This window comes from Phaseolus vulgaris, chromosome 5, assembly GCF_000499845.2.
Source record: "Phaseolus vulgaris cultivar G19833 chromosome 5, P. vulgaris v2.0, whole genome shotgun sequence".
NCBI lineage: Eukaryota > Viridiplantae > Streptophyta > Magnoliopsida > Fabales > Fabaceae > Phaseolus > Phaseolus vulgaris.
In genome coordinates this window covers 36191686-36263774 of record NC_023755.2, presented here as the reverse complement: position 1 = coordinate 36263774, position 72089 = coordinate 36191686, and the positions used below count along the sequence as shown (strand labels likewise).

Here is a 72089-nt window from a genome sequence, read left to right as displayed (position 1 = left end):
TTTCCCTATGATTCAATAAGTTTCTTGAGTAGTTGTGTAGTAAGAGAGTTTATGTTGAGTTGAGAATGTTTACAATTTATCATTGTAAATTTTGCATGAGAGAATTAACAATTTTACTCTTGTAAAGCAATAGAAGGTTTGCAATTTTCAACTCATAATGTGCTTCTGATAAAAAAATATTATTTTCTATTGTGTGATTCACATTGACAACTCCTCACCGAAAGTAATAATTATATAAACCTAAAAGGAGATTTATTTATATTTTATTTTGTATGTTTATTTATTTTTTGTTTGATTCTAATATTAATTTTCTAGGTTATGTTTTTGTCCTTTACAGTATGATAAGTGTAAGACCCTAATATCAAGGACTTCCATATTCAGCGTCTAACAATTTTGTGAACGAAGAGAAAATTCAAAGCTTCAACGGTCAAGAACTGGAGACTATATAAAAACCTTGAAGATCAAGAATACATTCACAAAAGTACATACGAGTTCATACGCTTAAAATGAGTTTTAGAGCATTCATAGTGTGTATAGTCTTTCTAAGAGTAAATTGTATATTTGTTTTTAGAGCACTCATAGTTTGGAGGCCTTGAATTTTAAATCCTTCACTATGTGAAGTTTACCATGTGAGCATTCACTATCTGCTCTCTTGTCGAGATGTTTTTCTCACTTATTGAGTCTCAGGAGACATTAAGACTTACTGCTTTGAGATGTGTTTAATACATGTATACCTGGAGAGGTGAATAATACTTGTGTATCTGAAGTGGTGGAAAATACTTGTTACCTGAAGATACGTATAATACTCAAGGCTCTTAAGCGGGGAGCTTAAGGGGACTGGATGTAATCCTAGTGTTTGGGGTTAGCCAATATAAATCTTTTTTTTGTATACTTTTCTCTATCTTTTATAATCTGTGTTTTATCGTCCGACATGATAAAAAGGAAAATTGATATCATGCTCCATTCAACCTTTCCCCCCCCCCCCCCCCCCCCCCTTCTAGAACCAATTCTACCTACAACTTTGTGGCTTAAGGGTCTAACAGCTAACACATGCAGGACTAGGTTTTCACACTCTACTATGCCAATAGTAATGTTGTACAACTTTCATATAATCAAGTCTATCATGAGAGGATGAAGCATATTGATGTGAAAGTTCATTTTATGAGAGAGGAGATTGTTAGCGAATCTATGAAGGTGGCACAGGTCTTGACAGATCATAATCTCACTGATATGATCATGAAAGTTTTGCTTGTCAGCATGTTCTTCCATATCTTGGATCTAATCCAACTAGTTGACTGAGTTTGTAATGAGCTTATAGGTAGTGAATACTTTATCACTTAGAATATTTGTGCCAAACCAAGGTGGAAATTTGTGAAGATTTGGTTCAGTAAAAATCTATGTTCAAAGGTTGTTAGACTGTTTAGAGGCAGTAAAATGCTTAGGGTTAAAGTGTCTAGTGGTATAAAAATGTCTGTCTTGAATACTTTGCAACTGGTTGATGCGTCCTTTTTCTTAGAAGTTAGTTAGACCATTTTAATTGTATAAATAGGATCTTGTAGTGTATAGTTTTCTTTAACTTAAAATTGAGAGTTCACTAGTGAGATAAACTTTGTGTTGTAATATGAGTTTCTTTCTTAATGAATTTCTGACCGTGGATGTAGATTGAGTTTCAGTCAAACCACCTAGATTTATCTGTTTATTTCTTCAATTACTTTTCTTGATTACCTTTTGTTTGTTCTTGTGATATTTTTTTTATTGTCTAGCATTTACAAGTGATTGACATTTCAATGAATTTATGTGTATATTTTTTATAATAGTAGAAGTATGAGAAAAAAATTTCTAGTTTATATTAATTTCAAAATTTTAATTTTTCACTACTATAACACAACAATATGGACTAATCTTCTACGTTTGTTGTATTATAATTTAAACTATTTCTTATAATTTTACTATATGTTGTTGGATTATAGACTGATATATTTCTAGTTTCATGAATATAAGGCTAATTTTTATTTTCTATTTTAAAGTATAAGGCCATTTTGTTTTGTGTTGTTTAACCTAAGACTCATATTATTCTTAATAAAAATTTATGCACAGGTTTGAAATACACTAAAATTTCAAGTTTGACTATTTTCTACCTCTAAAGTAACAATTGTCTACGAAAGTAATTGTATTTTTTTTAACTTACTTACCTTTTCACATACCTCTAAGAAATAATCAAGCTGATTTGGTTTGGGAGAGAAAAAATTACAATTCAGTTATCATAAATGTATTATAATAATAGTATTTTTTTAAAATCTACCTGTCTTCTCTCACTTCTAACAATTTTTTAAAAAATTTACTTGCCTTCTCACAGACATATTATTATTAATGCATTATAATTATAATATTTAGACTGATAATTTAATTTACATAAACAAATATTATATTAATGGAAACAATCTCAACCATTCACATTTTTTTTTAAGAGAACACATTTCTCTAACAAAACAATCGACATTTAATTATTTGACTTATCATTGCCTCTTTAACCGTATTTATAGTAACGGGTATGTAACACGTGAAATAATATATATATATATATATATATATATATATAATTGTTCTAATTTGTTTAATATTTAGAGTAAGGTTAAAATTATTTTTAAATATATTTTTCTTATTCAATTTTTCAAGACATATTTTAAAAATAAAATTTTAAATATATATATATATATATGAATAAAGTGAGGGTGAGGAAGGCCTGTACATCATATATAACACTAAAAAATTTATAGTATAGTAATGTACGTGTTCAATGTTTTTATTTATTTCAATTTTTCATATAGTCTTTAAAAAGTAATTTAAAACATGATTACACACTAAATATTAAAACTTATCTTAAAATAAATTTGGTATTTGACACATCACAAGACTTGTCTTTCCACCTACTTTTTCAATGCACATTCACCAAGAAGCATGCGTAGGAAATTAAATGTTTTTATAAATAATAAAATGAGACAATAAAAGTTTTTATACATGTATACAAAACCAAGTAACAATAAAAACGAAAAACAAAAGTATTTATAGAGGTAAAATTTCACGGAAATACATCAACAACCATCACAAAATTCGTCGATAAAATCTAACTAAAGATCATTTTACTGATAAAATTTTAATAGTCATTTTTTGTCAAAAATATATATTTACCAATGAATTTTTACATCTGAAAATTTTAGTCCGTATATAATACCTGATTTTCTTGAATTATATGTGATATTTAGATACTCTCTTTTGATTTAATCAGTTTACTTTTGATTAATAATTGTGATTATTTAGATATATGATTTAATCTTCACATTTAAATGTATGTTGATGTATTTAACTATAATTTTGATATTTATTAGTCTAAATTGATACTTAAATTTATTTTGTTGGCAATCTAGTACACAAAATAATATTAATGAAATATTATCTTTCTATATTAGTTTATTCCAAGACTAAGTAATTTTTTTTTGTTATAGCAATAATTTACGTAATATTCTAAAAAAAGTAATTTAGAAAAAATAGTAGAAAAATTATTTATTTATTGGTTAAAGTTGAGATATGTAATGGTTATTGTATATAATCATTGTTATTTTACTTGTACAAAGTGACTATAAAGGGATTGAGAGAATATTTTACCAATTGAATAATTTTTATTTTTATTTTTGCTTAATATTATATTTTTTTTCGTTTTGATTGGATTTGTCTTTCTGTCGTTACTTTTTTGTTATTGAACTATGGATTAAAAAGATACCTGTAAAATTACTATGATATTCAAGTAATGGTTTGATATTCAGTATAATAGATTGCACACAGTATATTTTCTTGTTTGTTGTATCTATTTATACTATTATGATCAATCCATTATTGTTAGACTTCATTCTACCTATTTTTTTTTATATATAGATTTAAGAATAGACGTAGAAAATTGGATCTCTAAGAAAAAATAGATGTAAATTGTTATTATGCAATAGTGAAGTGAAGGGAGTGATTGTAATCCTTGATGACTTGAGCATGTCTCTATTTGATAATATTGAGTTGATGGGAATGTATAATGGCATGTTTGAGCGATGAGGGACCAAACATTAAGGAGAATTATTTTTCTTATATTTCCTTAATATATTTTAAATTTTCACACATTTTTTTTAGTTATACATCATAATGTCATGTCAATGTTGCGTTGTTAATTTATTTAATACACGTTTACTGTCACATCAATAAGATAGTATCACAATAGTAATCAATGTCGTCATAACTAATACAAATAAATTTCTGAAATTTTCATGTATCAGAAAAGTACGAGAAAAAAAAATTCAAGAGATAAAATTAGTGAAAATATGAACATAATAATAAGGTGTAATGTAGGAAAAAACATTTCATTGTTGTAATTAATAAATTCCTGGTAAACAATTTGTTATAGAATCACAAAATAATAATTCCAGCCAATTTTACATAACTAACTTATAAGTTAGTTGAGAACTTATCAGTTAGAAGGTATGAACTAAATTTAAAAACTTTTCAGGTTGTTTATGAACTGAAAGTGATTGGTATACTAATTATTTATTTGATAAATATAAATTAAAACAAAAAATATTTGGTTATATATATATATATATATATTCAGATAAACTCATTTGATTAATTATAAAATGGGAGATTTAAGAAGTCCAATGGTTACAACTGTCAAGAATACACAAAGTGTTAGCATTAACTACCACATTAATTTATGGTATTGTAAATCGAACTCTAAAATTATGTTATTGTCTCACATAACAATGGCCTAAAATAATAATAATAATAATAATAATTTTTTATTTTTCTTTTCACGGATTATTTTTAATAACTACTTACTTTTTTTAATATGATAAATATACTAATAGTGCTGAAATCGAATTGTAATAAAGAAAAAACTTCTAAATATACTCATTTAATCTTTTAGTTATACATATCTGAACAGAAAAGACTCAAATTAAATTGATGTATAGGCAATGATGAGACTACCAACATTTATTAATAATAATTATGCCTCTTAAACCAATTAATATGTACAAAAAAGATTGATAACGATAAAAGAGATATTAACGTCGACCATTTAGGTTAAGAAAAGAATAAGCGAATTTTAATTAATAATATAAATTTAAATTTTATTTTAGAAATATTTATAAACTTAAATAGATTAAATTATTATTATATTTAATAACACTGTATATAACTTAAAGATGTTATTTTTTTTAATTAGTTTTTTAAATTGTTAATGGATAAATATATACATTTTTTTTGCAAAGAATCAGTGTGTCCTATTAGTAAATTTTGGAAAAAAATTAAGAGTATAAAATTAATAATTAACATCTATAAATTGAATATATATGTTTATAATTGGAAAAGGATATCAATCTTATCTTATTTAATTAATTAAATATAAATAAATTGAATATATATTTTAATTTGATTAATGCAAAGAAAAAATTAATTATTATTAATAAAGTGAAAATGTAATAATACATAATGTATATTTTAACATTAAAAACTAAAAAAATATATAAGGTAGAGATTTATTTACTCTAAAAATATGTAATTTCATTTTATTTTAAATTAATCCTAATTCTAATAAGGAAGATTTCCATAATAATGTTTTTTATGTTGAAATAATGAAGAGACGATAGAATATTGTGATACTGACACATTCAATAATTGATGTTAATGATTCTTTGAGAGATAACAATTGATTACATATCTATAATTTAATTAATCTCAACGGTTAATTTAACATAAAATATAAACTAAAATTAAGAATAAATCATTCAACTTATTCTAAAAGTGTGAAATTCTACTCATATCTATAACATTTAAGTCACTTAAGATTATACTAAAAATAAAAAAATTAATAAATTTTAAATTTTAAATTTTGATGAAAAAATATAAATAATTATTAGAAAGGTATAAGAAATAGATACCCACGTATAAGATGTAAATGCCATGAATGTGTATAAATGGCATCCACTTTAGGAAATAGATAACCACACATAAAAAGTTAACATAAATGCTTCAAACTAATATCGAAGCACTAGTGCCAACAATAAACCGAATAACTTCATCATAATTGCATACTCCATTTCTAACAATTAAATATACACTTTGTTTTGAGTAAATGAACTGAACTTATGGTTAGTAAAGAAATTGAAATTAAATTAGGTATACTTCGATTTAATTATTTTATAAACAAAATCTAAGATGTTATACAAGAGTTTATCCTTGTTAAACATATTGTATAACCTTATATTGTATCACCTTTATCATTAAAAAATTTATATTTGATGAGATTTTTCTACTGATATAATCATTAAATAAAAATTATTTTAAAAAAATAATAATTAATCATTATATTAATTAAATTAGGGTTGTTTTTCTTTGTTTTGGTTCCTATGACTTGAATGCGTAATGCGATTATTGTATAAAGGTTGGGACATCTCTAAAGTGTCATTTTAATTTATTTTGTTCTTTGTTGATAAAAAAAATATTAACTAAATTAGATATTATTTTAAAGATAAAAATATTAATATTTAAAACAGTTTCAATTATTAATAAAATTTATAAATTAGTTTTTAAATTGGTATTTAAGTAACTTTCAAGGTTTTATTTACCAACTTTAAAATCTAAAGTATTTAGTAGTTAAAACCTTATTATCTAATTAGATATCAATTTAGAAGTTAAATTATAAATTTTATTAATAATAAAAACAAGTTTACCCGCCAATAATTTTTTTAATCTATCTAATTTAATCAATATAATAACTAATTTTTTTTATCTCTAAAATAAATTTATATTTAATGATTTTTTTTAGTATATATTTTACGTGACTTCATAAATTCATACAAAATTCAATAAAAAAAAAACTTATTCCTTACAATTTTTTGCAAAATATAAACAATCAAAATTATGAATATAAAAAAATTAATAGTGCGAGTCCTAATTAAATATGCAGTTATGTGTCTTACTATTTTTAAGAGAAAGATTGTGAATCTAATAAAATTGAGTGGTAACCAGCAAGAATTCCTATGAAACTCAAACAGAATCATAGAGCAAATAAAACAGTGAAAGATGAAATTCAAGAGCAAATAAAACTGTGAAAGTTCATTTCATAGTGTGATTCTCCGTATTTTTGTATTTTTCGTTTTTTAGTAATATTTGTTTTATGTGATAACAAATTATTGTTGTTACTTGAGGTATCAATCTAGTTGAAATGTCAAATGTGAAAGGTCAAATAGCATAATGATATTTAACCTGAAATTTTTATAAGAAAAAAATAATAATAAAAACTAAGTTGATTATTCTGAGTGATGAAGAGAGTGGGTGGGTTAGTGGAGAAACTGTTTTTATGGTATTAATATAAGACAGTTGGTAGTTGGATAGATGCACTTACATTTCATGCATAATATTGAACTCTTCTAGTTGAGGATCATTTCTTGTCACTGTGCCCTACCCTTTGCCCACTGTCATAAAAGAAATTTGTTAGCACATAAAACTTTTATGCCATAAATACTCATCTTGGTACCAGTCATTTTGTGCCTTAATTGTGGAAATCAATACCACATCTCACTTTACAACATAAACCCTAGTTTTTGTTTCTCACTAAACAACACTAATCAACCACAAATCACAGATTATGATCTTGGGTAGTAAATTAACAAACACATAATGGAAAATTGAAGAAGCTTTGGAAGAAATAAATTAGATAAATGAATGAGCAAGCTGTATCCATGTGGTCTTAAAAGGGATAGAAAGGACTTGAGCAGCTGTATTTGGACAATGATAGATGTTTACTGTGAAATGGTAGCCGACACACATTAATGTTAAAAACTACCCTAATTAATTAACTCTCCTTAAGATCAGGGTTTCACTTTCTTGTTACTTTCTTTAAATATATAACTTTTTTTAACCTAGTTCATATTTATTACTCAGTGATGTTAAATCTGGTAATGATTGCTCGTGAAAAGTTTTGTTTTTTTTGTTAATTTAAAATCTAGTTAACCTTGTTTGATTCTACTAATCTAATTTCGAAAATTTCTACACAGTGTTTTTCATTAAATCAAAACGAACATAATCATTTCAAATGTTTGAAGATTTATTGGTCTATAACCGGATCATGTTTGATAGAACATTATATCTATTGCTCTGATAGATACAACAACTTAGCAGAGTCGCAAATTGGATTGTTTGAGGAAGGGCTGAGCATAGATGAAATAAAACAATAATGTCATTGAGGTTTTTCATTTTTTATAAAGTAAGGCTACAAAGATTATTAATTAACAATTAATTTTAGAAAATAAATATATATTAATTAAGTTAGATATTATTTTATAAATTAAAAAATTATTAGTATTTAAATCATTTTTATTATTAATAAAAGTTTATAAAGTATTTTTTTTAAAATTAATATAGAATATCATATATCAATGTTTTACTACTAACTACTTTAAATTAGATTAATTTAGAATATAAAGTAGTTACTAGTTAAAACTTTGGTAACTGAGGTTGAACTCAATACTACATTAGAGAATCTCCTTAAAATAAGATTTAAATGAACCAATTTTTCACAAATCTACACCTTGGTTTCAAACAAATCTTCTAATTAATTGATGAACATATATTTATTCTCACCCAATAGCTTTAATCATAAATTATTGTATTATAGTAATAAATCTATTGTTTTAATTAATATTTATATAATTGATTTTATTTGGACCTTAATTATTATTTTTGTTAATTTTGTGTTTTTAGAATAAATGGTTTGAAGGAAATGTTTATCTTTGTGAATGGGCCAAATATGAAAAAGTCCAAGTTATTTCTTGAATCAAAACAGAAAACAAATTTTGAGGAAAAGAAAGAGAAAATAAATCTACAATATCTCAAAAACATAATTGGAAGCAAATCTTCTACAAAATATAAGAATTTTGGAAAGTTGGAAAGTGTTAACAAAATCTAAACTACCATATTTTCTCAAGATCCTTGGAGTAGAAAAGCCTATAAAAGAACACAAGCATCAAGGAGAAAAGGGGAGCTTCATAGGGTTTTTTTAGTTTTTTTTCTTCTTTGTAATTATTTTGTTTTGTCTCGCATGGAAGACTAAACCTTTTTGGTTGATTTCTTTGTAATTCCCCATTGAGTTATGAGGTTTTGTTCAATAAAAGTTTTGATTTTTAATTCTTTATAACAGTTGTTTTAATACTTTAATCTCCCAGAAAATTGGTTTTTTTTAAGAGGTTGTACTTGAATGTATGATTGAGAGTTTTCCTTATTTTAAACTTTGGTTTCTTAATTAGTTTGCATTGTTCTAATTAATTTCTTGGATGCATGATTTAAGAGAGAGGAGATAAGCATTCCCATAGAGTATAAGCATGAAACAAAGTGGGTATTAATTAAACCAGTAGACGCATGCTTTACTATTGAGTTTCAGTTGAATTAGATTGACGCATGTTCAATTTGATTTAGCTCTGTTGGTAGATTGAGAAATGAATAATATTTAGAGAACCTCTGAAGAATTCAATGGTGGAAGAACTTGGGATCAACCGCATTTTATTTTATGTTTTAATATCTTATATAATTTTTGCACAACTATCTCAACCCCTTTTATCTTTATTGTTATTGCTAACTTTTATTACTGACCGATAAATTCTAAACACGATTTACTAATTTCACTATTGGATTTGTTGAGAGACAACTTGGGGTCATTTGATCACAATTATATTATCATCTCTCTAGCGTTAGACAGATCTACACTGGAATCATTTTAATTTGACAACAAAACGACAACTATCGGTGATAAAACACTCACTCCCTCCAAGTCTATCACAAACTTAATCACCAATCAACTGGATTAAATCCAAGCAATGAAAGAACTTACTTTTAGGCAAAACTTTCATGATCATATAAGAGGAATTATAATCTATTCAAACTTTATCCACCTTCCTAGATTCTCGAGCAATCTCCTCCATCATAAAATGAAGTTTGACATCAATGTGCTTAGTTCTTTCATGGTAAACTTTATTCTTAGATAATTGTATAGCGCTAGTATTATCCTATTAGAAGGTGACAACTTGGTCTTGTACCTTCAACTCTTTGGCTAGATTGTTTAGCCACAAAGTTTCTTTCACAACCTTTTTCATGACAATGTACTCTACTGATTGACAAAGCTACTAACTTCTACAAATTGGTTTTTTAATTGATGACAGTACCTAAACATTAAAGATGTGGTCCATTAGAGATTTTCTGGTTTCCAAACACCCAACAAATAGGGGTGGCAATGCGGGCTGACCCGCCCCACGTTTAGCCCGCAAAATACGGTCGGGTTGACCCATCCCGCACTAGGAGTGCAAACTCATTTTACTAGCCCGCCCCATATAAAAAATAACCCGCAGACTAGCCATATATAAAGTATTACATACAGAATATTTTTAATAATTATAATAATAATAATATTTATATTAGTGATAATATTTTTATTAATATTAATTATGATAATATATATAATAATTGTAATTAATAATAATAAAAATAGGCGTGTGACTTTTTGATTTAAATTTATCTTTAATTTAAAAATTTATCTTCTTTTTTATAAAAACTTTTTATCTCTTTCTATTCTTCATATTTGTCTAAGATTTCTTTTTTGCATAATCAACATATAAATGTAAACAAGACAAATATTTATGTTCCACTTCATTAAATTTTCACGTCTTCTATAGGGAACAATACAAACCTAATGCAAGATGAAAAATTTAATTAATATAATATTTATAAAAAGGTTTTTCAGATTTGATCAATTTTTTTCAAAAGTGTAGAGGGACCAATTTCAAATTAATACTTTGGCGGCTTGCTGGGTTGTGGTTTACGATGTGATCACATAAAAAATAAAAAATAAAAATATTGTCAAAAGCTTAAGAGTTAGGAGATTGAACCCAACCTTGTACTATAAAAAACGCTACACAATATATATATAATTTTTTTAAGTATTTGTTTACACTATGTATTGAGATAAAAACAACCATGTTTACAAAAATTATTTTTACTTTTTATTTTTTTCTATTCTCTTATAATATAATGTAGGGATGCCAATGGAGTGGAGGGGTGAGTTTGATTATCTCATTTTTATCACATATGTACTGTTCCTTAACTATCCTAAATATTAATTAAATAATTGTTTTATAAAAAAAATTATAAATAGAAAACATGATATTATCAATTAGTCAATGTAAAGAAGTTACACAACTTCTTTAGTCTAATGTCAAATATCAATAAAAAATTATAATTATATAAATATTTAAATGAGAATATCAAATAACAACTATATAAAACTCAATATAATTATATAAAAGAGTAAAATTGATTAAATGTATGAACTAGAAATAAGTTATGAAACTAAAGATTAAAGAAAAGTTAATATAAGTTTTTAAATTACTTAATAAATTAAATATATTTTAATATTTTAAAATGAGAACAAGTATGAAAATTGATATGAGTATTGAAATGAGTGTAAGGAGGGAAACAAGACACATATTTACATACATATTTTCGTTTTCATATCCAATTTAAAAAATTAGATATTATTTATATATAAACTTGTACTCGGTCAATGCAAAGATTTCTCATCAAAATCAGAAACGTGTTGAAACAATATCCACATAAATGGGTTTATTGTTCATCTCTAATCTAATGATTAAAAATTAGAAGACTCCAAATACTATTTTGCTATTTATAAATGGAGATTCATTCTTTAATTCCTAAAAAAAACATATAAGAGGTTTTTTAACTTATATTTTTCCTCGTCTATTTTGTAATTTAAAAAAAAAAATACGAAGGAAAAGGTCACTGTTGTTAGATTTTGTTTGTTTGTTGATATCCTTTGCAAATTTCTTTCCATATTCAATTTTTTTAAGCTTCAGATTTATGGTATAAGGTTTATAAGCACACCTATTAGTGTTGTGGTTATACGTTGATTTAAGGATATACTTTTAATTAGCTTATGTCATATTAAAAAATGCTTAATTATTTTAATTCTTAAATAATAAATAGCATGAATTGAGCTTTTTTTCTTGAGATTATGGAAGATTTTATATTTAAAAACTAAAGTTCAACTATCATTAATTTCTCTTCATATATTAAATATCTAACGGTATATTTAGAAAAATAGTATAATAAATAAATAAAATTGTTATTATTAGAGGTGATAAGGCAAACAAAGTAATGTATATAAAGTAAGTGGGGTCGTCGGTTAGTAAAAAATTGTGGGTAAGATCTGAGATGGAACTTTTAATATATTGGTCTCGTCCTACACTGAAAAGTTTATCAGTTTATAAACTTGTTTATATTTATATATTTATAAGTATAAGTCTACATTTTATTTCTTGTTTTACTTTAATATCTAATATTTTCTTGCATAATATGATTTCTTATTTACTTGCAATCAATAAATATAGTTAATATTTAAGTTTTTCCTTTAACACAATTTTACATACCATAAATCTTTATTTTATTTTATAGAGTTTCTAATTTAAAATGAAAAAAAATGTGAGTAATCTTATTATTTTATTGTAAGAACTGACTTAATTTGTCTAAGAATAGAAATGGTTAAAATGATATGAAACTTAAATATTTTATTGTTTCAGTTAAAAGTTTATAAATAAAAAAAATTAACTATTTAAACTTTATTTTATAAAAATTATTATCTCTCTAAAATAATTGTTTTGTGTCTTATTGTTGAGTTAACCGTTCACCCTTTTCAAGATCTGAACTACTAGAGTTTGATGGGTAGAGATGATTTTTTTTGTTAATCTAGGGACATGGTAGTATCTTTAGTTTGATGATTAGATTTTTCTATGGGTAATTTGAACCTTTTGTATGAATCAAGGATTGTTATAGTTTTGTTGAAGTAGCTAGATTTTCAGGTAAATTATTAACCCTAGGAAGGGACAATTCTATTATTGTGTCAGAGGTAAATATTATCTTTCAATTATTAACTTTTCTAAATGAGTCAAAGGTAAATATTTAAGTTGGTGAATAATTATTAAAAGTTTATCTTTAGTTGAAATTGAACGTGAAAGATATGTGCAACATTAGAGTTTGAAAAAAATTTGGTGAGATACTTTGAATTGATTGAACAATTATGCTTGTGTATTAAAATTTTGTTGTTGTTGAATATGAGAGTTGAATTGATAATAGTATTAGATTGTGATGAATGTTAAATTAACCCTAGGAAGGGACAATTCTATTAAAATTGGTTTGGAAATGTAGAATGATGGATTATGTATTATTTGATTATGGATTTTGAAGTAAATGATATGAGGTTGAACATGAATGTTGAAATGGTTGAATTTGAAGATAGAGTTAAGATTTTGAAACTCATTAGAATTATAGGTTTTGACACAATATTTTTTTTTTTTTGCATAACTTATTTTATGCATATTTGCTTTTTGTAGAGTTGTTGGACAACCATTTTGTTTGCACAAAAAAATCATTTAATTAAAAATTTGAGAGATTTAGTGATTCTGCAACCAAATAGTCTTTGAGAGAAATTTAATTAAGTGAAAACTCGAGAGTTTTATTTGTTGAATGACTAAAAAGTAATTGGGTGAGCAAACCTCTTTGGCTGAGTGATCAAAAAAGTGATTGGGCGAATTGGATGTCCTTAATTCGTTGAGTTGATAAATGGTGACTTGACAAACACAATATTTTCTATTTAAATAAATATTTTAAATGTTTCTAAATGTTAAAATATTATTTATATTTAACTAAATTGTTATATTTTTATCAATCTTTTATACTTGACTATTATTATAGTGTGATGAACGGTGAATTGAAATTTATTAGTATTTATTTTATGTTGGAATATATAATTTTGAATGGTAATTTTGATATGTAAGTGTGTGACTTATTATGTGATTGATGATATACATGATGGATCTAAAATTTGAAATGTATGATATAAATTTTGTTTTATGAAGGAAGACATGATTTGAGTTGGAATGTATATGAATAAGAACATGTGTTGAGTATGTTGTGGTATAAATGAATAAAATGTGTCAAAGTTAAAAGCTACAAACTTGGGATGGTATGTGAATACTTGTTGTAATTTCAAGAATAAAATGCATGCACCTATGTTACAAAAGATCTTTTGTTTCACTAGTAGTTTAAGTCAAATAAATTAATACATTATATGTGAGAAATTGAAAAGTAAATCAAAACACATGTTGAGGTTTAGATATGAATATACTTTAAACTTTTTCTGATCAATCAAGACCAAAATCATGAACTTAAGAGACTTGTTGTAGGTTAGGTATGCATCTCTGATAAAATATACTCAATACATATCTTCTCGAAGACGTTGTACTTTGTGTATATTCTTTATCATATGAATCAATGTGTGGTGTGTATAGTTAATTTATCACAAATTGAATATATATATATATATATATATATTTTGATGGATGAAATTTTAAAAATATTAGTTTATGCTTTATTTTGTGGTATGATTTGAATGTCATGATAGTGTTTTTTCAAAGAAGTAAATATGGTGATAGGTGGAAAAATTCATACAACAACGAGCTTTTACAGAAGGATAAGCTATATTACATATTTTGATTTATAATTTCAATTATGTACGTAAATTCTTATAAAGAGAAAATTTATTTATTTATATTTTCAAAAAATAAATAAATAATATATATATATATATATATATATATTAGGTAAGGATTGGGGTGTTACACCTTAATAACATGATTGCACTTAAGTGAAACAAGTCAAATAGTTCCACAAAACACATCACCCTAACATGTTTTTTATAGGCAAAATACAGGAGTAGATGAGCCTAACAAACAAAGTGGACCCATCTTTAATTACTCGTACGTTATTAACTATAAATTAACTAATTTATTAATAAATACCAACAAATTCGAATGGTATTAAATTATCATATCAGTGACTAAGGTATATGATATAAAAAAAAACTTGGTTAATAAATGTGAATTGCTTATCATTTTTTTTTTGTATTCAGATAAATAAGTTACTTTTAAAGTTGAATCAAATTTACTTAAATGACATAAAAATATAATTGTAAGCTTATCTTGCAATAAGCCTTGATCAATATAACATAAAATCGTGAAAACCTTACTAACTTTATTTATGTAGATCTATATACTTTATACTTAGCAATAAAATTAGTTATACGATTTTTTTCTTTAGAAAACATTACAAGAAAAGAAATAGAAACCAATTTTTAGATACCAAAATAATTAGTTACAATAGTAACTAAATTATAGACCATTTTACAAACTAAAAAAAATGTTTCTAAATTAGTTTTTATTATTGTTAAATAGTTTCTAAATTGGTATCTAATTAACAATCGATGTGTTTTCTACCAAATTTAGAAACTAAATAAGTCGTAGTTAAAACTTTGGTTACTAATTAAATATCAAATTAAAAATTATTTAACAATAATGAAAACTAATTTAGAAACCAATTTTTATTTTAGTTTCTATAATGATCTCTAATTTATTTACTATGATTTTCTTGTAGTGAAACTTAATATAATATAATATAATAATAAAAAAAATTATTTAAATAGATCAATCTTCTTAAAATATATATATATATATATATATATATATCATTTTCAGTTTCAGTATTTTTTTTTCTCTTTTCCATAAATTAATTTCTAGAAAACTAGCTTTTAGACTTATTTAATACACTCTGAAAAGTAATATATAAGTCTATTAACGAAACTTGACCATTTACTTATTTTTCCATTCTTTGTTTTCACTTTTAGTTTATAAAACTATATATGGCCTTACTTTAAATTTGTTTCTTGTTTTCAAAGATTTCATACTCAGAGATAAAAAAATCTTTATTAATGATTTATACACATATTTTGCAAAACAAAATGATAATTTTATATATAAAAAAATAGAAAATAAAAATGGAAGTAAATGTAAAGGAGCCTTAGTTGGGAAAGGCACAAATTAAAAAGGTTTGAATACATTGCATAGGCCATTATGGGATATTAAAAGGATTGGTTTATAACCATATATCATAGAACTCAACTTACATATTTGCATCTTCTTGTGGACCACAACCACCCATAAACAATTAATTTTCCAGAATTAATTATTTCCTAAGCCCATTTTCTTCTTGACTTGTGTATCTTATCTCACCATTTATACTTTCTGGTCCTCAGATGATAATGCCCTCTGCAACATGCTCAAAGGAGGGAGAGAGAGAAAAAAATAAAAAATGAGAACTTCCACTTTGTTTGGTTTGTAGAAATTAGTTTTCAATATAATTAGAATTTAAATTAAAAGTACAAAATAACTATTTTGAAATGATTTAAAATCTAACTTTTTTTTCTCTAATTATTTCTCTAAAATAAATTGGCATTACTTTTGTCAAAATCTGGCGTCGATCGACAACCGTTTAGTTAGTTTACTAACCGTCCAACACTGTAGTACTATAGCAGTTAAATAAATAGTAAGGAATTCATTGAATGTTAATAAACATTAAAAACTGTTTGATGCTGATGGCCACACAGGCTTTCGCGTTCATCCGACTAAAGATTTGCAGTCTGTGTTTTTTTTTTTTATTGGTGCATAGATCCGATGGTTTATATTAGGATAATTTTATGAGATATTTACTTAGTATGTATTAGGATGACTTTCTTTGGGTTAAGTTAGGAGTGTCTTGTATAGCCATACATGAGAGTATGTCTACCGTGTGATTAAGGCTGTCATTATGTATAAGGGTTGACCCACAGTGACTCATATTTATTTATTTTTTATTGTTCATAAAAAAAAATCCACATCGATTATATATATATATATATATATATATATATATAATTATACTAAATCTTATTTTATAAGGCGATTTTATAAAATTAAATTAAATTTAAAATTTACTTCTTAATATCATATCAAAATCATATAAAATTTATTTTTTGAATTTATAAATTATGAGATCATCGATAGAAATTGTCTCTCTGAGAGGTGAGAAGCATGTGGTTTGCCTCTTTAAGGAAGAACATGCATACCCTTTTGATTGAGCAAGGTGGATTAGGAAAATGATTCATCATAACTCTGGGAATGGAGCCAGCACATACATGTTAAATGCCTTCCATCTTTGTCATATTGATGCAGGCTTTGAATATCTCACTGGGAAATCAAAGTGCATGCATATGATTTAACAAAGCAACAAGGAAAAAGACAAAAAAAATGAAAGAGAAAAAGGAAGAAGAAGGAAGAAGAGGACCACAACTATTAGCTAGTGCCTGAACAAAATTAATTTCTTTCTGAGACATCAGCAATGATAACTTTAGATGCTTTCATCCACTAGCTCTATCAATCTATTTTTTTATTTTCTATATGTTAAGTACTACACCTAAATGTTTACCATATATTATGCTTTACAGATCAATTTACTTTATAATATGTACTAATGTAACTTCTTTATTAGTCTTTAATAATTAACAAATATGTATTCTTTTCATAAAAGTTTTGTATATATGTTAATATGTTAATTAAGTTTCACGTGTTTTAGAATCTAATGATATTATTTTAATAGATTTGAGATTGACATTGGTAATATGTACAATAAATACTAGTTAAATATACATTTAATTTAGATATTAAGTATTATAAAAACTTTAATCTAGTTTTATAAGTAAAAATTATTAAAAATGTGTCTTCATATATTAAAAATGCGTCTTCATATTCTTAATTTTTTCTTTACATAAGTATAATTTTTTAAATTGATTTTTTATTTTTATTAAAAGGATTGAGAAGAAAAAGTAAAATAATCTGTGGAATATAAGTAACTCAATTGAAGATTTCGTACGAATAAAGACTAAATATAATGAAGAGGTGAATTAGTTAAAAAGATTTTTTTGTAACAATTATTTTCAAAAAAATATTTCTTGAATTATTAAATAATAAATTTGAAGATAAGATTTTGAGAGTCTTTTAATACCAACAAAGTAAAGCACGGCAACAAAAGAAAATAATAGAGACAAAGAACATAAAAATAATTAAGAATTATTTGACTTTTCTTGAACTTACATCCCATTCAATTCAATTAATGTATGGATTATTTTACTATATATTGTAATAATCATGAGCATGGATGACAACATGGGAAAGAAAACCCTAAAATTGAGTATGGTAGATGTGACTCATAAATTAAAAAATCAAATTCAGATATCAGTTCCAAATTAAAAATAAAACTATAAAAAAATTATTAAATAAAAATAAATAATTAGTTGTTATATTGACTAAATTAAATATTATTTTAAAAATTAAAAAAATTATTGATTTTTAAATTAATTTCTATTATTGATAAATAATTTTTAAATTGGTATTTAATTACCTACCAAGATTTTTACTATCAAATTTAGATAACAACTAAATTAAATATTATTTTAAAAATTAAAAAAATTATTGATTTTTAAATTAATTTCTATTATTGATAAATAATTTTTAAATTGCTATTTAATTACCTACCAAGATTTTTACTATCAAATTTAGATTCTAGATAATCAGTAGTTCGAATTGTAATAACTAATTAAATATCAATTTAAAAACTTTTTATTAATAATATAAACTAATTTAATAAATATAAAAACTAATTATTTTTAGTATCTAAAATTTGTTTCTATTTAATTATTTTATAATTTTATAATAGTATAACATCAATAGAATACACACAGGATAATTTTAGTATTTTAAGTACTAAGGAAAGAAATTCCCAAGTTTGTGCATATTTCTTCAGCATCACCAACTCAACCTACTTCGCTTTCAAAGAAAAGAAAAGCTTTTGTTCTGAATGAAACATTTCACTATGTAAAAGAAATTCCTTTGTAAATTTTGGATTAAGTCATCAAAATGAAGATTTTTAAGCTGGGATTCATCTTTCTGCAGCAAAGAGTATGTAGAACTAATATTGTTGGAGTTCAATAAAGAAAAGACCCTTGTTTCAATAACTCACAAAACAAAATGAAAGAAACCCTAATTTCCTTTAATTGAGACATTATACAAAGAAGCAAGCTCCAAGTTGATGGGAGAAGCTACAAATATAACATACAACTCATGATACCTTTGTAAGTGTGTGTTAGTGAGATAAACTTTTAAGGAGAGCTATCCGCATTGTTTCCTATGGAGGGTACACGCATCATGAAAGTAAAACGTGAAATTGGCTTCATCCATGCCACTAAAAACATCCCTTGTTGAAACACTTCTACCCTTAATATTGCCTCCTATATGCACAAGTTTAGCACTTCCCTTGTGCATCCTGGTGAGCTTGATCTGTCATAGGGGTGTCCGCACTGCCTTCATTTGTGAGTGCTGGAGGGAAACCTGCTTGCTCCTTTTCCAGTTGGGTGTTGTGATCCAATTTTGGTGGAGCAGTGTGCTCCTGAAGTGTTGCTAGAGAACTGCCTTCAACTGGATTGGTTGCTGGTGAAGATGAACTCGGCAGCAGTGTGCGGTTTGTTTGCTCTTGATTAGCATCAGTGATATCGTATTCAGATAAAAGATCCATGAATTCATTCAGCAATCTTTGGACTTTTCTGTTTGATGCCATGGATGGAAGAATGTCTTCCCTAAGGAGCTTGTGTTTCCTCATTCCCTGCAAAGATTCAGCTGGAACATTTGAGAAACTGAGAAGATCAAGTAATATAATCATTCGGTTTGACAATGATAAAAGCTGTGTTGGTCAATAGATGTTCCACCATTACTTGTTTGGGTTTGACATATTTTAAGGTAAAAATAAAGTATTGTGACAAGCCAACAAAATCTCTTCCATGCATTGTTACACAATCTTTAAACCACTTAATTCAAAAGCTCTTCTAGAAAAACAGGCCCTTTCAGTAATATATACAAGACACTTTTCATGTTAACTTCTGTACTGTTTTACCATTCCCAACTTGTCTCACTTTTAATAATTAGCAATAGCAACTGGGTTCAAGCAAAACAGACATGTAGATAGAGAAAAGCTTACAAGCACAAAAGGATCCCATGCTAAGTTCTTTGAATCCGAAGATGTTTCCTCAAACATCCCTGTTGGAGGTCCAAGGAAACTCTCACAGACTTCTCGTAATCGAGATTCATCTGCTTCTCTGCAATAATTTATAATTTAGTCTGAAATTGTCCAAAATCAAAAAGACAACAGAATATATATGCATATATATAATCACAAGTATTTAAATTAAGATTTAAAGCTACATTTCCCTGCATAAATAATATAAATGTCATCTTCCTAATAAAAAAAATCTTGAAGACATTTAGAGTTGCATTCCGTTCATCTTAAGGATAGTTATCATACCAGTTAAATAATTCAGCAAAAGCACCAACAAAAGATCTTTAGAAGAAGAATATGTACTACACTTTCTTAAAATTTAAAAAACTAAAAGTGTATATAAGCATTTGCATGTTTTATGTAAGGTCAATGAAGTGCTAAACTTGTATTTGAAGGATATCTCAACGAAAAGAGAGAAGAATAGCACCTTGCAAGAAAGCGTACATATGCCAATAGGCATTGGCGATATTCTTTAGGGGACCCCAAAGCCAAGGAAGAAGCCAATTGAGTTTCCAAATGAGCACGTGTTTGTACTCCATCATCAGTAATTCTGTATCATGGTAGTCATCATGATCAGAAAGTGTTCTTTCAAAACATCAGAATTCTTACAAAAAGGGGGAAGGGGTTAAAATTACACACGAGAACAGAAGCCTATTCATAACAAGCACACAGTCCATTCTTATGAACAAGATTATAAATATATATATATAGGAAATAATTAAAGGTTTTTCAATTTTATTTATGCTTTGAAATCCTTTGTTGCTATAATCTGTTAGACCCCTACATCAGAATAGTTAGTTAATGAAAAACAGTTCATTGAAGACAGTAGAATATGACAGATGGAGTTCTTCAATGAAGATGCTGCCATAGTATTCCTCACTGGTATCATTCATGATCATGCATATTATATAAGATGACGTGGAACAAATGCATCAAAGAAAAAGTTTAAGTCACACCTATAAAAGAGAAGATGACAAAAATTTGACTAAGATAGTTAGGCCATGTGAGAAAAGAACAAAGAGGCTTGAATATTAAAAATGTTCATCAAATGAACGTTGTCAAATTATGGGGTAAAGGAATATAATATTAGTAGAAACAACTAAAAAAAAGCTCTAAATGGTTTCACAAGAAATTTGGTGTTTTTGCAGAGTCCAAGCATATTGATTGATCCATGTAGATCACCTCAATGAATGAGATAAGCTTGGTTGTTGTTCTATATATTTGGCATGCATATATAAATAACTATTTCTTCAGATATCAGCAAACTACATAATAATTTGACAATGAAGCAAGGAAAATTACAGTCTGGAGAAATACTAATATAAATCCCAGCTTTCGTATCCCCTTAATTCACTTTCATATTCATATGGTATCCAACGGCAATTAATTCAAACCGAGGGCTGAGACCAAGTAGAGGCTAATTAAAAATAGATGGTGATCACTACACACCTAGTCCAACCTGGCTTCCGGGCCAAATATTTTCTAAGATCAACCTGCAATGCTGCCAGCTCCCCGCTTTGAATTGAACCCAAACTCCAAGAGCTGGAAAAATTTGATGCAGGAAAGCAATCATCTGCAACCCTCAGCCAACACTTGACATTCATATCAAATAAGAAAGCATGACGAGTGGCCAACACTACAAGAGGGGAACCCGATTTTGATAATTTCACAGATATAACTTTAATGGTTCCTGAAAAGAAACGGTAAATTTTAAGACAACATAAAGCCACTGAAAAAAAATACAAAAATCATTGGAAAACCAGGGCAAGTTGTCCTTGTACAAGGAAAAAACAAATAAACTGCTAGACCAAGCATCTCCAATATCAAACAAATGGAGATAGTAAGTGGTACCTGCATCTTTAGCAGATGAGTTAGGACTTGAAGAAACTAGAGAAGTCAATGAATGTTGAAGAAGACAGGTTCGGTTGAATAAATCCCACAAGTACAGGGATCCGTTCCTTGTCACCAGCAGTAATGTCCAGCATTCATCACAGTCTATAAATGTTGCTGCAGAACCCATCATCATGGTAGGCATTGCTCGTCTCCCACCCTTTGTGTAAATCTTCTCGGAAGCAAGCAAAAGAAAAAAGAAGAAATTAGAGATTTCTACAGAATAAGATTTACAACCTGCACAACCGTTAAAATAATACACTATGCCCATCGTTTTACAAGCTTTAAAAAGTTTGAATCATATACAAATTAGTACTAGTCACACGGTACTTCAGCACTTATCAGAATAGTAACTCAACAATACTTTTTCTGAAATCCGAATACCAAAAGATAAAGGGACAGAAGAACACAACTTGAGATACAAACAGTAAAGTGCTGACAGAGAATCTTTCTTCACTCAATTGGTTTATGGTTTCAACCTCAATGTCTTGTATTATAGGATATTGTAAGTGTAAGCAAGTTTTCTAATTAATTATTAATCATACAACCAAAATATTTAAGCTCATGTCAGTGGTATGCATGCGAGGAATACGCACATTAGCAACTTTAAAGGACTTGATCAATGATAAGAGATGTACCAACATACCAAAAGGTTTAAAACATGTGATGAAAACTTTTGAAAGGAATAGAAGAGACAAATTTTAATACCATTAAAAAATGAGGGTATTATTAAGACACGAAGTTCAATAATACTAAGAGAAATTATTATAAAGGATCTTGGGTACAACTACCAGAGCGCAACATACAGTCATAAATCACATCCCACAACATATAAGAAATGTTAGCAAAAAATTAGTATTGAAAAACCATGCATATACATGCAGAAAAGCAAAATACCAGCAGACATCCATCTTCACAGCCAACTGCCCAAAAATTTCCATTGCCAGCTAAAACAGTGACTTTTTCTGATATCCAATCAGACCAAAGTATCTGAGACCCCTTTGAGCACACAATTTCTGTTTCTTTCATCATAGATGTATTTCCCAGCCATACAACGTCATTTACAGCATGTTCTCGTGACCGGGCTTCCAAAAGAATAGGTGAAGAATCTTCTCCGCTTTTCTTGTCAAATACTCTAATGGAAAGGGTACCACTACAAGCAGCTGAAGAACTGGAAGTTGTCAAATTGCCCAACTGGTCAACATTGACACTTCCATCACCAGCAGATGCTGGAACTTTCTCAATAACTAGGCTCTCAGAAATTGTGGTCTTAGAAGTGACCCCAGTACGCTCTTTTAAATCAGTATTTCTTCCATGTGCTCCTCCCAATGTACTTACTCTTACACCATCATCATTGGAAACAGTTCGGTCAGTATCCTTTCTGTGATCAGAAGACACTATAGGAAAATCAAGTGATTGCTGAACTGCACCTGAAATGTTTTCCTGCTGAACAGGTACTCCAACTGCTTCAGGAATAATTCTTTTACGGCCATCAGGTCGTCTATATTCTCTTTGCTTAACAGGACTAGAAATCCGTCCAGAGGTTGTAACTTTGTTTGATGCATCGCCAACTGGACCTGCACTCTTCTTACCATCATCATTTTGAGGCTCAGCATTCTTTGTAGTAGCCCCCACATCAGCATAAGCTTTTGCCTTAGTTTGGTTTTGCTGAACATCAGAAACCACCACTTTTTTGCTAGTTGTTTGCTTGGCAGAAGCAGCTTCTAACAGTAACTGTGCTGGACTTTCAGCTAAGTTTGCTTTACGACCCTTCACATCACCATAACGACTTCTCTTCAACTCATCTAGCTCAGCATCACCTAATCTCTGACCAAGTTCCTTTACCTCAAAATGAAATGTAGCCACGGATCCATCCAAGGAACATGCAAAGAGTGAATATCCATCAGGGCTCCTGTTTGGAAAGGGAAAGAAAGAACAACAAAGAGGAGTCACTCACAGAAAAAACAATTCAAAATAAATATTAATTAAAAATACAACATTCACATATCTCGTCAATCACAGCTAGAGATGAAGAGAAATACCAGGATAAATCCACAACACTTTGAGTAAAAAAATGCTTAGCCACAAATAAAGGACGAGGACTAGCAGTAGTCCAAACTGTTATAGTTCGATCCTGACTTCCAATGGCAATAACATTGTAAGGCTGTGGTTCTTTGCTTCCCGTCTTGGAAGTGCCATTTGACCACCCAACAGGTACAGATTTCATTTCCTGAGCATTGGTCAAATTTCTTCTGAACATAGAATGGTTGAACTTCACCACAATAATTGGAGCATTGTGTCCTAGAAAATCAAACGTTGCTGACCATTCCCCTCTCTCTAGCACTGGGGCAGAATGCCTTGGCTTCTGGAAACCATGAGTAGTGGTGATAAAATGACCACAAGGTGACCATCCAAGACGCCTGAAAAAGGTTGATCCAAGCTGAAAGGAAGACATGATAATTAGGAAATGGAGTTGCTTATTCCATCAGAAAAGTTTTCAAAATAAGAAACTTACTGATTTTGCCCAGTGACCATCTGTCCTGTGGGCAAGACTCCAATCACTAGTTCGCCAAATAATTACAGTTTTATCATCAGATTGACTTGCTATAAAAGAGCCAATAGGATCCCAGGCAACCCCCTTAACTAGACTAGAGTGGCCCCTTAGAACAGCAGTGCAAATGCCATTGCTCATATTCCATACGTGGATAGTGTTGTCCAAACTCCCACTAGCCAATGCAGAATCATCAGGAGACCAATTAAGATCCACCTACTTTAAGCACGGAGAAATAGATCCCAAGTTAATGATGATCACAGGAAATGTAAAAGCAGCTATGGATCCATTTAGATGATAAATTAGTTCATTCAATTATGAGAGCAAATGTCAGAATGGAATTAAATGGTTGAAACAAGGAACTATTTTTTGCAAAGGATGAGACTGAAAAACAAAAGCAATAGCATTACCACATCTGCAGTGTGCCCTCTCAAAGTCATTGCAACTTTCCAGTTTTCAATATCTGGGGGCTCTCCACTGCCAAATTCAGTGGTTCCTGAACCAGGCTTTCTCTCATGAATTAATATAACCTGATCATCAGACCCTGATGCAACAAACCTTCCATGTTTTGCCCACCTAACACAGTTGACAGATCCAAAGTGATCCCGCAGGGTTGCAAGAAGCCTTTGAGAAGAGGCATCATTTTCTATGTCAGTACTAACAGACTTCATATTCCATATTCGAACCTGCATAATACATAGTTGAGAATGTAATTGTATAAAAATTAATTCAGGTGCTTAAAACATATTAAGAAGGTAAAGTTGAAGAAGACAGCCCACTGTAATCCTGCCCTGAAGGTCAGAAGTGGTATACAGCTAGTTTTCTCAAACATAAAGGGAGATTTTTACTAAGGTAAACAGGAAACTTATGAAAACAAAAGTGAAGAAAATCAACAAATTGTAGCACAACTACTACACACATCATACTTTACTGAACTGAACCTGACACTAGGCACCGTATTAATGTTAGATCTTAACTATTTCCTACTTTTTAATATGAAAAAATAGTTCACCACAGAGCACCTACAAAACTTGGTTTCCATAGCAAAGTTGTGTAAAAACATCCGACAAACTCATAAGGAAGCTATTCTTACAAATATGAGACAAAAGATACTCTCTTCCCTGTTAACCCAGAAAATTAGCACGAAGTGCAGTTACATTGAATGAAGAAAAATATTTAACAATTTCTATACTTTATTAGAAAATTTTATCAATGATTTCGATTGATAGAAAATATAAAGAAGTAATATTAAGTAATATTCCTAGAACTACAAAAAGATCTCATATTTAAAAATTGCAGTATTGACAAGTTTAAAGATCTTAAAATCAAAATGGGGAGCAATTTCCCAGAATACCATATAAAATCCAAACTTCAAAATTTCCCACAATTGAGCCTTGAAGATGGTAAAATTCCTTACCTTGTGGTCACCACCACCAGTAGCAAACCTGAGCCCTCCTGGTTGAACATCAATGGAGAAAATTTGCATGCCTTCATGCCTAACCCAACTAGGTTTCTCGGCTATCATCCTTCCCAAGAAATAAATTTTCTTCTTTCACACAAAAGACACGATCTTTGTTCCACTCTACTTGCTGCAAATTCAATAGAAAAAGGATGTTTGAATTTGGGGGCAGCGAATGAGAAAAGAACTTCACCCACTACGCTCAAACCCCGCAAATTTCTGGTTCTGAATCCCCAAAGCTCAGTGAAACCGAGACAGTAAAAAAGCAGAAATTTGACATGTACCCAACTTTAAGGTTTTTGAAATTTTCCTCAAAGGATGAAAAACCTAAATTGATGAACAACCATGAAAAAAAAGAAAGAATCTTCTTTTGTAATTAAAAAAATATATGAAAATAAATAAAAGCTAAAAGGACAACAAGGGCCTAAGCTTGGGGGTAAATGGGCAAAAACCCTAAAAAGTGAAGATGTTGATGGTGGAGAAGATCGAGTATTAACTTCCTCCTTAACGGTCAAATCTAGCTAAAATTCGAATACAAGAAAAATAAACATTTTTTTAAGGTTGACAACAATAAAAAGAAGAAACAACAGCATAACAGAGATTGAAAAAAAAAAAAAAAAAGTCATAGTGGTGAAATTAAATGGATTACTTACTTTATGAGTGTGACCTGAAATTCCCTAACCTTCTTCAATGTGCAGGTTCTAACTGGTAAGTAGCAGTGAGAAGCAAGAAAAATATACTACAATTATTTCTGATAAACAAATACACAGAAATTGTGTGCAACTTCCTGTTTTTCAAAATAAATGTGTATGATGTGATGTTTCTTTGCAGTGTGGGGTTTTAGTTTAATACTTACTAGTTGTGTAAGTATTTAACCTAATTAAAATTTGATAAAACATTACACAAGGTTGTTGGTTAAAAAAATCTGATTTGTGAATATAGCATATAAATTTAATAACAGTAAAATTGACATCAATATCAATATACTATGTACAATATTACTGATTAAACTTAAAATTATTGTTAATTTAAGTGTTAACAAAGTATAACAATAGAATATGAATATTGAGTGGATTAGATTGAATAATCTAAAATACAATTTAAATCATTTTTAAAACACATTATATTTAATTTTTTGAAATAAGTTTATCTACTAGAAAAACATTGAAATTAATTTATAGATAAATCAGAATTAAATTTAAAAGAAAATAATATAAAATTAAATTCAGTTTCAAAATACATGAAAATAAGACTTTTAGTTTATACATAAATTAAAATATGGTTTATAATAAATTGACCATAATATACCATGAGGCCCGTGACTTACATTGGCTTATAGCACTTATTTTATTTGTTTTTTTAAGAAAATGTATTTTTTATAGTAACCAAGTTGAGAATAAATTAAAGAAAAAAAAAAGGACCACTTAGAGTTTGTATAAGGGTACATTTGATGGGAATAAACAAAAAGGAGAGATAAGATAAGGATAATAACTTAATAGAATAAAAGTCATTTGATGAGATTGGAATATATTGAAAGTAGAAAATATTTTATGAGAGAGAAACAAAAGGAAAATAGTATAAAATTATATTACTATTATTTATTAATATTATTAAATTTAATTATTTTAATTATTTTTGTTTTTAATATTGATAAATTTATTTATTATTTTATTTAATTATTTTATTGTTGATATTTTTATAAACATTATTTATTTATTTATTATAACAAGCACAAAATTTATAAGGAACACACTCAAGCCATTTTATATTCAATTGATTATCTGTTTACTGAATTGACCTAGTCTGATTAATTTATATATATTTATGAGTTTGTATTCTTATTTTGGATATTGGTTATGTTACTTTTTAATATTTTTAAATTCAAACTATGGAAACATGTTATTTTAGAACTTTATTTATTATTTTATACATTTTTATTTTATTATATTAAATAATTAATTTTTTTGTATTTATCAAATTAAATATATAACATATTTATCTCTTCAAAAATATTTGATTAAATATTATCAAACAAAATAATTGAAATTTTAAAGTCGTGGGAACATGATCACACGTGGGCTTATCTTAGTATCAGTTCACATGTCAATGTAACCCAACAACAACAACAATGTCACTGTAACCCAACAACAACAGAAACCATAGCCATTGTCATGGTGTCTTAGTCATCATCCCACTTCTAACACTGCTTGAAAATATGAAACAAACAAAACCCTTCTGGAAAGCCACCATCTTTTAGAGTAATAATTTTCCAATAGAACATGACTCTGAATGCCACTTTAAGGGCACTCTCCAACACTTCAATCAACCCAATTCTCAAACTTAGACGTTACCAAATTCACTGTCACTCTAACCTTCTTCTGCAATCCTACACTGTTGCCATAAATTCAGAGACCCTTTTACCGGGTACTGACCCTCCCATTGCACAACAGCTGTTTGATCAAACTCCCATTAGAGATCTCAAGCAACATAACCAGTTGTTTCTCCGTTCCTTCCCCAATGAACAATCTCAAAAAGCCCTCCACCTCTTTGTCTCCCTTTGCGGTTCTGGTTTATCCCCTGATAGGTTAAGCATGTGCTATGTTTTAGATTATTGTGCTGGTTCCTCTGATGGGACTGTCGGTGAACAAGTGCATTGTCAGTGTGTCAAGTGTGGATTTGTGCACCATGTTAGCGTAGGAAACTGTATTGTTGATATGTACATGAAAACTGGCAATGTTAAAGATGGGAGGAGAGTTTTTGATGAAATGGGTGACAGGAATGTGGTGTCTTGGAATTCCTTGCTCACAGGTTATTCATTGAATGGGTTCAATGATCAGGTGTGGGAATTGTTTTGTCAGATGCAAGTTGAGGGATACAGGCCTAACTATTATACTGTTTCTAATATAATTCCAGCTTTGGCCAAGCTGAGCGTGGTTGCTGTAGGAATGCAAACTCATGCCTTGGTTATAAAGCTTGGTTTCGATGCAGAAAAACTTGTGTGCAACTCTCTAATTAGTATGCTTTCAAAGTCAGGGATGTTAAGAGATGCTAGAGCTATTTTTTATAACATGGAGAACAAGGATTCAGTTTCTTGGAATAGTATGATTGCTGGACATGTGATAAATGGACAAGATTTGGAAGCTTTTGAAATATTTAACAACATGCTATCTGCAGGGGCTAAGCCTACAAGCGCCACATTTGCATCTGTTATTAAGTCATGTGCCAACCTTAAAGAGTTGGGGTTGTTAAGAGTGTTGCACAGTAAGACTCTGAAGAGTGGGTTTTCCACTCACCAAAACGTCCTAACAACACTCATGGTAGCATTGACTAAGTGCAAGGAAATGGATGATGCCTTCAGTTTATTCTCCTTGTTGGAGGGGGTTCAAAGTGTGGTTTCATGGACTGCGATGATCAGTGGTTACTTGCAGAATGGGGGCACTGATCAGGCTGTGAATTTGTTTTCTCAAATGAGGAGTGAAGGTGTCAAACCAAATCATTTCACTTATTCTGCCATCCTTACTGTGCAACATGTTGCTTTCATTTCTGAAATACATGCTGAAGTCATCAAAACTAACTATGAGAAATCATCTTCGGTGGGAACTGCACTTTTAGATGCTTATGTTAAGATAGGAATAATTAATGATGCTGTTAAAGTTTTTGAACTAATTGAAGTCAAGGACTTAATAGCTTGGTCTGCAATGCTGGCAGGATATGCCCATGCAGGAGAAACTGAAGAAGCTGCTAAAATCTTCCACCAATTAACAAGGGAGGGGATTAAACCAAATGAATTTACCTTTTGTAGCATCATTAATGCTTGTACAGCTCCTACAGCATCAGTGGAGCAAGGAAAACAATTCCATGCATATGCGATTAAACTGAGATTGAATAATGCTCTGTGTGTAAGTAGTTCTCTTGTTACCATGTATGCAAAGAGAGGCAATATTGATAGTGCACGTGAAGTTTTCAAAAGGCAGAAGGAGAGGGACTTGGTTTCTTGGAACTCAATGATCTCTGGATATGCCCAGCATGGCCAGGCGAAGAAAGCATTAGAGGTATTTGAGGAGATGCAAAAACAAAAATTGCAAGTGGATGCTATAACATTCATTGGTGTCATTTCTGCCTGCACTCATGCTGGCTTAGTGGAAAAGGGTCAAAACTACTTCAATGTAATGATCAATGATCATCACGTTAATCCAACAATGGAGCACTACTCCTGCATGATTGACCTATATAGCCGAGCAGGGATGATGGAAAAAGCCATGGATATCATAAATGGGATGCCATTTCCACCAGCTGCAACCGTGTGGCGCATTGTTTTGGGAGCTTCTCGAGTACACCACAATATAGAGCTTGGGAAACTCGCAGCTGAAAAAATTATTGCACTCGAACCAAAAGACTCAGCTGCGTATGTTCTATTATCAAATATGTATGCTGCGGCAGGAAACTGGCAAGAGAAAGTCAATGTGAGAAAACTAATGGATAAGAGAAAAGTGAAAAAAGAACCTGGGTACAGTTGGATTGAGGTGAAAAACAAGACTTACTCATTCTTGGCCGGTGATCTGTCACATCCTTTGTCAGACCATATTTACTCAAAACTTTCAGAGTTAAATATTCGGTTGAGGGATGCTGGTTATCAGCCTGATACAAATTATGTGTTTCATGATATTGAAGAAGAACAAAAAGAAACGATTCTTTCTCATCATAGTGAAAGGCTTGCCATTGCCTTTGGCTTAATAGCTACACTTCCTGATATTCCCCTCCAGATTGTGAAGAATCTTAGAGTTTGTGGAGATTGCCACAGCTTTATTAAGTTAGTATCACTCATTGAACATAGATATATTGTTGTTAGAGACTCAAACCGATTTCACCACTTTAAAGATGGTTTGTGCTCATGTGGGGACTACTGGTGATGTTTGGACTAAAATGCTTTATTTGTTTCGAAGATTCTTTAGTGGATCAGACCTTTGTTTTCCAGAGAATCCATGAAGCCTCTCCAAGGCATAAATTTTATCATGGCAGCTTTAAGGAAAGAGTGTCATTGGAATTGAAATCCATACGTTGCTATTTGTGGATACTTTTGAGGTAGATTATGGCAATGAGTATGATGATATTGGTTCTCCACTGTTGAATCGACCATTATAGATACTATTTAACTAAGAAAAGTGGATTGATCAACAGAAAGTTTCAGCCAATAATTCCATTACCCTTAATCGGCAGTTACTGGTTAACCTTTTTAATTCTAACAATTTTGAATATTTTACTATTTAACTTTTATTTTAAATTAAAAATAATATTAATTATATATTTAATTAATTTATATATACATTTGTTGTGACAAAAAAATAAAAATGTAATAAAAATATGCTAACTGTTTTATTAAGGGGGAAAAGTTATTAAGAATATGAAAAGAAAAAAATATATATTATGGAGAAATTATTTATTCCATGCTAAGTAATTGGAAGAGTGACACACACACAAAATCTGTATTACCAATTTTGTTTGGAAAATAAAACTGGGAAAAACTATTTCTGATTGTCACAGAAATTAAAATTTAAAATACGATTGCTTTGATATCCTAAATTTTAGGAGGGCAGGCGTGCATTTTCCTTCCTGAACTAATAATAGAATTTAACTTTTAAAGATGCTTCAAATTTTATAATCGCTAAAAACTTCTTCAAGATTTATTTCTAAGTGTTTATAGTTCAGTATTAAATTAATATGACAAATATAAACAAAATGCTACAAGTCATCTAACGATTATAAATAATAAATGCTAAACAATAAATCATATCATTCTTTGTTAACGAATGTTGTAAATGCATGTGTTTATAACTTAATCTCTATCACTTCAATCTTTCTAACCATTTATCAGTTTGAAGCGATCTTGTTTAATCTCTATCAACACATAATATAACCCGAAAGGGCGAATTTTGTAAAACAAAAACATCAAAGAGACAGAAGCCCTAGCACTGCCCATGCCCCCTCGACTCATAATTCCAACGAGCATGACAATAATATAAAATTAATAACTCTTGCTGATTGATTTAGTCATTCAGAAATCCTGATAAGGTCCAGTGAAAAAAGATCAAGCAATAGCTGTGATGTGAACTTACAATGTAATCAAAATAGTATACAGAGAATGGCCTGAATCAGGAGTAACCAAGCCATTGAATAAAAAACCATCTATCATTAAAATTAGTCAAGACAGTTTATGTTTAGTCGAATGGCCTGATCGACATGGCATCTTTAATTAAGAGTCTCGTATGTCCCATCAGCAGTAATTTAGTGCAAAAATATTTGCTGAGTTTCTGATCCGTCTCGAAACTAAAAAACACTAAAATCTACGGCTATCCTAAATCCAAAGCAGACAAACATAAGAACCCAGAATCACACAAGTTATTTTTTCAAATCATTTCAAATTCTGTTATACACAATTTAGAAGTAAAATGAGTATCGACCTTCATATAAATCCACCTCGGTACAAAATACAAAAGGGGCCTTTGCATCCCCCAGAACTAAATGAAAAAGATGCATTTCATTTGATCCAACAGCTAAATAAATTACAGATTATAGCAATATAAACCAGTGTGGACCCTTCAGAGTGAAATTCCATCAGTATTAACCTTCCTCTCCAAACTCCTTCGTGAATCTCTCGTGAACATCAAGGTCAGATTTGCTTACTGTAGGCCTTTGTCTCGCGAGTACCTTCTCAAAATCTGTCCTCGTGATAGGAGGTGGAAGGATCTGCAATAAGTTTCAAAGTAATAAGCATTTCCCAGCTTCAATTAGATATATAACAAGCTCGTCCAAAGACAACTCAAATTCTACTCCAATTATCATCAAGAAAATGAAGACACTAGGAACAGTCCTACTACCATAAAAGACTATACATATACACATTAAATACCTTAGAAGCAAGTCCTTTTGTAGCAAGATCCTGCATTGAGGTTTGTACAGCACCCTGTTGCTTTGGTCCACACGGGATCCACATACCCTCGGAATTTTTAAAGAAGAACATCGCATCTTGGGTTTTGCGAACAGGTTCAAATAACACATCTTTTACCTGAAGAGGAAGTTCAAAAACTTTTTACTTGAGATTCATCAAGTATAAGATAATGAAACCATGATTTCACATAAAAGCCAAACTTACACAGACAGAGATATCTGAACCAGAAAACCCATCTGTCCTGCTCGCCAAGTATTCAAAATCACTTTCAGTCAAGTTATGAGGAGTATCTCCTAGATGCACCTGCTCAATTTATTAAGCCCGAAAAAATAGCATGTTAAACCCATATATTTACATAGCACAACAAAATCCGCCATTCAACAATCAAAGTACACTGTACTTGCCTTGAACATGTGTTGACGAGCCTTCAAATCTGGTAGTGGAATATAAATGCGCTTATCAAATCGTCGCCTTATTGCCTGCAATTACAAGTGGACCAGTAAAAACAGCATAGCATTAATTCTATATGGGATTGTATAAACAAATATCATTTCTGTCTGACCTGGTCCAAGGCATAGGGTGTATTTGTTGCTGCAAGAACAAGAACTTTCTGATCATTGTGTCCTACACCCTACAATGTAAGTGGATAAACTATATTAAATAAAAGAGAACTAAAAGGAGAGAGAGAACAAATACCAAAAATGTTGGAAACATGACTGATGTTAACAGCAAAAAAGTGAATTAAAATGAGAATAAAATACAGATAACAAAGTAGTAACTGCTGAGTTCAACTTAAAATGAAGCAGTGTAAAACAGAACTGAACCTAGCATTTCTTTAATGAGACGTAGATATAAGATAGAGAACAATTGAAAATATGCAACTTTATTGTGAAGTGCAAACATTTCATCAAACAAGAACAGGACATGCTGAGTACACTGCAGAGGACAACTTTAAATCTAAGGTGAATGTAATTATTAGAAAAACACCAGAGAAAACAACATGCTGATTATAGGTTTAATGAAAACATACAATTAGAGCTAGTTCCAAGTGTTACAGTTATATACTCAAACATGATTGAAGACCCAAAAACCAATAAGTAGCCAGGGCCAATATGAACTAGCTCAATCTTTCTATTCAACTAATATAGCCTACTCACATGCAAAAACAAGAAAAATTTAGCTGAATTGTTTTAAACAGATTACTGGTTTAGCTTGTCTATATTAAACCAAAAAATTGGTTTATCAAAGAATTTAACAAATCACTTACGTTTATTCATCATGATTTGAAACTAAATTAGTAACAGTTCCACATATATGGCTATACAACTGGGACTTAGGCAACTTGTCAGCTTGTTGTGCATATGCAATATTGCAATTCATAAGTAAACCAACAAACTATTAAAACTAATACCTGCATCTGAACCAGAAGCTCTGTTTTAATTCGTCTTGAGGCTTCGCTCTCATTGCCTTCCCCACGCTGACCACATAGGGAATCTATTTCATCAATGAATATGATAGAAGGGGCACTTTCTCGAGCCATTTCGAAAAGATTTGAAACCAGCTTTTCACTTTCACCCATCCACTTTGAAACAAGGTCTGATGAAGAAACACTGATGAAGAATTCAAAAGTTAAAAAAGCTTGCAAGAAGAACATGTCCACATATGGACCTACATTCACAACAATTCAAAAGGCCATTTTTTAATAGATATTATATCAAACATATCTCAAATTCTGAATAGAACTATTGTCGAGAAAAAGTATAGAGAAAATGGAAAGATGAATTAGAAAAATTGCAATCATCCTCGTGTCATCTTCTAAAGGCTACAAAAATGGGAAAAAGCATTGCACCATTTATCATGATTCTGGAAATTTAATAGTTAATTGTTAAATCAAATGGTAAATAATTTTTATTTTACTTCCTTTAATTAACTTATGCAAACATAAGATTCAAAAATGAAAGAGGAAAATAAACAAGACTATATAGGAATATTGCAGTTTTTATGATTTTATGGTTATTTTTCATTTTAATTATTACAAATGCAACTGTATTTATTGTAGAACCAGAGCATCCTAAAAGATTGCTTAACCAAGAATTCAAGCATGGCAACTAAATTTGGATTATTTTAATGCCTCTGTTTGATTCAATATTCGCACATGAAATTGTAAAGGAGGTAAAATTGTTATTTAAATCTCAAAAATTGAAGGATTTTACCCATTTTATGATGAAGCATGACTGACTTGATAAAAAGTTTTGACCTGGTTCATTTTTTCTGACCCACTAATTTAGACTACCGTGACTTTCTAGGTGTTTTCTTCTCCCTGTATGTGTGTGTGAACCCTAGGAAACTAATTGCTGTTCTTTTTCACTATTCTGCTATCTGATCCAGACGTTCTTTGTCCTCGTCTAAACCGTTTTTCGTTTTTCCTCCATCTTAGCCATTGCTGTTCTTCTTCGTCGATTTGCTGTACTGGTTTGGTTTTTTTTCACTTTTTTTGGCTTTTGCTGCTGGAAAAAAGCTAAAGTGCTAGTGGTAATACTGGTGCAGGATGCTCCACTACTAGCTTTAGTCTTGCAAATTTGTTCACTGGAATTGCTCATGAAGGCAGGTCTGATGTGGGATGTAACTTGGAAGTATGCAGGCACTACAAAGCTTCAATGCATATTCTGTCGGAAAGTATATACTACAGTAATAGATAGGTTTAACCATCACTTTGCTCAAACAATTCAGAATGTTGAACCCTGCAAAGTTGCTCCAAAATATGTGAAAAAGGAGTCATTGGGGGTTGTGACTGGTTTCAAAAAGCATCAAGGGTGGTAAAGGAGTCTGTCAGAGCTGAAAAGAGAAAAAAAAAACAATGAAGTGGATGGCGTTGAGAATGTTGAAATCATAAACCTTTTCATGAGAAAAGGCATTTGGCTCTGAAAACACAATCAACACCAGGTTTAAGAAGGGTACACGATCGAATGTATGTCAAGCATTGCAAGGTTTTCCTACAAAAGTGCCACAGTGCAATGTGGCTAGAAATGAAGAATTCTCTATTATGTTAATTCATTGTGCACCAAAGCAAAGGTTTCAAACCACTGTCATAACACTAGAGGAGTAGAGTATTTGAAACAATAAATGATGTTTACAGTGGAGGCCACTGAAGAACATAAAATTGTTGGAAAGCAAGTGGTTCCGAAATAATGACTGATTTGTGAACTGGTAAGAGAAGGGCAAATCTTAACATTTTGGTTAACTGACATGAACATAAAGCTGTTTGGAAAGTGGTTGCACAATAATCATTGATGGACGGACATACAAGATGAGAAGGCCAGTTTTAAATTTCTGGTTAACAGCTCCCAAAGGAATAGTGTTTTTGAAGTACATTGATGTGTATCACGTATTTAAAACAGAGAACAAAGCCTTCAATGTTTGATGGCCCCCTAGAGATCAAAAGATTTACCAATCACGTATTAAGCATGACACGCAGCTCCTCGGGGCAAGAACGTAATACAAATGGTAATATTTTTAAATGTGGAATATGAATTGTGATGTATTTATTAGTGTTAGAAATATGGTCAAATTATAATAATAAGTAGGTGCAAACATCCCAGACCAATTTTATGAGATTGAATTAGACTTAAAGTTCTCTTTCTAAGATAGTATTAGAGTTTATCCAAGCGAAGTTTGTTGGGACTATTGTGTCATCCATTATCATGCTTTATGGAACCACTTATAAAAAACTAGTTCCACGCTTAAAATCTTCAATCCTTGATGTCAGAAGATGTGTTGAAGATCTCACATCAACTAAAAATATAGTCAAATTAGAGTATATAAATGGATGCAAAATCTTACAAACCAATTTTATGAGGCTAAGATAGGCTTAAGTCTACTTTCTAAGAATTAGACTTACCTAGCAGAGTTTGGTAGACAAACCCACTTAAAGCAAAAGACAACAATTGATGTTTTTATCATGGCTGATTTAAATTTAGTAAAAAGAAGTAAGCTAGAAGAAGTCCACAGAGTTGGAACGTCCTAATGCTTGGTCTAATGATGAGCAGAAAATGATGATGAAATTGAACGTTAGACCACAGCACCATGTATTTCAATGCTTCAAATCAAGATGAAATGGAAATGACAACTTGGCTTAAGACCAAGTTGGAGCAGATATAGTTGGTGATCCGACATGGAGAATTAGGTTGGCGAAGTGGATGAAGTTGAAGATGAGGATCAAACAGTAGATCCTTACGATTATAAAGCAAGCACATTTGATAGATTATACAGTCTTGGATTAGAATATCACTATTTGCTTTTTGGTATTTAAGTGTTTTGTGCCGTATAATGTGTTTGTTTACTTGTGTTTTAGAATTATTAAGTTGTATACTACTTTACGGGTTATGACTTATGAATTTGAAGCATGACATGGAAAATATGGCTTATGATGCCCGAATTTAACTATCTTGAATTCAAGTCTTAATGCTTATAAAAGGGTATGCAATGCGGAAATTGAGACACATGCATATTTTAACTTCCGAATAAGAATTCATTCCAATGGTTTTCCATGTAATCTGGTAAACCAGACCTAAAGGTTATTCAGTTCTATAAAGTCCATCCTTCACTTAAACCATAAAATCAACAGGTTCACCTGAAAAAAGTGGACTCAGCTTCAGTTGCAACTGCCTTGGCTAAATAAGATTTTCCCGTTCCAGGAGGTCCATACAACAAAAAGGCTCTCCAGGGTCGTCTTTTCCCTGCAAAAAAAAACCACAGGAAACACACCAAACATTCAACTAAATTCTACACGAGAAAGTCTCTTTACACTTCTCAAGACAAAAAGCAACTCATTCTAACTCAGGATTCGTACAACCGAGTGAACCCACCAGTAAAGAACTGAGGGAACTTCACAGGCAAAATCACAGCCTCCTGCAAGGCCTGCTTGGCGCTCTCCAACCCTGCGACGTCGTTCCACTTCACGTTAGGCTTCTCCCTCACGATGGCCGAGTTGAGCCCCGCCCTGAGCTTGGCTTGCTCGGGGTCCTCCCCGTCGCCGCCGCCTTCACCATCTTTGGGCTTGGTCTTGGGCCTGGCAGCGACGGCAGCGTCCCCGTTAGAAGCCGGTCCTGGGCCGCCGTCGTCGAGGACGGCCCGAATCTCTTCGGCCCGGCGCAGATACTCGGTGAATTTCTGCGTGATGGCTTCCTTGATCTTAGGGTTCTTTTCGTACTTGAGATGCGTCTTGAAGTACTCCAAGGCGTTCATGTAGAGAGGGAACGCTTTCGCGTAGTTTCCGGCATTGTCTTCCTGCACGGCCTGCTTGACGTACTCTATCGCCTGCTCCTTGAAATTGCTATACATCTTCTTCCGGTCACCACCGATGGCATGTACGATAATCGAAACTTCAGATTAGCGAGTGCGGAGAAAGGAAGAACCCTAGAGCTGCATCGCGATCGCACGTTATAGGGAGAAAGCGTGGTGGTGGATTTCCAAACCCTAGCTGTGAGAATCGGAACTGATCGGAAATTTGAGGACAGAAGGGGAAAAAAGAGTAGAGAAAAACTCAATCTTTAGTTTCGTAAATTTTCACCCAAAAATAAGCGTTTCGCTTATTTTGTGTGAATTTTCATTGGGTAGGGGTGGCTAAGACAAGACTACCTGATGCGTTGCGTTTTAATGTGATTTTTTAATGCATTTTCTTCTTTATAATTTAAAAAAAAAAACTTTTTTATTTAACTAAAAACATTTTTCATTCATTATTTAATTAAAACTTTATATTATAATCGCTTAAAAAATAATTATAGGTACTCCGAAATACGGTTACTAATGGTAAGGGTGTGTTTGGATTGAGGAGGAAGGAGATTTGGAATAATTTGAGAGAAAAATGTAAAGAAAGTGAAATTGTTTGGATTAAGGTATGATAGAGTAGATTTGTCAGGAAAGTTTATTAGAATTTGTCAGTGATGAAATGATTGTAAGGGTTTTTTTTATTTTTTTTAAATGTATAAAATATAAATTTACAAATTTATTCTTTCTTTAAAAAAATATTTAAATAATAAAGTATGAGATATTTTTATGTAAATTTTAATTAATTTAAATTTTACAAATACATATAAAAAATATTTTCCTAAAATCAAATCAAAATTAAAATTAATTTTTATTATTGTTAATATTATTATTTAATAAATTTAATTTAATTATTATTAAATATGTAATTTATTTTAATTATTCTTGTTTATAATTTATTATTATTATTTGTTTTATTTTAAAAAATTATTTTAGTTACTAGTATTATTTATGATTTTATTATTTTTTATATATTATTCCTATTTTAAATTTTAAATACATTACTATTATTTCATAGTTTTTATATTTATATTACTAATTTATTTTATTTTACTATTACTGTATAAATACATTTATATTATTATTATATAAATTTATCTTTAAAAAATTATTATATTTTAAAAGTTAAAAAATAATTCATTGATAAATTATGAAAATATTGACTTGCACTTTATCTTTTTATCAAGGACAAAAACGAAAATTGATCATGCTTACGTGATTTTCTTTAATGATCTTTGTCTACATAAATGAAAACTATTTTACAAATATTGCGTCTTTCCACGCTCTTAAATCAGCTTAAATTGGTAACAATAAAAGTTCCGAAACAAACACAGCGTAAGAGAGATCAAAATATTTTTAAGCCAAAACAAAAATTCTTGTGTTATTAAAACATAATTATTCATTAATTAAAATGTTGTAAATATGATATTTAAATTATTAATATTATTATAAATTGAAAAACTTGTCATTTCTTATAATTAATACATTTTAATATAAAATATCGAATCCCAATGTTTATAAACATAATAACACATTTTAATTAAATTCTTAAAAAATATTAATCCTAAATTTTCATTTTTATTAACTCAAGTCAAAACCACTAATGTAATATAAGTTTTATAACTGTACTTAGGTTTAATCCCTATTTACATGCTTTAATGTAATTCCTTTAGTTTGTTGTCACTGGAGTATTTCAAATTTAATATTACTGAATTTCAAAATTAAATCAATACATTAAATTGGTCTATAAAATTATTATATTAAAATAATGTATTTGCTATATCGTAAGAAAATTATATTATCCCTTTATCCCATAACTGTTATACATAATAATTAATTTTAGAGTAATTATTTTTAATATATTTAATCCATTAAGAATAAGACAATTACATTCACAGTTCATATTAATTTCCAGTTTTAGTTTTAGTTTACAAAGTAATAAACATGGACAAGATAAAAGAGATAAAAAAAAACACTTTTATTCAAAAGTTTTTTCTCATTTGACATGTAATAAAGGAAGGGAAGACAGGTAAAAAAAAAGAAGATGAAATCATACAGATAATAATATAAAAATACTGTTATTTATTATATCAATTTCCATTTTTTTTTAAGTTAATAACATATCATGTATGAATATTATTAGAATTATTATACATTAATCATTTTAATCTACTTTTATAACTTTAACTATCAGTAATTGTTCTTATTCCCTATCTTGGACTCAAATAGAAAATAATTTGGTTAGTTTTTATTTATTTATTTTTGTGGTTGCATAAGCTTGCTAATATAATCGTGACACATAAGTGACGTTGTAATGTAAAGTAAAAAGGTATCCTCAATAATTTTGTGGATGACACTTTTATAATTGTTAAAAGAGAAGACAAGTTCTTTTATTTATTCCTTTCAAAACTGCAATAATTTCATTGAAGAAAATGTATAAGAAAAATACATGTGTCATGTCATGACTTAGATTTAGGGCAGGAAATTTGTAGAAGTTAGAGATACATTTCTCCACCTAAATTGTTAATTTCTTATTTTTTATTTATTAATTATTAAAAAATAAATTTTAAGTTTAATTCAATTTCATTAAATTAAATCATTCACTTATATTATAAATTATTATTTATATTAGATGTGAGATATTTAAAACTTTCCAACTTGATAGCGTCGCAAGTAATCACTACTACTATCATATCATAGTAAAACTGAACTTTAAATATAATTCATCTTTATAAATAAGATGAAATTTTATATATTATTAAATTTTTTATTTCTTCAACGCTTTAGTTGAGATATGTGTTTTAAAAATTAGAATCATATAATCAAAATAAAGTTAAAAAAATATTAATCATTTAAGGATTTTATAGATTTATAATTTTCCAATTTATAAAATTAAAATTGTTTAAAGATAATTTTAAATTTTTAAAACTACTTAAATTTATTCTTTATTGTACTACTCATTAAATTTCTTTTAAGAAATTTTTTTTTATTAATATTCTATTATATAATTTTATTTAGATTATACTTAATATTAATTCTTATTGTATATGATTCAGATCATTGGACCAAGACGACAAAATTAAAAACTCATATCACTTTAATTGATGAATTAGAAAAACAAAAAATAAGAGTTACATCCCAAGTTGTGGTAGAAAGGCACCTTTTTCATAATTTGTTGAAAAAATAATAATTATCAATTTAATAAATTCCCTTTACATTGAAAATTTAACTTACAACATTTTTTAAATAATTTAGCTCAACCTCCACTTTCTTTTCTCCTTTCATTTCTTTTTGTGAGACAAACTCACATTCTCACTCTTTTCTTTTCATTTATTAAGTACACACTTTCATTCTTGTTCCTCTTTTGCATTGAGTTTTTTTTTTTTTAATTATTGTTGTAAATACTTTATTTCAATATTAATACATTAAAGGCACATTTTTTATGCTTCTAAATATTTTTCCTATCATGCATCAGATACACATAATATGAATATGCATGAGTTTATAATGAATTAAACTATTACGATATAAATTTATAATAATATATTTAAAAAATATGAATACACATAATTTATAATAATATTAAAAATATTATTCTCGCTAATATTAATAAAAATAGTTGTAATCGTATATATAAACTACCTTGTAATATATACCAAGATTAATATCGCCTTTTTATGGTGCTTACAAGACATATTTTATTAATTTTTATAATTATTTTCTAAAAGTTAACTTTCATATATTTATTATATGAAAGATTAATTGATATTTAAATAATTTTATTCAAACTTTTTATATTTATCGAAAAAAGTACTAAGAGTATAATATTCATTTAGATAACACCATTAAACACGTGTACATTCAAACAATTCAGATATAAATTAACTTCTAATATCATTAAAATCGGCTTATATACGGATTAATTAATTATATGTCTAATAATAACTCAATTAGATATTAAGTGTAGAATGATCGATTTTGTCAACAAAAGTCATTCAATTAAATAGCTAATAAGTGGATTATATACTTATCAAACTTAATCGTATACTTAAAAGATACATTTATAATAATATGATAATTTCATGAAGCACACAACCATTGCTCTTGCCAAAATACTTGAAGTGAAAATAAAAAGTAAAAATATTTGAAAAGATTGTAAAACATTAAATATTAAGTGAGTTAGGCATTACATCTTTATATAAATGTATTGTTTCTCATTTTATTTCGCATGACTTTAATTTATTTGGTTAATTTAACAAATAAATGAAGAAAACCAAATAAAAATTATCAGAAAAAGGAGAAATTAATTTATGATAATAAAAATAGTCTGATCATTTCATAAACATATAATTTTATAATTTGTTTTTAAATTTATTTAAAGTATTCATAAAATTTTTCTTTCATATTTTCTTCAATTTTTATTTCTTTATCTTAATCCAAATAATATTTTCACCCCTTATGCATTTTATCCTTCTTTCCTTTTCCACTCCTTCATTTAATTTTCACTCATAAATTCAAACACAAGCTAAAAACAGAAGAAAGAATAATGATGATTAAAATTGTTAATTTTAAAATTTTTAAAAAAACTAATTTTAAATATTTTTTACGAGATTAAAATTACACAGTGAAAAAATTATAAGGACAAAATAAATTTAAGTCTTTTATTTTAAGGCCTTTTGTATATTCTTTCTATGATGTAAGTTGCAAAAGGCAGTTCATATTTTCAGATATATGACGAAAATATGATTATTTTTAGTGGATTTAATATATTTATAGTATTTCATATTAAAAAAAGAATAAAATGCATTATTTAAAACACCGCTTAGTCATTGTTTTGGTCACATCAATATTAACCAAAAACAAAATAATTTCAAACCATGGTACAAATGACCAGCAACCACCGAAAACCGGTTATTGAAAAAAAAAATTGATTAAAGAATAAAAATAAAAGAGAGAGAAAAAAAAATGAAAAAGTAAAATTGTTTGAATATAGAAAAATTAGTTGATTTAAATAGAAAGTGATGTGAAAATTTGAAATAGATATGATTGATGTAACTAATAAAAATATGTTTAAAAATTGTGTTATATGAAAAATGACATAAATATTGTTAATTTTTTATTTATTAAGAGTATGTATAAATTTGATTTAAAGAATATGATAGTAATCAAAAGAATTAGGAAAATATATTTAAGAGATTTATTACATTTTAGAATTAAATATTTCAGTTTTCGAGCCATAGGTACAAAGTTATATTGAAAGAAAATTTTGTAATGGATATACAAAGTTATCCATTACAAAATTTTCTTTAATTACACGTAAGAATTAAGTGATAGATTTGTATATATTAAAAAATTTCACATTTAATTGGAGACATTAAATAATTAATACAATTAAAAATAATAAAGTGTTTTTACAATTTTTTAGTAAATGTAACAAAATTCATGCCCGATAATGAATTAAAATAAAAAATTCTCACTTTGATATTTACTTGTTAAAAGTATTCTAGTTAGCAAATTAACAAACACATGTACTTTGATTATTAACTTTTAATATAACTTATTCATTTAAATGAGGAATAAAGTATTATTTGGATGGACAATAATTAAATTGGATCATAAACGATTGACTTGTTGTATAATTTATTATGGCTTTAAGGTATAATTGATTATGACGGGATTGATAATTATATATATATATATATATTTTGAAATTTCTTACAACTATTCCTTATTTCCGTTATTTTTTTTTAATTTCACTTTTTTAAGAGTATATTTAGTTAAAATTGTATCTTTCATACATTAAAATCGTATAATTAAATTTTATACATACGTATCCAAAATTCTAATGGTGTGTGAATTAGATTCTTCATATACAAACCTACCATTTTAGATACATGTAAACTAATATAATATAAACTTATGAAATTGTACCAGACAAAAGATTAAAATCACGTAATTATTAGTATACTTGAGATATCTAATTAAATATTGAATCGACACCATTAAAAGTGGGATTAATTAATCATAAAAAAGAGGGTTAAATAGCAGAAAAAGATAATTATTTATGAAAAATAGGGTTAATTATAATTAAATAGAAGGTCACATCAGCGAGTTGACGATATCAATGATATGTAAATAACCATTTTCCGAGGCAAACAACATTCGACTTGTCAATTCCACACCACTCCCATCATACGCTATACGATGCATCTAATGTCAAACCGTTTTCTTTTCTTTTTTTTTTTGCTAAAAAAAATAAACGAATCAACGGCTCAGAACGCGTATGCTTATCCGCGGCGCCGTATGTTTCACCCTCCAAGTTGCCCTCTTGCTTAATTTGTGAAGGGGCAATTTGGTAAAATACTCTAAATCCTTCTGAGATTTTTTATTTTTTTAATGAAAGAAAGGTTTGATAAAAAAAAGGTAAATGGCATCATTATGAGAATTAATAACAATAATGGAAAGTAGTAGCGTGGCGTAGACGGCTTCGAGAAGATACCGAATCATGACCCCATACGGCTAACCTAGAGAGAGAGAGAGAGAGAGAAGAGAAGGAGACTCCTTAAAAAGACCGTTTCACTAACGCCTAACAATAGAGGCACGCGTTTCTTTGCGCTCTGTTTGGTAACAAACGGAAACTAGTTTCAAGGCCCAAACCGAGAAAAACAAGAAAAACAAAAAAAAAAATAGAGAGAAGAAGCGGAAGAAGAAGAAGCGTATCTGGATTTTTCTTCAGATCGTTGGTGTGTCGTGTGCGTGTGGAGCTTCTTTTCTTTGGGACTTTCCTTCAAATTCTAGATTCCTTCCTTTCTTTCTCTTATAACCACCAACCTCTCCTTTTCCTCCTTTTATTTCTTCCTCCATTTTCCAATTCTCCGCAGATTCGTTAACCTACTAATCTCTCTCCTTAACGGTAATAATCTATCAATTTTCCAATCGCTTTCTTTTTTTTCCCTTTCTGCGTTTCTTTTAGGGTTTCGATTTCAAAATCTCCGGTTTCTCACGGATCGCTTCTCATCGCGTTTCAGGTTGCTAGGAAAATGGCGGAAGAACACCGATGCCAGGCCCCACGCTTGTGCGTCAACAATTGCGGTTTCTTTGGCAGCCCTGCCACGCAGAATCTGTGCTCGAAGTGTTACCGCGATTTGCAGCTCAAGGAGCAGCAATCTTCCAACGCGAAGATGGTTCTGAATCAGTCTCTCGTTCTTCCGGCGCCTCCGGCGCTGGTTTCTCAGCCGTCCTCTTCGAAGACGGCGGATCTGGATTCCGCGGTGGTTGAGGAAGCGCCACGCGCGGCAGACGAGGCGAAGGCGCCGCAGCAGAACCGGTGTATGACGTGCAGGCGGCGCGTGGGGTTGACTGGGTTCAAGTGCCGGTGCGGGATGATGCTGTGCGGGACGCACCGTTACCCGGAGCAGCACGCGTGCGAGTTCGACTTCAAGGGGATGGGGAGGGACCAGATCGCGAAGGCGAATCCGGTGGTGAAGGGCGAGAAGCTCGAGAAGATCTGAACCGGAAACGAACGAAGAAGGGTGTTATGGTAATTTCGTGTTTATCAAGTTGTTGGTTGCCGATGCGGAATTCGGGCCAGATGATTGACCCATGACGTGGGCGTTACGAATCGGGCGCCCGTATTATTCGGTGGTTGGTGGGTGGGTGGGTGAGTGAGTGGGTGGGTCATTGCTATGTGGTTGCGTTGTCATTGTAAATTAAATTTAAAAACATTTCAATTTCATTCACCAATGCTTTGAAAGCAGTTTCTAATTCTTTTTATTTTATCGCTCTAAAACAAATTAGTTAAATCCTTTACATCAATAATTGAATAAAAGAATAATAATTCTTTTGCAAACCCGTGGACCGTTGCCTTTTCCTTCTCGTTAGAAAAGTGATAAGCGTTTCAATGTTAGGTAGGGTTCACCAAAATTATATTTTCATTAATTAAGTTTATCGTTACCTATAATTCCTCCCTTCTCAAATCGCATCTATTACGGGTCAAGTTTGATGTTTTAAAGGTTAGTTTATTTTTGTGTACGAAAAATATTTTAACATTCATCATTAAATTATTAATACGTTATTTTGTATCATTCACTTAATTAGAGTCGGTAACAGGGTTGTTTGAGTATGATCTTGATATCATATTATTATTATCTTTATTATCAATGTTTAATATCTATATCCAGAAATATTTATGATTATTTTCAGTGATCCTTTTCTTTCACTTTCGTCGATCTAATAATTAACATGACTCATTTTGAATTTAATTTTTTTAAGAATAGATTTGGTAGAGTTTTTTGAAATTTAGAATATAATCAAAACTAAATTTAAATTCATTTATGATGTTGATTTAATGTATGTATATGTAGTTGTTGGTATTGAAAAAAAAAGGTATGGGCAAACGCGCAGGATACACGGGACTGTAATACCTTGTAAATTGGGTATTTGAGTAGAAATTATTACTTACACTTTGAACGCGTACAATACAACTTTTTTTTTTCCAATGGTGATACTATTATTAGGATATAAAATTTGCATAATTTTATTAAGGATACTAATCATGATAATAAGATTTTATTATATTTTTTAAAATAAAAAGTTTTAATTATGAAGAAACATTATTTTTTTGTGCAAATTTAAGGGAAACTGAATTTGTGAATAAATCTGTTATGGAGTGGACTTTAAGCCTAATTCAACCCCATAAAATTTGTGAGATCTTCATCAAGTTTTTGAATAAATTTTAGATAATAATAATAATTGTTTTAGAAGTCATCAATAATTGATTTTCCCTAATCAGTTAAAATTAAATTGATAATCCAACCCAATTGAAAATATTGTAGGAGTATGTAGTTAAGTCGATCATATTGTGAATTAAGTCAAAACATCCTTACACTTTTAATATCAATCACCTTACCTTAGTTATTTTTCCCAATACTAATTTTCATTTTTCATTTTAAATCTTAACAAGTCTTACTTTTAAGTTATTATTTTTAAAATAATAATTTGTTTCACTTTTTTAGTCTATTACTTTTATTCTAAATCTAAAATATCCTCTATCTCTATTTATTTATTGATTACTCAGGTAAAAATATTTTCATTTTGCTTATATTTTAACTTCAGTTAAAAGACAATACACAACAGAATATTGGACCGAAGACTCCAATTTTAACCGCTTTAATTTATTTATTTAATCTGAAATATATATTTTTTTCATTAGATTGAACTAAACTCCTTCTAAAAAGACCTTAATAAATAGCATTTCCAAATACCTCTTCATACGCTTTTTAAAAACTGAAACATACATATTTTATGGATGATGGAAGCATGAGTTTATTTAAATGATAAATGCTATTTTGTCCTTGACGTGCAGTGAATGGAGAGTCATTAAGTTCTGTGGCGCACATAACAGAACACATTGGATCAATGGAACGCAATTCATAACTTTTTTTTTCTTTTTTATGAAATATTTTTGCGGTAGACAGACACTGAAAAGGATAAAAACTAGGTAGAGTGTGGTGTTTTCCCTCTTTTTCTAAATTGGTGGTAGTTATGAGTTACACTTTATATTTATTTTAGATTTAAAAAATATTTTTTATCAGCTTATGATAAAAGAAATTCAAATCATAAAGGAAAAGCAGAGTCCACGAATGTTGAAAAAAAAAACCAATAAACTTATATATTTATGAATAAATGGAATATTCCATAAGCTAATTACGAATTTAGAAAAAAACTTTTGAATTTCGTAATTCAGAATATTATAGAAAAACATTTTAAGAATACAAAAAAATTTATGGAGATAGGAGAATAACATACAGAATTGGAATTGCAAGAATAAGCAATCATATTCTTATACAGCATGAAGAAAAGTAAACCCAAACATAATGGGCTGACCCAAAAGTAGTCCCGAGACAAACTCAAGAATATTTTTTTTTCCTTTTTCTTGAATACTTAATAAGTTGAAATATTGTTTTCACTTTACCACGACCCAACAACTCAATATTGTACTACTTATGTGTTATGTGTTATATTAGTACACATTATCATTATAAGAAAAAAAAATAATGACAGAAACTGATATCTAAACTTTGAATTTGTCAAGTATTTAAGGTATATAAAAGAAATTTATTAACTAGTTAAATAAATAAAAAAACTAATACATTAGAAACTCAAGTTTCTTTTACCTATCACACTATGTATTTTCATTTAAAATATTTTAAATATACAATGATAAATTTTAAATTAATCAAAAACTAAATCTATAACTATTTATATTCATTTTCTTAATAATTTTTTTATATTAAACTCATTTAAATAGATTCTTTTATGTATTTTACAAGATGGTGAAATTTTGAGAACCATCAAACAAAAAACACTGATTTAAAAATTTAAAATAATAATATTTTATCATATTTGTTTCACCTTTTTAACTTAAAATCCTAATATAAATTATTATATTATTAAAATGAGTTGTAAAAGTATTATTTTCTATGCTATATTCATTAATAGGAAAAATATTTTTTGAGATCCTTTCTTTTGAAAAAACAACTGTATTATAATTGCTTTTAATCATAAAATATTAAAATAAGATATGTAATTAAAACATAAATTATATATACAAGAAAAAAATAATAAAAGTAGTTGTGAAGGGTGTAAAAAATTTGATGGTCTCATCAATTAGTTTAACAATAATTTTTTTAAAAAAAAATCTAATTTAACTTATACATTAACTATTCTTTCAACTTTAAACTAAATGCTTTTAGTTAAAAAATGAGCTTTTCTTTTTCTTAAACTTACAATCAACTTTAAACTAGTTACAAGTTAATTCTTTTATATATACTTGATTCATCTGTTTTGTATTGCAAAGAATTGATGTATTTGGTGTTGTGTCTATGATGGAAAGGCAGTGAAATAAATGATAGTAATATTTTGTTGAAAACATAAAGTGTTTATAGACACTTCCCAGTCTCAAAACACCAACTCTTGGCTTATGAGAAACTAAGAAAGTAGAGTAGTTTTTACTCATATCAACATGATGAAGCTTCAAGCTCACAACACCCACAACACAATCATAATAATTTCTTGCATATGCTAATCTCCTATATATGGTTAGGTTGCTTATATTGTTTTGCTTCAACCGCATTACTTACCCTTTTGTTTCATTCATTCTGTCTTTTATTGCGTATACATTGGTTGGTTGGACTCATCAAGAGTATAACCTAACCTAGTCTAATTTTGGAATAATAATAAACTTATTTCATTTTTCTTGCTCTTAAAATTATTACATGTTTCTATATTGTTTCGACCAAGTTCAAGAGATAACATTATTAAGATCAATCACCGTATTTGAAGTATCGTCTGCTTTCGAGGAAGAAGTTGATCCGTTACGATTTTGTCTTTAAACATCAACAAATTAATAAGGTTTTTTTAACTTAAGTTTCAAAGATTTATGGTAAAATCTTACTAAAATATTTTTTTTCTTTTCAAATCTTAATAAATAGATAAATTTTTTTTATAAATAAATAATTAAAGATTATATAATTTCAATATATTTTATTATTATTTCATTATTTTTCCCTGTTTCTCTTTCTCTAAACTCCTAACCCTCACTGTAAATAATATGTATATAATATAGTTACATTTTGTAAATAACATTAAGTAAATATATAGTATTATTTTTGAAGTGTTATTAAAATATTTTTTCTTTTAATTAAAAAATAAATAAATTAGAAACGAGAAAATACAATTTGTCTGTACTTTTTAAGATTATATCTGAATTGCAATTGAAAACTCTCGTGATTATGTACCAAACCGAATAGTGGGCGAAAGAGAGAAAGGAAATCGAATATTCATCTTTCCTCTGTTCTTCTTCTATTTTCACGCACTGGTTTTCTTCAAGGATTGACTCAGTAATTGGTATCCGTGGAGGAAGCCATTGTTGCTCTATCCACATTCTCACTCGAGGTACTCTCTTCACCTACAACAACTCTCGCACCTCAATTTCTTTCTCTGTCAGCAAATCTCCGAACAACAATAGAAGGTTATCGATTAGGTTTCGTTTTTGTGAAATTGTAAAACCTATCTGGATTCCGTGCGCAGAAGTTGCTGGTGGAGGCGGTGACTTAATTTTGTTCCTTTTATTCGATTTCAAGAGTGAAACTTCTTCTACAGTTTTGCATTTTGCCCGTAATTTTAAACTCTACGTAGCGGCACTGATAATGGTTAGTTTGTCTCTCGGATCTATTTACTGTTTCGCATTATGCATTCACTCATCCTGTTCTTCAATTAAAATTTATATTTTGTGTTGGAGAATGCACTAATATATGTTTGATTGATGGTAGGTAATTAAATGAATGGACTATGATGAGATAAAATGAATTGGAATATGATGGAATAAAATCAAAAATTATTTGGATTTTTTTTTTGTATAGAAACGGAATAAATATTTCATTCCATTTTTTTTGGAAAAGAGAACAAATGAGTTACCATTTTTTAATTATTTTCTAGGAACTTAATGATTAAAGTATACTTTATAATAATAAATTACCATTTTATAATTTTAAGTATATTTTCTGTAGAGAGTTCGTGTGGAGACAACATATTATGGTGGTTCCATAACAGTCCGATAGCGTGTGATATGATAAAGTCCGATAGCGTGTGATATGATAAAGTCTATAAACACTCGTTAGGATAAATTTGAAATGGTTCTGATAACATATTAAAAAATAAATTTTAAGTGTAACTCAACCTCGTAAAACAAACTTATAATAAAAACCTATTTTATAAAAAGAAATTGAATTATAAGAAGAAGTTGAATTATGTGGGTGTAGGATTTTCAAACTTTGATTTCCACGAGCCATCTACTATATATAATATATAAATTTCACAATGTGAGAATTATTGTAAGAAGAAGTTATAAAATAACATATGGTTACTCCATCTTCCAAATTTTCAATTCAACTTTGAATTGAACCAGAGTCTTTGATAAATAAAATTCAAATTTTAAAAATAATAAATTAATAATTATTATATTAATTAAATTAAATACTATTTTAGAAATTAAAAAAATTATTAATATATAACAGAAATTATTTAAATACTAATATTTTTTTTAGTTTCTAAAATAATATTTAGTTTAGTTAATATAATAATTAATTTTTTTAAAATTGATTTTTACTTAATAATTTTCTTGAAAAATATCTCTTATTACCTATTTAAATTTGTTCATAAACATGAATGAATGATAAACTTTCTGTGATAGAACTGTTCTTAATATTATACATTTTCTCAACACCTTTAGAGTATATATACGGTTAAAAACTAAATGATAATCGATAAATTAGTTTTTAAGTGATAAACTAATGAATTCCTAATTTACAACTTCTAAACTAATAAGTTGATTTATTGATTTAAAAGTGTTTCTTAGAACTATCTCATAAGGTAGTTGATAAATATAAAATAATATAAAAAGATATAATTGTATATAAATTTCATTATATGAATAAAATTTGTTGTTTTTAAATAAGTATGTATTATGTAATTATAGTTTTAGAATTTACAGTGGTATATAATTATGCGTTGTGTAGAGGCCTAGGTCTTTAATTTGAAGTGGTTGTAATTAGGAGTTTGGGAGGTTGAGGTTGTACGTGTGTATAGGCAGAAGGTTTAGATGGTTTAGATAATATATGGAGTTGGACCTACAATTGCTGATGTGTAGGTAATCTCCTGGTTGTTTAAGTCTCATTCTTTAAGTGTTGATGCTCGGTCGGTCGGGATTATCTGCAAAAGGTACTCTGACGTTAAAGTAATTACTATAGTTTAAGAGTGTATTTTCGTAAATGGAAAAACGTACTTTACTCCTCTAGAGAGAGTTCTATTTATAACATTGGTTTATGGGTCCTTGCTTTGATGGACCGAACATCAATTATTAACTGACATACATCATGGTCCCTTATTATTAGAGATGTGTATTTTTCAGATAATCAGTTTTAGCTGGCGTGTTGGAGATATTTCCCATATATTTTAGGATACGAATGGACTCATTCAAAGTCATCATAATTGTTGTTACTTGTTATTTATTGTATACCTTAATGTGCTATTTGACTCGGATGGTTGGACACCGAAGTCAAAGTTGACTTGTCCAGTACCCGACTAGTACAAATATATTATATAATTATAGTTTTGGAATATTTTAGAAAGTAATTAAATTTTTCTTAATTACGATTATTTATTTTTTAAAAGTTGTATATGTTTTTTTTTTATATATTTGAGCAAGTAATTTTCTTCCAACTATTTTATCTAATGAGTATTAATTAAATTTAAGTGTTTTAGAAATTTATTTATTTTTATTTATCAATTTAAATTACTATTATATTGAATTTATTTTTTACATAGGGTAACATAATTATGTAATGAAATATTAATTAATTTAATTTATAATATCTTTTTTAATTTTAAATAAATAAAAATTAAAAAGTAACCTATCATAAACTAAAATAGTGTAATTAAACTATATATTTGCTTATATGTTCTTGTTGGAGTATTTTTTTTATCAGTAAGAAAAAAAAATATGAATCATTTCAGGAGTGGTCTAACCCTTACAAATCAGAAAAAACATCCAAATCCTCCACCTAAATTTTTTGAATCCCTGAAAGCTTGCAAAAGACTAGCTACTAAGATCCAACAAAAACCAAGCCAACAACTCAGCAGCTAAAAACTACTCTGAAACAAGCTACCACCTCAATCACAACCTTCTGACTAAATTTATAAGGAATGCAAGCCGCAGTTCTCAAACAATAAAAACCACTCTTTCCACAAGGGCAAAAAAACGAAATCACAAAACAAAAATGGGCATGCTGAACCTAAACCCTCAAGAAGAAACTCAATACTCTTTCTTCTCACGAAGCACACCAGCACCATATTGAATATCCATTTTCCATACATGGCCATATTGAATAACCTTATATCAATGATACCAAGTCCACTAGCTTCATGATGTCCAAGCAATCTTCCTCCCTTCTGACCCTCACCCCCATAGAAAATTCATCTATAATTTTACTATCTCCTTCATCACCATAGATGGAACCTTGTACAAAGATACATAAAACAACGAGATAGACGAAAGTACAAACTTAATCAGACAAATCCTCCCTGCCATCGATACAAATCTACCTTTCCATCTACCCAGTCTATTCTTTATTCTTTCTACCACTTCATCCCAAAATGCACCTCTCTTGTGACACCGACCTCTAACATCCCTAAGTATTTAAATGGAGTTTTCATCATATCGCAATTAAGAATTTTCGCAAAACGTTGAATCATAATCTGGTCAACTCCCACCCTATCAATTCTACTCTTCAAGAAATTCACCTTAAGATCGGAGGCTAATTTGAAGAATTCAGAATGACCTTTATGTTAAACACACTTTTAGTATTAGCTTCACAAAAGAATAAAGTATCATTTGTGTACTGTAGCATATTTACCTTAACCTTTTTAACCCCAATCTCCAAACTACAGCCAATTTTTTCTCAACTGCTTTCCTTTACACACCTGCTAAACCTTCTGCCGCCATAAGAAACAAAAATGGCGCTAAAGGATCACCTTGTCTCAATCCCCTATGTGGGATAAATTCCTTAGTTAGACTCCCATTTACTAGAACTGACACCGAATCTGATTCCAAACAAGATTTTATCCATTTAATCCACTTTTTACAGAATCCTAACTTTCTTAACATATAATAGATAAGCTCCCAACTTACTCAACCATAAGCCTTCTCGTAATCTACCTTAAAAGAATATAGATTTTCTTCTTCCTCTTAACCTCCTTTAATACCTCATTGGCCACAAAAACACTATCCATTAACCCCTTTCCTTATAGAAATGTTGACTGCCTAGGGTAAATAACTTTACTTATCACCTTTTTCAACCTTAGTAATAGGATCTTTGATACTATTTTATATAAGCACCCAACCAACGAAATAATTCTAAATTCACTAAGTTATTAAGGATTGTCTACCTTGGGTATCAAACATCTGAACGAGGAATTTGACCCCCTGGACCTCTCACTACAAAAAATCGTGTATAAAGTGGTGGTTTTAATATGACGGTTATTAATAATTGGTATAAGTATCCGTATAATACGATATCTTAATAACCGCCACAATTATCCTTCAGAATGTGTCATTTTGTACTGTCATAATTCTCCTTCGAAGTGTTTTCCTTCCCTCCATACCATTCCTTATTATTCCCATTTTTTTTTGAAAAATATACTTAACTTCAGAAGCGTGACTCTTCCCCCTCTCTCTGCAAACTCTTCATAAACCATATCTTCACGAATGAAACCCTTCCTTTCACTCTCTTCACAAAACACTCCTCCCTTCACTCACTCTTCCCTTCACTGTCTTCTCATTCTCGCGCACCCTAAACCTAATCTTCATTCTCGCGCCTTTCACTGTCCGCCATCGTCGCCTCCTCGCAAGGGTTTCAAACTTCTGTCCGCCATCGTTTGTTCATGTTTGTGCTCTATAACCTTGTCTTCGAAATCTATTGTTGGACTGCCTTTGTCGTGTGTTGGTTCTTAATTTATGAAATCTATTGTGAACAAATTTTGAGTACGACTTTGCTGCAGAGAATAGAGATGTCCTTTAAATTTAATTTGCGGTTGTGTTAAATTTAATTTTCCTTTATTCTTGTATTACCTACTTGTCCACAAACTCATTCACTGTTGTAAGTATATCCTCCTTAATGAAATCTCAACTATATTTAATGAATCTGAAATTAAAACCATATGATCTAGGGCTCTTTTAAACTATCACAACACCATACTACTTTCTTTACTTCCTCTTCTGAAATATCTCCTACCAACATAACATTATCTTCTCTAGATATGGAGTTGAAACTTGCAATGTCCAATCTAACCTGAAGCTAAGGCTGGTCATGGATTGGATTTTGGAATATCCAATCCAAATCCAATCAAAATCCAAATATGTGGATTGGATTTTGAATCCAAATCCATATTTTTTTTATGAAAGTAATTTGGAATCCAAATTCAAATATTTGGATTGGATTCTAAATCCAAATCCTTATTTTTTATAAAACCAATTTGGATTTTTATAAAACCAAATCGAATCCAAATCAAATCCATATTTTTATAAAACAAATTAATTGGATTTTAAATCTAAATTTATATTTTCTAAATAACTAACATAATATTAATATAATAATAAATTAATTGGATTTTAATTAAATCTATATTTTTTTAAAAAAACTAACATAATATTAATATAATAATATGTAAAAAAATAATATTATATAATAAAATAATGATTTAATAATACCAAAAATTATAACGACTATTTTTGAAAAGTTTGAAACTAGTTAATTTTGTTCATATCATTCTAAAACCAATCCTGTAGGAAGAAAAATTGGAAGCATTAAAGAAAAAAAATACTAAAGACAGAATAAACCTCCAATATATAAATTTATGTGGTCAAATAACATATTGAAATCCAATTCTTGAAGCTAACCTTGTCAACAAATAAGAACAAAAAGAATAAAAACCAGCAAAGAAATCAATAACAAAATCAAATCAGATAATTCTGTCACCTAATCATTCACAACATAATTTTCATTAAGACTACAAACCAGACCACGATCACAGATCTCACATGTTTAACAAGCAACTAATCAAATGAACCCTTCCAAGCAGCAAAATACATGCCAAAACCCACCAATGATGGATATCTGAACAGGACAATGGTTGTGAAAAGGTAGAGGATTTGGTTTGGCTGAAGAGGGAGTGAAGGAGAGGTTAGTTCCTGTTGAGGCAGATTCATCAGGTGCTTGGAATGGTTGATTCACTGCCTCCATTCATTGGCAAGGTCAAATCCAAATCAGGAACCATAACTTCAGGAACTGAAACCATAATAATTATAATTAATTCCTTAAAAAAGAAGAACAACAAACAAATTCAATACTTGCTATCTTTGTGCATTGCTTGTAGAATATGAATCAACCAAGTAAAATTCTACAGTACAACCCTTCATTTAAGATGTCAAAATGAACTAAAATATATGTTCAAAAGAAATAAACTAAAACTAGACTGCAAAAGGCAACTCTGAGGATAATATGTTGCTGCATCCAATGTACTACCAACATGACTAATCTACAACATACATTCAACGCATTTTAAGGACATGTATGTCTTAAAAATTATCTAGGTCAAGAAAATTACATAACCAAGTTGCATCATTTTGCGTTGTTATCTTTCAACTTCAATTTCAGACAACAATGAGTCATTTTGTAGTGTGCCTAATACCTACTGGCATAACTTAATGTGAAGCTTTCCCATTCAATTTACAGTCTATAATATACATACAACACAACTCTGGACTTTCAAATGCCAAAAAAGAGTGTGCACAAATGCCAACTTGCATAACCAATTTGCACCAATAAATAATAAACAAAAATCAAATGCAAATACAGTAAGGATTTCCTACCGAAGACCCTTCTCAACAACTACTTAGCTTCAAAGCCTCTCTCCCCAACCCATCTCTGCTCCCCAACCAAAACCCCTATTCCTTTACCAACATCACCTACAACTAAACCAGACCCACCTCACTTCCATATACCTCACCTCCATTTCTCTTAGTACCAACTTCTCCATTAAGGCAGTTCATGCCCTTTTTATTATAATGTGCAACCAAATAAGTGTTCGAGGAGGACGAACCTGGCTAAGGAAGAGGTGATTGAACACGACGACGGTGGATGGACGAAAAGAAGATGCCGACGGTGATAGGATGAACTGAAGAGGCGCCGACGGTGATCAGACGAATTGAAGAGGTGACGACGGTGATCAGACGAATTGAAGAGGCGCCGTTGAAGAGGTGACGACGATGATTAGGGTTGCAGCAAAAAGGGGAATGAAACAAAAGGAAGGGTATCAGAGAGAGAGAGAAAAAAAATTTGGATTGGAAATTTGGATTTTCCAATTTTTAAAATCCGTTTAATCAAAATGGATTTCTGATTTGAAAAATCCATAAAATATGGATTAGAAAAAAAACCAGATTTAAATAAATGGATTTTAAATGGAATAAATCAGGGCAAAATTGGAGCAATTTCATTAAATTGGATTTTTTGCCCACCCCTACCTGAAGCCTTCATCCACATCAAATCTAGACTCGAAAAAGTCTTTGACCTTGTCCTTAACCACCTCCTTATCATCACACCATTGACCATTCTCTAAAACTCCATTTATCCTATTTCTTGCCCTCCTCCACTTTACTATCGAGTGAAAGAATTTTGTGTTAAGATCCTCTTGTTTCAATAACTTATGGTGGGCTTTCTGTTACATTACAACTTCTTGTTTGAAATTATTCCTACTTTGTTCAGCTAACAAGAACCTTCTCTCCTCCATTCCTTGCTCGTCTAACTCGCTTTCCTCATCTCTTGCATCCAACTCTTGCATTTTCTTTTGTAGTTCTTCCCCTATTTGGTTAACATTCCCAAAGACTTCTTTATTCCAAATTCTTAAATCTAACTTTAATTTGTTCAATTTTTCTTTGAAAACAAACATCCCTTCACCCTCCACCTCGTAGCTAAACCATTTACTTCGTAAGAAATCTTTAAACCTGCCATCACTTTCCATACATCCAGACTCTTAAATGATTTCAGGTCCCAATCCACACACGTGTCTTTTAACACTAAAGCACAAAGATCAGAGATGGATCTATTGATGATAAACTGTTTACTATCCGACCATTCTTCCAACCACTCACTGGAAACCAGAACCGTGTCTATTATACTCTTGACTAACCCATTTGATTTGTACCATGTATATTTTCTACTACCATCGGAATATCCACCAACTCAGTTTTTTTTCTATAAAATCATTAAATCCACTTATTTCTCTGCTATAATTAGTCACTCAGATCAAACTTTTTCTCTCCTCCTGCCTTCTTATTGAATTAAAATCCTCTACTATGCACCATGCCCTATTATTTTGTCTCTTTTTGATCTCACTGATCTGTCCCAGATCATCTTCTTTCCCCTCAATGAGCCATAACTATAAGCATTCACACTGACTCCATTCCCCTTCAATAACAAAATAATTACTACTATTAAATGATCTTGACATCTGAAAGTAGTTTCTTCTCCACATCGTAATAATCCCTTCCGTGTTATTGCTAGCACCGTTTTCTACCCAATTGATTTCATTATAGCCCCATAAAAGATAACAACTCTCCTTACTAAGCTCAACATTTTGTCTCTTGTATACAAATCTTGTCTACCTGTTCTTTACAAATTAAATCTCTTAAATATTTTCTTTTAATGCTTCCTCCTAACCCCCTTATATTTATGCTAATTATTTTCATCATCAGAAACACTGCTCTCCATCCTATTATACCTCAACTTACTACTATCCCTGTTTTCCATAGATTGTAATATGCTTATAACAATATCATCCTCACTTGTGTATGAAAAACCTAGATCCTTGCCAATATTCCATATTCTAATAGCTTCAGGATTATCATTTTTCAACCAAAACAACCTATTACAATTTTTAATAAGATTTGCTACAAGAAAAGGACTCCTTGCCTAGTGCTGACAAAATAGTTCTATCTAAAATTGTCTCTAATGATTTGACTTTGCAAAATTGTTCTGAATCCCTTTTAGATTTAGAGAATGTAGTGATAGGACCAATTGTACAACCCAAGTTGAGTTGGCTTTGGACAACAATGTTGCATCTCATGGTCTAATAAATGTTGCTCTAGATGTTACTGATAAGTGCCAATGTGTAGTTTTTATGATTGAGAAAATTGAACACTTTGGAACTTAATTGTTGCTTTATGTTAGAAAATTACCCTAATATGAGAATTATTGAATCCGATTATATATTTTGAATCAAGAAACAAATGAAGAAATTTAATCTCAATTTTTGTGTAAATTGCAGATGAATATGAAGCATTGAAAGAAAGAAAACAAAAACTTAATTGGATCACAAGAAGATTTAGCTCAAGCTAGAAGATTTAGCTCAAACTAAAATTGTCCAGATTTGATTAAAGGTGCAATACTAATCTAGCTCAGGCTAGAATTGCTAGCTCAAGCTAAAAATTCACCGAAAGATCTAGCTTAAGCTAAATTGGCTCGCTTGAGCTAAAGTTCATTATATAAATTTTGAAACACAACTAAAATAGAAGCGATGGAAAAAGATTAGATTTTTATAGAGAGAGATTAGTGAGAGAAGAAAAGGAGAACTCTATTCTAAGAGAAGAACTTGCTCATATCAACCCTTCTTATGCAATCCAGATCAAGAATGAAGAATGGAGGAGCTGTCATGAGTGGCTAAGTGCTTTCTAACTTGGGATTGAATGTAATCTACTATGTTCAAATGTATTCTTGGTGATATATATATTGCTTATTGCTGATTTTATCTGCTCAATGGAGTCTTGATTTTGATCCTTAAATTTAACTGGAAAGTACTTTTAAGGATATGAAATTGACAAAAATACTTGATAACTTGTAATGCTAGGAATAAATTTCAGGTTATTGATTGCATCATAATTCTCTGTTCCTAAAGCTGGATGATTTGTTAAATATCTGAGGAATCAATGTTTGAGAAATTATCTAATGAATTTTATCTGTGAGGAATCAAGGTGAATGACTTTAAATTAAGCATCAAGAATAAGTAGTTTTGAGTATTATATATTGTATTATTAACAAATACAAATGATTGAGATAAACACAATTCAATCCCAAGTATCTTTCTCTATATTTGATAAGTTACTTTTGTTTTTGGTTGAATCAAACCCTAAACCTTTGAGTTGTGAAATCTTTAATTTGGTTATGAACAAGTTCTTAAAATTATTTTCTACATTTGATGAGTTTTATAACAGAACTTCTTAATTAGAATTGTTCCCTGTGGGTTCGACATTCATATTATATTACAGTTGATTTTGTATACTTGTCGAGAAAAGTCAACAGTTACTCTGGTGTTTGATGTTGTCGCCCAAAAGTCTTCTCTTTTGACTATTGTGCCTGATGCAGGTGTTGCTGTGTAGTCTAATGTTGTCCTCTCTTCAGGTGTTGCTTTTTTCCTGAAAGAATGTGAAATTGTTGTTAAGTATTTGGATGGTGAGGCTGATATGGGACAACCTCCTAGTGATAATGGAGATGATGTTGTTAAAACTATCAGAAGGCCTGAATAGAAAAGGTTTTAAGGTGTCTGCTGATAAGAAATGAGAGTCCTTACTTTTTTTATATCTTTATCTATAGGTGTTGTTTTTGTTCTTTTGTTTGCTTCATAGTTTTTCTTTGGGATTCTTTCTTAAAATGTATTAAATTTATGTTCTGATTGGTCTAGATTTGTAATTTTTTTTTATGTGTGAATTTTGACATAGTCTCCTATACTTGTTTGTTCTTTTTTTTTATAATACTTTTTCATGTAATGACATAATGTTTAACCTGAAGCTTTATTCGAAAATAAATAAATAAATAAATAAATATATATATATTCAATATCTTTAAAATAATTAAAGATAATAAGAAAAATAAATGAATAAAGTTATAAGCTATAAGTTAATTCAAGTAAGTTATATATAATATACAAGCTAAAAGTTTATACAATATAAGTTATTTTGAAATAACATTTTTTACTGAAACTAGTATACAAGAGTTATTAATCGTACCAATAAAACTCATATTCTTATGAAAACTGATTCAGGAAATGGAAATGAATGAATCAATGGTAAAGACTATTATAAGTGAGTAATAGATCTGATGCAGGGGATGGCCTTTATGCAGACGTTGCAATTCAGTCTCTAGAATCCTGCTGATCTTTTCTATGTGTCTTTTGCAGTTCTTTTTCTGGAATTTTGCAGATCCTTTCAATGTTTCTCAGCTGTTGGTTTTGAGGTAGATGAGGGGCAGGAAAATGCAATCAATGTATTGTAGTTTTTGCAGGATGCACTGTACTTCTATGCTGCATAATTATGCAGTAAAATTAGGCATTTATAAGTTTTGGTTTTGTTAGTAAAATGGTTAGGAATTTATAAAAAGGGTGGGACACTAGTGAAATGTTTCCTTTAATTAATTAATTAATTGTTGATAAAAAAGAGAGAGTGAATAATAGATCTGGTTTAGTTGGTTTAAAATAAAAATTGAAAATTATAAAAAACAGAAGTTGGATAAAACTGGGATGGATTGCATGAATATTACTCTTATCTGATGTAGTGTTGGGTGGGAGGGTGTGGCAGTGCAGACTCAGAGAGTAGCACTTTTGAGTGTGAAAGCGAACTGCTAGTTTGGCTAAATTGTTGCAGTTAAAGATGGTGTCTCTTCTTTCTACCTCCAACGTTTTACCCGACAAAGCATGGTGGAGGTCCCTTATCTTCAAAAGAACCAAACACAACCTCCCATTTTCCCTACCACTTTTTCCTTTGCTCATTCCTACATCAAAAGAATCCAAATCCCAAACCCTTTTATAAATTTACTCTCTTTCTTCCTCACTACACGTACTAAGGATCATATTTTTTTTATTAGAAAAAAAAAATTACTTTAACAACCACACCATTGCGTAATTAAACACCATATTTTGATTTTGGATGCTTTTTCTTAGCAGATCATCTAAGTATGCCACCAAAGGAATCAAGCTCACTACATCCAATTTTATATTCAGCAATTGATGTGGAGCTTCTAGCTACTTGATATTGACTAGGATTAATTTGGTGAGCCCATAATATATAGGCTCTCTCAATGACAAAGAATTTATGGGAAAAGATACGACAAAAAGATAAAGAAAATCTAGGTGTATACTTGGTATCTGAGTATCTGATCACACCGTTTTCACATTGCTGATGAGCCATCTTAATTATTCACTGTACAGTCAATTATTCATCTCATTGGTGTACAAAAATTTCACCTCAACAATTAAATTGATAAGCTTTTTCGTTGTTCCTCGCACATAATCGTGAAAAGTAGCAAGGATTGTGAAAATCCTTTACAGATGAGGACGGTGATACCTTTTGCTTAATAATTATAAATAATTTTGAATCCTCTTTTCCGGTTCGTGAATTTCTGAATGTGAAGAACACCACAAGTAAACTCAACCCAAAATTATTGTTGTATTGAATATGATGTAATTATATATATATATATATGTATGTGTGTGTTATCAAACTACTGTTAAAGATTTCTCCATTGAAAAGATATAAAAACTTCAAGATGATGTAACACCTGTTTCTGCAGGTATCAGAAAAAATCATACGCTTCATCACTTGAGGAACCATAATCTTATTAATTAACCACAAAGCAAACTGGTGCACACCTATCACACCCTGCAAGTGCTCGGTAGCAAACCGCTCCCTAATTCCCTCAGTAATTGTCGAGAATTTTTTGCTACTGAGCACAAGGGCATGCAGCAGTAACATCTGCTACACTTAGTACTACTACTCTTTAATAAATAAACCTATTTATACAGAAATTGTCTAACTTATTTCAAGTGAAAATGAACTTAAACCATCTTCTCTTGTATACTTTAAGATGGTTGGTTACATGTATTAATTGCACCAATCATGAGATTGTTTAGTTCCATTTTTACTTGAGTTAATTTAGACAAAACCTATAAATATATATACATATAGCATGTTACATATCACGTATGAGCAACTTCATCTTCATCAGATCCAGTAACGCATTCCTTCTCATCCTCAACGAAGCCTTCATGAGAAGGATGTGGGGAGTGGCCTTTTCCAAAGGATCTGATATGATCTTTGAGGGACCTTTTGTGCTTAAAATCTGAACCACAAGTGCAATACCACAACTTTCCGCAGTTCTTTTCGTGAGTCCTCCAATCCCCTTTAACTGCAAAGGATTTTGAGCACTTTCGGCACATAAATGGTTTTGCACCATGCTTTCTTTTGTAGTGGGTTTGGAGAGTTCTGAAGTCCTTCAATGGCTTAGCTCTTGGATGATTGATGTTGTTCTTGCAACCCTGGGCACAACAGTAACATGGTAGCCTTAGCATTGCTGCTGGTTGTGTTCCTTTAAGTGAGTCTGGTCCTTTCCTAAATTCGGATCCATGCCCCCACATATGCATCTGCAAATTGTCAAGGTTCTTGTTAAATTGATCATAATAATCATAATAATAAATTGAGTAAATGACTATCAGATACTTCCATGTTATGTTTAACAGTATGATTAATATCCTTAAGATAAATGTAAGAGGTTTTTTCAATTTTTAAGAGAGAATTGATCATATATTAACTACATGGCTGGAGTTGTGTCTATTTTAAATAATGAAAAAAATGTTATTATTGTCTATTTTTTATTAAAAGTAGTCAATTAAATTTTTTGATGAAAATTTTCATTTAATAATGTGAAATATATTTTACACTAATAACATTATCAAGTTTAAGATATATGGGTGAAAAAGAAGAGAGGAAAAAAAAGATAAATATAACAAACCTTGAGACAAGAAAAAAACATTCAAAAAATAAATGAAAGTAGAGAAGGAAGTAAATATATAATGAACATTTCTAATCCGTGAAGTATGGTTTTTTTTTTTCACACTTCTTTGGTTTAATATTAAGTGTGCTGTAGACTTAAATTGGCATACATTGTGTACTTATTTTTAAATATTTTCATATATCATTAATAAATTCTTTTGTTCACAAAAAATCCGAAACAAATTTTATTAAAAGAGGACAATACTACTTTATACATGAGTTTGTTGAACATATTCATTTGTAATTGATCCCAAAAACTTGCTTCAAATTAGGATCATCAACTTAATCCTTAAATAATGCTTTATTTGGAATCCAAATCAAATGTCCTCTTTGTGAGTGATTAAAAGCAAGCATGTAAATAAAAAAAAACTAAAAATAAAAAAGAAAACATACTTTCTAATCACAGATTTTGCTTTTTAATTTGAAAGATAAAAGAATGGAGAACAAATGATTTCCATCCACTAATATAACCTACCTATGTTGGTCTTTATATGGACAAGCAGTGGCCATGGTCATTAATTAGTTGTTATTAACTCAATTAAAGGCAAAAAAAGGAAAAGATAAGTGATTTTAGTAATCTAATTAATAGTGATACATAATGCCTCTTAAAGATTGGAAGATTGTGTGCCTTCTCTTCCCTATATAAATGTTTTTTTAAAGGCATAGTTATTGTTCAAAAGAATTTGCTATGGTAGATCTTGTGCTACACTGCATGCATGCCTCAAACACCTACGATTAATTAGTTCCTATATGCTGATGAAGTTTCCAACCCAAAAGGACAAACATACACACACGGAAAGAAAAAAAAGAAAAGCATGAAGATATGGAAGTTCAGCTTCCCTTTGAAATCCTATGGTTTAAAAGGAGCCTTTTGCTAAAAGTTGAAGATGGTGGTGGTGGTGGCGGGGCAATAGGCCATAACACAAATTTGTTAAAGTGAAACAAAAAAAAGCAAAAGAAAAAGACAGTCATTAAGAGTCATGTTTATATAGCTATTAAAGTTCATTTAAATGATTGTTTTAGTCTTCATCATCATCATGAAAAACACCTAGTTCAGAGGTAGGCTTGGACAGGGAATTCAAATTCTGAGTAGAGATTTTAGTGCAAATTCCCTTAATTTTATCTGGGCACTGATATTTGTCCTCAGTATATAGTTTATAGATGATACTATCAAATTGAAATTGAAATGAAGTGACAAACATACATATTCACATACTAATTACGATATGTTGCTTGAATGATATGATATAGAATTGCTTGCAACAGTGAAATCATTGTGAAGAAAACTGATACATATATTATTAATTATTGTAAATCTCAAACAGTACAACGTTCCAAAGGAGCTATGCTTTCAGATACAATACAAAAACAAAAGATTCCATTTCCCAACTTACTATGTGTTGAACTGGTGTTAGATTCTATTTTGTTATATATGGTACTTGTATATAGAGACGAAATTGAAGTGTAAACCATGTGATAGGTATGCGTTTGATATGAAAATCATGCAGGATTTTCCTTTCAAGCAGTAATGAGATGCTTAATTGTAAGTTCCCACACAATATTATTTAGGAAGGTACATCCTTGCATAATTGGTAGTTTTAATTAGGTGTTTCTTTAAAAACAAGTTAATTTATGTGGAAATAATAGAAAATCTGTGTGTGTTGTTTACACCAGAAGATGAGAAGCAACTAACCTGCATATTGTTATATCTATTGAAGGTCTTGCTGCATATGGAGCAAGCAAACTGCATCGGTCCTACAAGGATCTGTGCAGGAGTTGGTATCCAAAATCTTCTCTCCTGGTTAAAAGAACAACCCTGGAAGCTTTTCTTCAAGGGCTCTTCTTCCTTTACATGGAAAACCTTCTTCTCATCACTGCCATCATGTTCATCAGGGTCAGGGTCTCCTGTGTGAGGCAATCCAATGTGCAAAGCCACAGTCACCTGTTCCACCTTCTCTTCTTTCACTTCTAAACCATCCCTTTTCACTCCATGGTCTTCCTTGAAGGGCAAAAACTGGATCGTTTCTTGGGAAAGTTGATCATGCTGATGAGACAAGGAAGAAGGTGGTGGTGATATTGAACCTGTTAGAGAAGAAGATGGTTCGAGCCACTCAATAAAAGTCGGGGTCTGAAGACACAGATTCTTGTTTTCTACATTGCACTCTCTAAAACTCATGTTCTTCAGAAGTCCAAGGATCTGTGAAATCCTCTACTCAGAAGAAAAGCCTATCCAAACTTTATGAAAGAAAGCCTGCACTTATTGATCAATGAAATCAAGCTTTCTTTTCTTTTGCCTTTGAGTGTTTCTTTTTTCTCTTCCTTTATTTTTTTCTACCCTTACTTTTTCTCTTTCTCCTCTGTTGGGCTTTGTTTGTTTCTTTTTGGTGAGAGAAAAAGGGAGACTAATTGGTGGGGATAGAAAATGACATGGAAAACAGGAATGGCCAATTTAGTGAAAAGAATCCTGGAACAGTATGAACTCTGAGCTGAACTATGGCAATGTGAAGCGAATGAGTTGATCCTTTTATATTCTCTTTCTAACTTATAATGGAATTTGACCCACATGCCCACATTTTCTCACACATTAACCTTAAACAAATGATTTCAAATAAGAGGATGAAAACAGATATAGACGCATTAGGTCAATACCTAAACTCAGAAAAAAGTATTAGAAATGACGAACAATGTTACGAGGACCTAGACAGTATGTTATGTAGTGTTTTATAATATATGTGTCATGTAAACCAACAACACCAACAATAGTATGTGCCATGTTGGTTAAGTTTCATACATCAATAATTAAAAACCAATATAATTCACCCTTAATTGTTGGTATTGATCATGACTTCTGCAAGTACCATGATGTTATTTAATCCAAATTATTCCTTCTTAATTATACACTCAATACTCAATAAGTAAGAAATTACTTAAATCTAGGTATTATGTCATTTTTCAAGAGACTGGAACATTAAATTGCTTAAAACACTTATAAAGCACTAATACTGTCTGATTTATGATTAGTTGTTTATTTACGAGGTTCCGGGTTTGAAGTAAATTTTCACAATTTAAAAAAAAAAACCAGACTTGGTATGTTTAAGCTACATTTTAAATAATCTCAATCAATGATTTTTTAATATTTATATGCCATAATATTAATTTAAATTGATACTATTTATTTTAAAATAGATTAGTTATTGCTTGGGTCTGATCAGTAAGAGATGGATTAAAGAGATTTGGACTAGAGTACTTATGCATGCATGTGTATGTTTGTGTTCGGGATCATCAAATCTAAGCATATGTCCCTTTCTATAGGATTATTTTTCTAGAATGGATATATGTTATAACATATTATTGTTAATTTAAATTCTCTTTAAAATCATTAGCTAAAAGGAATTTGATAAGGTTAGCATATGGATAAACACAACTCTCAAATTTGGAGACTCTAACTCAAAAAGTTAAATATGTTAATTGGACACTAACTTAATCGTCTGGAAAGTACAATTATATTCACTTATTACTTTAATTTTACAATTAACTAGTTATATATAATAATAATATTGTATTCTCACTCAGATCAAATACAAACTAAGATAAACTCAGTTATTTTAATATTTCCCACTAATACTCCTAACAAAAATTTCCAATTTTTTTGAAATTAGTTAGGTTAAGAATGTATTCATTTTTATAATTTAGTGAGTGTTTTGAGTTATTTTGAAATTGATTAAAGAATTATCAAGTTGTTTTACACTTGCTTTTGTTATAATTTTCTTACAAATAATATGTGAAGGCCCATAAATAATAAAAAATCAAATAAAGAATAAATATAGCCTTATTCAGTAGCTTATGTTAGACAAATCTTATCCAACAGATCTTTGGCAGACAAATGGCAAGTTAAAATAATTATCTTTCCTCTGAATTTAAATATAAATTCAAGTTTAATAAACTCAAATTTAAACTAATTTCAATTTCTTTATCACTCTCAGTATAATTTATGTTCATTTAGTGGTGAATATCACATGACTAACCTTTTAAGTATTTTATTCATATTTGATTATGAAAAAAAGTAATTAAAAAAGTGAGAGCATGACACTGCTGTTCTGCAAATTAAGCAGTGTAGTACTGAGGATTTTGAAGCTTAAGCTGAACTTATCAGTGATGAAGTCTGAAGAGCTTAATAGTTCTCACCGACAACATACTGTCATCACTTCTTTCTTTGAGGACAAAATGCTTTCACAGGCTCTTATTCTTTGACTTTACTTATTTACTATGGATGAATATTTTGTCTATACATGAATATATGACAACGCATAATGTTTTTTTTTTTTTATAATTTTCTTCCTTAGAAAATGTAACTTTATCTGAAGAAAGTTCCTGAGGAACTGATGCAACTTTCCCCAGTTGAGATCAGAAAATTACTAGAAGATATATAACCCTAAAACAGTTCATTACTGTAAGAATTGCAATGACCTAGACTGAGATGTATGTGATCATTCTAAGTCATTTTATTATTCTGTGGAGATTGATCACCACCTTTAACTGAAATTGTAAAACCCTTTGTTCAGTTCTTGTTCGAACCTTAACCTTTCTCCGTGTTTGATAGTGAACAGGTCCAAATCTGACTCGAAGTACATTCACGTACCAATAGGTTACAACAATTTAAGAAAGCTTATATATGTATATATTATCATAGCTAGGTGGTAAATTCAATGAATCATTCACTGAATAATCCTTCAAATTGGGTAATCATCAATCAGAAAGATTAACTTGCATCAATCAAAATCTGGCTGGTTTGTCTTCTTTATATGTATGTTTGTATTCTTGTCCCACGAGAGATGATATCGATATACATAAAAGTGTCCTTTGCACAAGATCAATCGTTTGAAGATGTTTTGTTAATTGACAATGTAACTGCTAGTCACTAATTAGCGGCAATAAATGAATTGGTGGTCTTGTCTAATTGTCCTACGTACACTCAAATGTTGAAAGAAATCCTGAGTTGCTATGTTAATGTGAGGATTTTGACAATTGAAAGGTAGTGTTGGATTTGTACACATATATACTACTGCTAGCCACGGTAGTAGGTTACCTTGAGACCCTTTTCTTTTTGGCTACATGTCACACTCATACCTTCCCGTGACCACACTTCCTCAATCTTCTCACCTTAGAAAATTTAGCCACTCTTTGGGGAAACCTAAAAGTTACTTCAGCATTTTTTAAAGTAAAGTCATATTTATTATTCAAAACTTTTTACATAATGTGGATATAGAGAAAGAATCAAATTATCCTGTTTAAATAAATCTTTTGTCAGAACTAAGTACGTAAAAGAATTTTTTAAGAGAACAAAGGTGTTATTATCGGTTTATTTGCAACTTATATTGGATAGAAGATAAAGGTAGATGTTGCTTCTTGTGTGAAGATAATCACCCATTGAAATGAAAGTCAAAAGAGGGCAAACTGAACCCTACACAACACAGAAAAAACAAGAAAAAAGAAGAAAATAATTGCATATTATTATTCACTTTCTGAAAAAACTAAAAACCATGTTTAACAATATATAAGTCGATAAAAGAAAAATAAGGTGTAAAAAGAAATGGACCCTAGACTTCGGTGCAAAGTCCAAAACAAAACAAAAAATGTAGAAAAATTATATGTTATTAGCCCCTCAAATTGGGAATATATATTTTTCATTCCCAATTTGGAATGAATGACATTGAAAGTAGTTGGAGGTAGGAGTTTGGTAAAGATATCTGCTACTTGCATAGAAGAGGAGATGGGTAGGAGTTTGAGAAGACTAGCCAAGACTTTTTCACAAACTGTGGTAGTCGATCTTGATATGATTTATCCTTTATAGAAGACAAGATTGAAAACAATTTGTATTGCAGACTGGTTGTCACAATATAATATGACTGACTGAACAAAAGAGACTTGAAGATCTTGTAGAAGGTATGTAAGTCATTGTATCTCACAAGTTGTGGTAGCAAGTGCCTTATACTAAGCCTTTGAAGAAGTGCGAGATATTGTTTGTTACTTCTTAGATTTCTAGGAAATAAGAGAGTTTCCCAATTAAAGAGAAAAATCAATAATTGATTTTCTTGTTTCAGGGCCGATGGCCCAATTAGAGTCACTAAACGACTCAGTTGAACAAAATTAGAGCAATTGAAGAACATGCCAGACCTAAAAGCAGTTTTAAGGTAGCTTAGAATACGAAAAGCGACTTATTGGTGTTCCTTTGTAGGTGAGTAACAAACTGGCTGAGATTGTTTACATTGAAGGAAATGTCAGGTCGTTTGTTGGTCAGAAAAGAAGGCGACCAATGAGTCTTCTATAAGTATAAGACTCGGCTTTAGAAAGTCTGAGACCATGACTAAGAGAAAGCTAAGAGGATTGAATCATAGGTGTAGGCATGGGCGCACAATCCAACATACTAGTGTCATGTAGAAGATCCAAGGTATACTTGTGTTGATTGAGATGAATACTAGTGTAGTTTCGTGTTACTTCATGGCCCAAACCATATATTAAGTCCTTAAGATTTTTTATTTTGAAGTATTGATCCAAAAGATGAGTGATTTGAGATATTTTCTTAGCATCATTGCTAGTGATCACAATATCATTCACAAACACAAGAAAAACAATGGTGTTAGTGTCATGATGTTCCAAAAAAATAGAATGATCAACTGAAGATAAAACATAATTTTGACAATGTAAAAAGGAAGATAATTTCGCCTACCATTGTCTCAACATTTGTTTTTTGCATCTGCTATAGATTATGCTATTTTTGCATCTCCTCCTGCGAGCTCCTCTACACTCAAAGATTTTCTCTGGTATCGGTATGACCATGCCACTACCAATACCAACAGAGATCCTAATAAAAAAAGAACTGGACAAAAACTTTTTCACCCTGCAAAACAAAAAGAGTACCAGTAGCACGGTACATATAGCAAAAAGAAAGATAACAAAAAATATAGAGCCCCTTTTTAACCATTTACGCGTCTAAAAATCCCATCTTTTTGCCCATACCCGAAAAACCCGCATAGGATTATCCACCAAAGAACTAACTTTTAATATTACAGATACATGTTCTACGACACATGCATCAATCAGAATATGAGAAAACAACCTTTGAAATTTTGTTTGTTATCCATACCCAAGCTCTCAACTATGCCCTTCCAAAAATTTCCTCTCCATCTATTACTCCATTATAAAAAATGACCTGTTCCTTTGTTCCTAAATGTCTCTCACCACTACCACCCACATGACTTTCCATATCAAATTTTTTAATGTGTCTAAGTTACCAAATCTGAAATGATAAATTTTTTGTTATGTGTCACACTCAATTCTTTAATCCATTTATTACACCTATCCCAAACGTAACAGGAAACTTTGCATTAAAAAAATAAGTGACTAGTAGATTCCTCTTCACCTCTACATATAACACAACAATATAGATAATATAGGTACAACTCTTTTCTTAAGATTTACCCTTGTGTGGCTAACCTGTTCAAACTTATTCTCCAAACAAAATGGGCAACTTTAGGTATCACTTTCAATTTCCAGATGATTGAATGAAAACTAGATGTATTGTCCCTTTCTTTTTTATTTATAATTTCATAAGCAAATTTAACAATATAATGTCATTCTTGCTCCCCTTTCCACTTTCAATTATCCCTCACATCTATATACAATTTAAGATTTTCCAGTTCATGTAAGATCATTACCCATACTTAGATACTAAGATTTCTTTCCATAATCCAGTTTGTTCATGCATGAGTCTCCATCTCCATTTTCCAAGTAATGCCATTATATCTTTTACCCCCCAAACCTTCCTCTCCTCACGACCTACATATTTTTAACCAACTAACCCAATGTATTTTCCTACCATCTTGATCCCAACTTCAAAAAAATGTTGTTGTACTTTCCTAATTTGCTGCAACACCTTTTTTAGAGCCTTGAAAAAGGATAAGAAGAACTGAGGGAGAGTTAGTCTAATGGTTAACCGTGAACAACTTTCTTTGCAAGATAGAACCAGTTTCTATTCTTTCTCAATCTCCATCAATTTAGGTTTTCATATTAAGTATCATAATTAATATATATATATATATATATATATATATATAATTTCTCACTTTAACAAATTATCTTTTATTTTTATTAAATCATATTCAGGTCTAAAGCCCCAAATCTATTGCATATAAGTCAGATTATAAAATTAATTACTTGATTTTACCTTAATTATTTTCTCCCATAACAATTTGTTTTCATTATGCGCACAAATTATCTTTATTTAAACTTT

General features: G+C 29.8%; 5 protein-coding genes and 1 long non-coding RNA gene across 8 annotated transcripts; 3 read left to right on the top strand and 3 right to left on the bottom strand.

Annotated features, from left to right (window-relative positions):
- Window positions 1–19056: 19056 nt before the first annotated feature.
- On the bottom strand, window positions 19057–26883 carry LOC137835642 (protein HIRA). 2 transcript variants are annotated; one of them, XM_068644240.1, is made up of 11 exons: window positions 26690–26883; window positions 25995–26166; window positions 24988–25263; window positions 24542–24793; window positions 24069–24466; window positions 22924–23938; window positions 21988–22198; window positions 21586–21826; window positions 20564–20686; window positions 20059–20176; window positions 19057–19686 (listed from the first exon to the last, which is right to left on the bottom strand). In XM_068644240.1, exons 2-11 carry the CDS (start codon window positions 26100–26102, stop codon window positions 19330–19332), a joined length of 3099 nt encoding a protein of 1032 aa, XP_068500341.1. In that variant the 5' UTR covers window positions 26103–26166; window positions 26690–26883; the 3' UTR covers window positions 19057–19329. The 2 variants fall into 2 exon arrangements, with proteins under 2 accessions (XP_068500341.1, XP_068500340.1); XM_068644239.1 differs by lacking the exon at window positions 26690–26883 and having other exon boundaries at window positions 25995–26665.
- A 1269-nt stretch (window positions 26884–28152) lies between these two features.
- LOC137835641 (pentatricopeptide repeat-containing protein At2g27610) lies at window positions 28153–31155 on the top strand. Its single transcript, XM_068644238.1, has one exon. It carries the CDS (start codon window positions 28316–28318, stop codon window positions 30944–30946), a length of 2631 nt encoding a protein of 876 aa, XP_068500339.1. The 5' UTR covers window positions 28153–28315; the 3' UTR covers window positions 30947–31155.
- A 1268-nt stretch (window positions 31156–32423) lies between these two features.
- On the bottom strand, window positions 32424–38636 carry LOC137835640 (protein SUPPRESSOR OF K(+) TRANSPORT GROWTH DEFECT 1). Of its 2 annotated transcripts, XM_068644237.1 has the most exons (9): window positions 38097–38583; window positions 37848–38021; window positions 37613–37718; window positions 34394–34592; window positions 33545–33613; window positions 33387–33461; window positions 33187–33285; window positions 32944–33099; window positions 32424–32780 (listed from the first exon to the last, which is right to left on the bottom strand). In XM_068644237.1, exons 1-9 carry the CDS (start codon window positions 38320–38322, stop codon window positions 32655–32657), a joined length of 1230 nt encoding a protein of 409 aa, XP_068500338.1. In that variant the 5' UTR covers window positions 38323–38583; the 3' UTR covers window positions 32424–32654. The 2 variants fall into 2 exon arrangements, with proteins under 2 accessions (XP_068500338.1, XP_068500337.1); XM_068644236.1 differs by having other exon boundaries at window positions 37848–38636.
- Window positions 38637–45038: 6402 nt separating this feature from the next.
- On the top strand, window positions 45039–46071 carry LOC137835639 (zinc finger A20 and AN1 domain-containing stress-associated protein 3). The gene is made up of 2 exons (XM_068644235.1): window positions 45039–45220; window positions 45336–46071. Exon 2 carries the CDS (start codon window positions 45348–45350, stop codon window positions 45816–45818), a length of 471 nt encoding a protein of 156 aa, XP_068500336.1. The 5' UTR covers window positions 45039–45220; window positions 45336–45347; the 3' UTR covers window positions 45819–46071.
- A 4038-nt stretch (window positions 46072–50109) lies between these two features.
- LOC137834522 (uncharacterized) lies at window positions 50110–50500 on the top strand. Its single transcript, XR_011084912.1, has 2 exons — window positions 50110–50262; window positions 50398–50500. It is a non-coding gene; the product is annotated as an uncharacterized lncRNA (long non-coding RNA).
- Window positions 50501–62569: 12069 nt separating this feature from the next.
- On the bottom strand, window positions 62570–66316 carry LOC137835638 (zinc finger protein WIP3-like). The gene is made up of 2 exons (XM_068644234.1): window positions 65493–66316; window positions 62570–63390 (listed from the first exon to the last, which is right to left on the bottom strand). Exons 1-2 carry the CDS (start codon window positions 65973–65975, stop codon window positions 62947–62949), a joined length of 927 nt encoding a protein of 308 aa, XP_068500335.1. The 5' UTR covers window positions 65976–66316; the 3' UTR covers window positions 62570–62946.
- Between the last annotated feature and the right edge of the window lie 5773 nt (window positions 66317–72089).

Excerpts from the sequence above, each read along its gene's own strand:
- LOC137835642 (XM_068644240.1), bottom strand. The coding sequence starts at position 26,102 with ATGATAGCCGAGAAACCTAGTTGGGTTAGGCATGAAGGCATGCAAATT. Across the intron at positions 23,939-24,068 it reads AGTGTTGTGGATTTATCCTG|GAGCCCTGATGGATATTCAC; the intron begins GTATTTCTCTTC and ends CTTTCCAAACAG. Across the intron at positions 21,827-21,987 it reads CTCATCTGCTAAAGATGCAG|GAACCATTAAAGTTATATCT; the intron begins GTACCACTTACT and ends GTTTCTTTTCAG.
- LOC137835640 (XM_068644236.1), bottom strand. The coding sequence starts at position 38,322 with ATGTATAGCAATTTCAAGGAGCAGGCGATAGAGTACGTCAAGCAGGCC. Across the intron at positions 33,462-33,544 it reads CACCCTATGCCTTGGACCAG|GCAATAAGGCGACGATTTGA; the intron begins GTCAGACAGAAA and ends TTGTAATTGCAG. Across the intron at positions 33,100-33,186 it reads GTTCAGATATCTCTGTCTGT|GTAAAAGATGTGTTATTTGA; the intron begins GTAAGTTTGGCT and ends CTTCCTCTTCAG.
- LOC137835641 (XM_068644238.1), top strand. The coding sequence starts at position 28,316 with ATGACTCTGAATGCCACTTTAAGGGCACTCTCCAACACTTCAATCAAC.
- LOC137835639 (XM_068644235.1), top strand. The coding sequence starts at position 45,348 with ATGGCGGAAGAACACCGATGCCAGGCCCCACGCTTGTGCGTCAACAAT.
- LOC137835638 (XM_068644234.1), bottom strand. The coding sequence starts at position 65,975 with ATGAGTTTTAGAGAGTGCAATGTAGAAAACAAGAATCTGTGTCTTCAG. Across the intron at positions 63,391-65,492 it reads ATAGATATAACAATATGCAG|ATGCATATGTGGGGGCATGG; the intron begins GTTAGTTGCTTC and ends GACAATTTGCAG.